This window comes from Musa acuminata, chromosome BXJ1-7 (assembly GCF_036884655.1).
Source record: "Musa acuminata AAA Group cultivar baxijiao chromosome BXJ1-7, Cavendish_Baxijiao_AAA, whole genome shotgun sequence".
NCBI classification, from domain to species: domain Eukaryota; kingdom Viridiplantae; phylum Streptophyta; class Magnoliopsida; order Zingiberales; family Musaceae; genus Musa; species Musa acuminata.
In genome coordinates, this window is record NC_088333.1 from 22,628,556 (window position 1) to 22,700,644 (window position 72,089).

Consider the following 72,089-nt stretch of genomic DNA (forward strand, 5'->3'; position numbering starts at 1 on the left):
AATAAGTGTAGTCCGTCCCATTGAAAAATGGAGGACAAATGAGAGAGTGACCCTCTTGAAAGCCGTAAAGAGCCATTTCTATTTGGGTGTTAAACCAAGGTAGAAATACGTGGCTCTGATACCAATTGTTAGGAACGGAGTGGCACTTAGAGTGAGGGGTGAATTAGTGCAACGGATTAAATCTTCGGTTTTATAAAATCTTTCGTACGATAAAAATAATGTTTCGTTTGAAATCGTCTTAATTGCGTTGGAAGCGTACGTAATAAGATGAGGGCAGTGAACTTAGCAAAGTAAAGGTTTACAGAAAGATAAATGCAGTAATGAAATGCAAACCAGAGATAACGTCGATTTTAGAGTGGTTCGGTCAAATGACCTACTCCACTTGCGAGGCCCTCTTCGATGAGGCTCCCACCTTCCACTAGCAACTCTCTTGAAATGGAAGGGCAAATACCCCTCTTATAACTCTTTACAAGCGGTTCACTCTCTTACATATTTTCGAGAAGGAATGAGGTGAACACTAGCAAATTGAAAACTAGACTTTCTAAGACCTTTTCTAAGAGCTTTCTCTCAATCAATTGCTGCTCAAAAGTTGTTATCTTAGCTGAGATTTGAGGGGTATTTATAGGCCTCAAGAGGATTCAAATTTGGGCTCCAAAAATTTGAATTCTCTTATGTTCCCGATGCTGGCGGTGCCACCGCCTGTCAGTGGCGGTGCCACCGCCTGCAACTGTCAAACGTTGACAGTGCTGGGCGGTGCCACCGCCCAGCCCAAGCGGTGCTACCGCCCAGCTCTCGGGCACTGGGCGGTGCCACCGCCCAGCCCAGGCGGTGCAACCGCCTATTTTCAGCCCGTCTACAGTGTTTTCAGCCCACTAGTTGGGCTTCAATCTTGCCCTAAACTAGTCCGAACTTGGGCCCAATTGGCCCCTACTTGGGTTATAGGATTAACACCTAATCCTAACCATAATTAACATGCTAACTACGAATTTAAAGACATTTTCTAAGCTATTACAAAGTTCGTAAGTCAAGACTTCTTCCGGCGAGCTTCCGGCGAACTTCCGACGGTCTTCCGATAAACTCTCGGAAACCATTCTGCGGACTCCCGGCAAGCTCCTAGACTTCATGATTTGATCTTGGCGAGTTCCAACGAGCTTCTTCGGTAAGCTCCGATCTTTCTCGGTGAGCTCCGCGAACTTCCAACGAACCTTCCGGCGAGCTTTCGAAAAACCCTTCGGCAAGCTCCCTACTTATTCTCGGCTAGTTCCGGCAGCATTCCCGACGAACCTTTGGACTTCCGTCGAACTCTCGAACTCCCAATGAATCCTTCGCGCTTGACTCCGCACTTTTTTTTGCTTTATGTCTTCATCGTTATTGTAGTTAATCCTGCACACACAATCCAAAACTCTACTCCGATCTAGACAATTGTTACAACGCGAATTGACATTCTGTTGCCCGGCACGTCATTGGTTGGCGCTTCATCCGATTCTTCGGTGCATCATCCTCTCTTACGGCTTGTTGCCCAATCGGTGGTTGACCTCCGCAACCCCGATATCCTTGGCGCAATTCCGCTCTTGGCCCGATGTCCGACGTCCGAAGCCTTCTGTCATCCAATATCCTAACGTGATCTCCTCCGGCGCAACGTCAATTCCTCCTGCGTTAACTGTCTAATCCTGATCGAGTAGACCTGCATTACTCAAAATGCAGTTAAACATCTAAACACAATCAATTAGTTTCATCATCAAAATCTGTGATTCAACAACCTACGGTTCCTTTGCCAATGATTTTACCCTTGTTGTTGTCTCCGAAGGTGACATAGCCTTCATCTATGCTAGTGAGCTTAGAGAATTGAGATGGATCTCCGGTCATATTCCTTGAGCATCCACTATCAAGGTACCATCTCTTACTCCTAGCTTGCGATGGTGTATGTCTCTACAAGAAAGGATAATTTTTAGGTACCCATTTGCTTTTGGGTGCCTAAAAAACTGATCTATATTGTTTATCATATTGCATAGAGTTTATCTTGGTTCCTTTAGGAACCCAAATTAATTTGTTCGGCTAATTTTCGTGAATGAACACTAATGCGTTTTGTGACCATATTTGCAACAAAAGTTGCATTTGCTTTGGTGTCGAACATGTAAGATGTGACCATTTATGAAGGTGGTTGGATTTTGGTGAGGACTTCTCACAAATCCGATTCCACTTCTTTTGGGAACGTGACCCTTGTTTGCAAGGATCATGTTCAAAGACTTGCTACCAACCTCGAATTTCTTCAAGGTGTCCTTAAGTAGCAAGTTTTCCTTTTGGAGAGTTTATAGATCAAGGCATTTTTCACATTGAGCTAAACTATCATGATATTCAGCTTTCAATTTATCAAAATTGCTAACAAGACTATCGTGATTATTTTTTAATAATTTATATTTTCTACTAATTATTTTACATTCATCAAATAAGCCATGGAAGGCATTTAATAATTCATCAAATGATAAATCTGCATCAATTAAATTTGTTACCTCTTCTCCGATGGGCATTAAGGCGTAATGAGCAACTTGCTCGGTGTTGGACTCCTCTTCTTCGGACGCGCTCGAGTCATCCCACGTTGCTTTAAGTGCCTTCTTCTTTGATGTTCTCTTCTTGGCTTGGGGACAATCACTTTTGTAGTGTCCTAGCTTTTTGCATTCATAGCAAATAACTTGGTCCTTTTTGGGTTCAAGTTTATTTTTTGTGTCACTATTAAACTTGTTTCTCTTAATGAATTTTTTGAATTTCCTTATTAGAAGTGTCAAGTCATCGTCATAGTCCTCATCACTTGAGTTTTCTCTCAAGTGGTCATCTAAAGTTCTAAGTGTCATATCCTTCCTGTTCTTTGGAAGGATGTCTTCTTGCTCTTCATGAGCCTTGCAAGTCATTTCATAGGTCATTAATGACCCGATTAGTTCTTTAAGAGGGAAGTTGTTTAAATCTTTAGCCTCTTGAATAACAGTGACTTTAGGGTCCTAACCCTTATGAAGGGATCTTAGAATCTTATTTACGAGCTCAAAATCTGAAAAACTTTTGCCAAGTCCTTTTAGACCATTGACGACATCCGTGAAACGGGTGTACATGTCGCCAATAGTCTCCCTCGGTTTTATTCGAAAAAGTTCAAAAGAATGTATCAAAATATTTATTTTTTACTCTTTCACTCTACTTGTGCCTTTGTGAGTCACTTCGAGTGTATGCCAAATATCAAACGTGGTTTCACAAAACGAAACACGATTGAACTCATTTTTATCAAGCGCACAAAATAAGACATTCATAGCCTTTGCATTAAGAGCGAAAGTCTTTTTCTCCAATTCATTCCAATCGATCATTGGAAGAGAAGACTTTGAAAATCCATTTTCGACAAGATTCCAAAGTTCAAAATCCATTGAAATAAGGAAGATTCTCATTCGGGTCTTCCAATAGGTATAATCCGTCCCATTGAACATGGGTGGACATGTAATAGAGTGGCCCTTTTGGTTTTCGACGTATGCCATCTCTCTTGGGTTTTAATCCGTTTGAAAGTTAACCACGCTTTAGTATCAATTGTTAGGATCAAGAGCACTAGGGGGGGGTGAATTAGCGCAGCGGAAAACTTTCAACGATTAAAACTACGTTCGTACGTTGAAATTCGATTCCGACGTAAAAGTTATTTCGTGTTGATAATAACTTTGAAAGCTTACGGAAATGTATTTCAAGTAAAGTAAGGAAGGCAGTTTGCAGTTAAGATATAAATCAGAATGTAAGCGCAAACTAAAATATGATGTTCGTATGATAAAACCGATTTTCGTCTTAACGCTAATTCGAAAAATACTTAACTATGAAACATGTTCGTAAATGAGCAAAAGGCAGTAAGCTATTGAGGAGGTTTGTAGTAAAGATAAGATGCTCAAAGTAAATACAAACTGAGATTTAGAGTGGTTCGGTCAATCTTGACCTACATCCACTTTTGGCTTCCTCCTCCAACGAGGTCACCAACGTCCACTAGAGGCCTTCCTTCAATAGGTGAAGGCCAATCACCCTTTTATAGTTTCACTCCTTTTGATGGGCTTAGGAGACAACCCTTACAAACTTTTCTCTCCTCTCTTGAAAGATCAAAACATGGAAAAAGAGGGAGGAGAACTTCTAGTCTTTACAACACTTTTGAGCTCTAAAACTCACAGAGTAAGATTGGATTTTCGGTGCCCTTTCATGCAGGAAAGGGTGGGGTATATATAGGCCCCAAACTAGTTTGAATTTGGAGCTCAAAAATATATTTTCCCGGATTTTCGGGGTCCTGGCGGTACCACCTCATGACTGGGGCGGTACAACCTCTTGGTAGCTCGGAGACTGAGCATCTGGGCGGTGCCACCGCTTGACAAGGGTGGTTGCACCGCCCAGTCTCGCTCGGAGACTGAGCCCTGGCGGTGGGGCAGGTTGCACCGCCCAGCATTCATAGGAGACCCTCTCATGGGCGGTGCCACCGTCGACTCTAGCGGTGCCACCACCTAGCAGGAATTCTGGTCCGAATAGGTTGATCTATTCAACCCAAATTAGGTTTGTCAAGGGCCTAATTGCCCCTAGATTAAATTAATAGGATCACCTCTCATTCCTAACTTAATCTACATGCTAACTATAACATTTCTTAAGACATTTACTACAACTTGCTCCGGTGCGTCAATCGCTTCTTCCGGAGAGCTTCCGGCGAACATCCGACGAACCTTCGGCGATGTTCCGACGGACTTCCGGCAAACTCCTAGACTTGTGACGATTCACTTGGCGTGTTCCTACAAGCTTATTTTGGCAAGCTGTTAGGACTCTAGCTAGGAGAGTCCTAATTGAGAAGGACATTCATGTAGGAGGTTTTTTCTTAGAGAAGAATTAGGAGTTGTAAGGGAATAGGAGTCTTGAGTAAGAGTCCTATTAGGAGTTGGTTAGAAGTAACAGTCTTAAGTAGGAGTCCTATTAGGAGTTAGGGTTTAGAAGCCCTATAAATAGCCATGTATATTTTCTGCTAGGTGGTGGCATCGCTAGAGTCGACGGTAGCCTTTGAGCGGCCTTTGAGCAATAGATGAATATTTTCTGCAGCCTTTGAGCAATAACTTGGAGGGAGGAACCCCTATAGAGTTCCAAGGAGGCCGATCCCCTAAAGAGATTAACCCCAAGTTTAGAATCTGTAAGGGTTCTAACACCTGGTATCAGAGCAGCATTCTTGGCATCTCGCTGCCCTTCCATAGCCATCCATCAGCCCTCCACAGCCGCCCAAAATAATTCCCACAATTGCTTAAAAGATCGTCGCCAAATTCTGCCATCATCTCCACCACCGCGGATCATCCAATGAATTGCAACAGGTTCTAGTTTCCTACCTTACTGCTGCTGAAATTTAGTTATCCCTATCCAAAAATCCAAAAAAAAAAAAAATTGTTCCTATATTACTGTATAAACTTTTTGTCATAATGTTTACATCTCTACAACGAAAGATACATTGTAGAATTTCAGCCGCATAGCACTGTTTGTTTGATCTTGATACTATATTTTCTCTGTCATATAAACTAAGATATTACTGTCAATTCCCTCCTCAAATCTCTCAAATTTTTGGTGGAGATTTTGTCGAGAAACCGCTATTTCTTTGACGATAATTCTGCTCTTACAAGATAACACAATTCTGCACAAACTTTCACTGATTTCTATCAAAACTTTGCTATCATCCACCATAGATCAAAAACTTTCATTCACAGCCCTAAAACTCCAACAAACCACACCCTCAAACTGCACCCAAAAAAGCCACAAAACAAACCTAAACCGCAGCCTACATCTACCACTCCACCAACCCTTTCAACCATCACTTCTCTCAACCTATACATGCCTTTAACCCGTCAACAAAAGAGAGATCTTAACATCACAGATTTGGAGTCATATACTATGGCATCTGAGGAGGCAATCAATGCTAAATTTGAAGCCTTCGAGGCACGAATGGAGGATAAGATTCGGACTCTCCTTACCGAATTCAGTTTGGGCCGACCACCAAGCCCGAAGAAATCATATCAAGGAGAGAGCTCTAACCAACCACATCATGCCCAAAGAGATGACTTCCAAGAGAGGGGAGGCTCTATGACCGACCCCAACTATTCGCGCATGAGAGTGGACTTCCCTAGATGGGAAGAAGGAGACACAATTGGTTGGATCTCGCGCGCGGAGCGATATTTTCGGTGCCATAAAACTGCGGATGCATCCATGGTGGAAATTGCAACTACACATCTTGAAGGGGATGCCATACAGTGGTTTGACTAGTTTGAACACACTTATGGAGTCCTTTCATGACGACAATTCAAAGAAGGACTACTGAATCGCTTCGGACCAACTTATTACGAGAACAATGACGGACAACTAGCAAAGATCTGACAAACCTCCACCATTCAGGATTACCAAATCAGGTTTGAAAGGTTATCTAATTAAACTCATGATTGGTCTGAAAAATAGCTACTGGGGATCTTTATTGAGGGCTTAAAGTCGGAGATCCGGGGAGAAGTTAAGGCGCGACAACCATACACGCTTATGGCAGCCATATCTTTCGCATGACTTCAAGAGGAGCGATTGAACCATGAAGCCCGGAGGACTAGGATCACTCCTCGACCTACAATTCTAAAGCCCTTAGCCCCTCCTACTATCAACTGAGTCCCTGCACCGAAAAGGTTAACAAGAGAAGAACTTCGGGAGCGATCTGTGAAGGGGTTATGTTGGCATTGCGACGAGCCGTGGAGCCACGAGCATCGCTGTAGAAAAGGGAGACTTCTTATGATTGAACCAGTAGAAGAAGAGGTCATTGAACATCCAGAAGAGAGCCTTGAATATGAAATAGAAGATATAGAAGAAGAGCCACAATCAACCGACATTACGGTACACGCACTAGCCGGCTACTCAAACCCGCAAATGATGAAAGTTGGAGGCCTTTTCAAACAACAGCCGATTACTGTTCTCATCGACACGGGCAGCACTAATAACTTCCTGAATAATAAGGTTACTGCTCGGATGGCACTGCATATTGAAGGTTGCAGCAAGTTTGATATAAAGGTGGCCGACGGGAGAATCCTAAAGTGCGACCAAAGATGCTCGCAGGTGAAACTATTACTGCAAGACCAAGAAATTATCACCAATTTCTTCCTCCTACCACTTGATGACTATGAGATAGTACTTGGCATAGAATGGCTGACTACACTAGGTGACGTCTCTTGGAACTTTTCTAAATTAATTATTAAATTCTACTGTAAGGGCAAACAGATCATCCTACGCGGGAAGCGCGGAAGCAACATTACCACTGTTTCAACCCAACGAATGGAGAAAGTTTTACACAAGGTAAATGGTGGCTTTTTTATGCACCTCCAGCAGCAACCAGAGGGGAAGAAAATAGAAATTGAAGATCAAAATCTTGCCCAATTGCTTACTGATTTTGCCGATATTTTTGCTGAACCATGCGGTCTTCCTCCTTCTCGACAACATGACCATCGAATTCCAGTCCTTTCGGGCAAGCCACTAGTGAACACTCGACCGTACCGATATCCTCACCTTCAAAAAGATGAAATTGAAAAGATCGTAAAGGAGATGCTTGAAACAGGGGTGATTCGGCTAAGTTCAGCCCCTATTCCTCACCAGTGCTACTTGTACGCAAGAAGGACGAAACTTAGCGGATGTGCATCGACTACCGAGCTTTAAATGGCATCACCATCAAGGACAAGTACCCAATACCAGTGGTGGATGAACTTCTTGATGAATTAAAAGGAGCTCGAGTCTTCACGAAGTTGGACCTCCGATCCAGTTACCACCAAATTCGGGTATGTGAAGATGACATTCCAAAAACTGCATTCCGAACACATGATGGTCATTATGAATTCTTGGTAATGCCTTTTGTTCTCACTAATGCTCCTTCAACCTTTAAAAGTCTCATGAACGATATTTTTTGGAGCTTTCTTTGTAAATTTGTGCTGGTATTTTTCGATGATATTCTCATTTACCGCCCTTCTCTTGAGACTCACTTTCAGCACTTACGGATTGTTCTGACGATCCTTCGGGAGAATACTCTTTTTGTTAAGCAACCAAAGTGTAGCTTTCTCCAGCAAAAAGTAGAGTACATTGGGCACATAATATCAGAAGAAGGAGTGGCGGTAGACCCAACAAAAATTAAGACAATGCAAGGCTGGCCGAAACCTACAAACGTGAAATTACTACGCAGGTTCCTTGGACTAACAGGCTACTACCGAAAATTTGTTAAGGACTATGGGTAGATTAGTGCACCACTCATTTTTCTACTGAAAAAAGATGCTTTCTAATGGTCGGACAAAGCCTCTGCTGCCTTCGACAAACTTAAGGTAGCCATGACAACGACGCCGGTGCTAGCGCCACCAGATTTCAGTCGACCCTTCATCATTGAGACCGACGCATCTGGAGTCGGAATTGGAGCCGTTCTCATTCAAGATGGGCGACCACTCGCATACACTAGCAATGCATTATCTCCCTCCCATCAAAACATGTCAGTGTATGATAAGGAGATGCTTGCCATTGTACACGCAGTAATGAGGTGAAGACCCTACCTGATCGGCCGGTGATTTCAAATTAAAACCGACCATAGAAGCCTCAAGTATTTTTTGGAGCAGAAGATATCATCCCCTGAGCAACAAAAATGGGTAACCAAACTTCTTGGATTTGATTATGAAATTATTTACAAAAAGGGGAAAGAAAACGTTGTTGCAGATGCACTCTCACGGCTACCTGAGCAAGCTAAGGTTTCAGCCATCTCCCTTCCTACCACTAATCTCCTCTTGGACATTAGGGAAGAATAGAAGAAGGATCCAGAGATCAGCAACATTATAAAAAAATTGGAGGAGGATCCAAGTGCAATAGCCCACTACACTTGGGATTCGAGGGATCTACGCTACAAAGGTCGTATTATGCTTATACCTGACTCCCCTTGTATCACAACCATCCTGCATGAAAATGCACTCCATACCTTCAGCAGGGCATTCTGGATTCCTAAGAACCTACAAAAGAGTGAAGCAAAATTTTTATTGGAGAGGGATGAAAAAAATTATTACTGAATATGTGGCACAATGTGATGTATGTCAACAGCACAAGGGTGAAACTGTGGCAAATCTAGGGAAACTACAACCACTACCTATACCGGACTCGGTGTGGACTGACATCTCCATGGACTTCATTGAAGGGCTGCACCTACCAAAGGTAAAAGCACAATTCTCGTGGTGGTTGATCGACTTACGAAATATGCTCATTTTTGTGCTGTGAGAAGTCCCTACACTACTGCTAGTATTGCCTAAGTTTTCATAGAAAATATTGTTAAACTACACGGGATGCCAAGGTCCATTGTAAGTGATCATGATAGGATCTTCACTAGTAAATTTTGGACCAAGTTATTCTAGTTACAAGGCACCAAACTCAAGATGAGAACAGCGTATCATCCATAAACTAACGGCCAAACAGAGGTGGTAAATAGGTGTTTAGAGACGTACCTTCGGTGTTTCGCTAGTGACCGACCAAAAGAGTGGGCAAAATGGCTTCCCTGGGCCGAATGGTGGTATAATACTACATATCATTCATCTACAAAATGTGCCCCTCATGAAGCATTGTATGGTCGACCGGCCCCTGTGATTCCAAAGTATGTAATTGGCTCGGCCAAGGTAGATCAAGTTGAACAAGAATTGATTGATAGGAACAAACTCCTACAACTGCTAAAAGATAATCTCTCTACAGCTCAAGCCAAAATGAAGCAGCAAGCCGACACACGATGAAGCAAAAGAGAATTTTCAGTAGGAGATTGGGTTTATCTTCGCCTACAACCATACAAGTAACTCTCTATCAATACTCGAGCCTCCATGAAGCTATCTCCATGATTTTTGGGCCCTATCAGATCACAAAGCGTAATGGAACAGTGGCGTATAGACTTAAATTACCCGAGGATGCCAAAATTCACCCTATCTTCCACGTGTCATGCTTGAAGCCCAAGTTGGGAGACCACGAGTCACTCTAGATCAAACTGCCCAACACCACGGAGGATGGAGTTATTCAAGCTCAACCATAAGCCATCCTCGATCGTAGGATCGTGATGCGTCGCCGATGTCCCTCTACTAAAGTACTAGTGCATTGGAATAATTTAACACTTGAAGACGCCACATGGGAACCATATGAGGAGCTGAAGACCTGGTTCCCTGAGTTCATGGAATCTCAGCCTTGAGGACAAGGCTGATTTGAAGAGAGCGGATCTGTTAGGACTCTAGCTAGGAGAGTCCTAATTGAGAAGGACATTCATATAGGAGGTTTTTTCTTAGAGAAGAATTAGGAGTTGTAAGGGAATAGGAGTCTTGAGTATGAGTCCTATTAGGAGTTGGTTAGAAGTAGGAGTCTTAAGTAGGAGTCCTATTAGGAGTTAGGGTTTAGAAGCCCTATAAATAGCCATGTATTCCTTCTCTTTTCTTAAGCAATATATGAATATTTTCTACAGCCTTTAAGCAACAACTTGAAGGGAGGAACCCCTATAGAGTTCCAAGGAGGCCGATCCCCTAAAGTGATCAACCCCAAGTTTAGAATCTGCAAGAGTTCTAACACAAGCTCCTGGACTTCTCGGATTTGTTCTCGCAAAACCTCCGACGACCGTTCGGACTTCCGTCGAACTCTCGAACTCCCAACGTGATCATAGTCTTGACTCCGGCGCAACTCCTGCTGCATGTCCTACTTTCATCATAGTTAATCATGCACACTTATCTCAACATATGGATTAGATAACAAATGACAATTGACTTTATCATGAAAATCCGAGATTCAACATGGTTAACATAGTTTGTTGAAGTGTGATCAGATTGTTGAGGCGCAATATCCTAGTTTATATGGCTTGTTGGGGTATGAGATAGTTGAGGCAGAATATCCTCGCTAACACGGTTTGTTAGGGCCTAAGTTTGTTGTGGCAGAATATCCTTATTGGCGAGGTTTGTTAGTGCTTGAGTTTGTTGAGATACAAATTCCTGGTTGGCACGATGAGTGGATATTGGAATTCCTGTTGTAGACAGATCCGATAATATAAGAAGAGATGAAGTTCCTGACTTCTGCTTCTCCTGTCCACGAGTACCATGGGAAACTTCTGTTGTGGAACGCACCGACATAATAGGAAGAGATAAAGTTCCTGATTTGTCCTATCTATGGTGCTGTCCCTGCAAGTCGGAATGCTCAATCGTCTTCGTCACCACCGGTTCTACTACCACTGGAGGAGGCATGCCTTGTTGTTGAGGCGCTTGACATGGCCGGTAGATCTTATTAATCGGTTTTGGAGTTTGCTGACAAGCTCCATTTGCATGACTAAAAGATAAGCAACAACTCTGACATCATTGTGGCTTCGAAGAATATGAGACATGTACCTTATGAGTGTTCCCATCAAAATCACAATAAAAAACCTCATTAGGGAGATCTTCATCGGAAGAAAATAGTACACATGCATGGGCAATTACAAATCTCGTCTGCGTAGCCATTGCTTTGTTAATGTAGAGTGGCTATCCCAAAGTACTGCATAACTTTGTAATAAAACATCAACTCTAAAGATGTAGAGGAAGACCTTAAAAGGATACCCATAAGGGAATAGACTGTAGGCTATCTAACTGCAAACGGATATCAGAGGACCAATGTTGTAGAATCATTGTATGACCATGAATAGTCCAAAACCCTTCAAGGACCCGTTGCAAATCTTCTTCAAAGTATAGCTTGCAAATAAAAAATCGTTCTCCAATATATGAAGATCAAATGCCTATGTTCCCCATCTAATTTTGATAAATGGTGATAGTAGGAAATATAATATTTTGAGACCTACCACGTAGCCAATAATCACCATAGACCATGTCTTAATTAGCTCTACGGAATCAGTTGTCTCGTACACAACAATCTTCTTATCAGCTTGAACTTCTAGAGCAAAGAAATCCTATAACATCCCCCATTTTTAAAAATTTAGTAAATACATGTTTGTAAATATGAGGATTATTTAATATTTTTTTATATTAAATGATATTATATTAAAAGATTATGCCTAGGGACCTAAGAGTGAATATTAAAAATTTGATATGATTTATGAAAGATTCGAATTTAATTTAAAGAAAAAAAAAATGGTGGATATGTGTCACTAGCTAACCTAAGGTTGGTGCCACTTATGTTTGCTCCAAAGATGACACATAGCCCCTTTCATGCATACATGATACCTTGCAACTCTTGTATTAGCCAAACCTAAGTAATTAGAGTAATTAGTGTTGAATCTCGGATTTTGATGATGAAATCAATTGATGGGATAATTGATCTAATCCATATTATTGAGTTAAGTGTGTAGGATTAACTACGATAGCCTGAAAACATAAAGCAAGGATGCTAGAGTCCAGTTCGATGGACGTTTGAGAGTCCGAAGATTCATCGGAGATACTGCCGGAACCAACCAAGAAGAAATCGAGGACTTGTCGGAGGTTCGCGGAGATCACCAAGAAGGCTCGGCTACTCGCTGAATTCGTCACAAGATCGGGAGCCTACTGGGAGTCCGTCGAAAGAAATCCGAGGGTGTATCGGAAGTCCGCTAGAAGATCAATGGAAAGCTCGCCGGAACAAGACTCGACGTTTGTCGGTTAAAAACTTGCTTAGGATTATGTTTTTAGTTATGTAGTTCGCATGTAATTAGGGTTAGGATTAAGGGATAATCCTATATCCTGGTTAGGGGCCAATTGGGCCCAAATGTGACCTAGTTTGGGCCGGACTTGAAGCCCAACCAGAGATCCGTAAGGACGGGCGGTGGAACCACCGGACTTGGCGGTGGCACCGCCCAGAGCCCGAAGGGCCAGGCGGTGGAACCACCAGACTGGGCGGTGGCATCGCCCAGCACTCGAGATCAGGCGGTGGCACAACCACCGATAGGCGGTGACACCGCCAGTACACTGTCAATGTCAAACACTGACAGGCGGTGGCACCGTCAGCCTCGGAAACCCAAGAGAATTTAAAATTTGGAGCCCAAATTTGAATCCTTTTGGGGCCTATAAATGCCCCTCAATTCTCAGCTGAGATTATAACTTTTGTGAAAGTAATATATTGAAATAAAGGTCTTAGAAAAGTCTTTAGCAAGTCTTGTCTTCAATTGCTTGAGTTTTCACCTCCTTCTTTCTATTTAAAAATTTGTAAAAGTGTAAATGTTAGGACTCTAGCTAGGAGAGTTCTAATTGAGAGGGACATTCATATAAAACCTACCTAAGCCGACCCCTATTAAAGAGGTGAAGTGGCCGGCTAGGGTTAGGAGGTTATTTCTTAGAGAAGAATAAGGAGTTGTAATGGAATAGGAGTCTTGAGTAGGTGTCCTATTAGGAGTTGGTTAAAAGTAGGAGTCTTGAGTAGGAGTCATATTAGGAGTTGCTTAGAAGTAGGAGTCTTAAGTAAGAGTCCTATTAGGAGTTAGGGTTTAGAAGCCCTATAAATAGTCATGTATTTCACCTCTTTTCATAAGCAATAGATGAATCTTTTCTGCAGCCTTTGAGTAGCAACTTGGAGGGAGGAACCCCTATAGAGTTCCAAGGAGGCCGATCTCCTAAAGAGATCAACCCCAAGTTTAGAATCTGCAACGGTTCTAACACCTGGTATCAGAGCAGCATTCTTGGCGTCTCGCTGCCCTTCCACAGCCATCCATCAACCCTCCACAGCCACCCAAAGCAATTCCTACAATTTCTTAAAAGATCATCGCCAAATTCCGCCATCATCTCCACCACCACCACGGATCATCCCTTGATCTCCCCGTGAATTGTAACAGGTTTTAGTTTCCTACCTTACTGCTGCTGCAATCTAGTTATCCTAATTTAAAAATTCTAAAAAAATTGTTCCTATATTGCTGCATAAACTTTTCATCACAAAGTTTTCATCTCTACGATGAAAGATACATTGCAGAATTCTAGCCGCATAGCACCATCTGTTTGATCTCGCTACTATGCTTTTTCTATCCAAATTTCTACAAAATTTTTATGACATCTTTGAAATTTCCTAACAGTGGATTTCCCTTTGATTTCATCGAAAAATTTTCAATATAAACTACTGATCTTTTATGTCTAATCTGCAACACTTGAAAATCTATGCTGCAGAAAATTTCAACCGTATATTGTTGCTTTAACCCATCTATTTGTAATCTTTTTTGAATGAAATTTCTTATACACTTCATAGATTGTCTTGGCTTCCATCTAAGTTTGATCTATTAAGAAATTCATCCCTAAAAATGATTTTGTGTTGCTGCAAATTTTCATCGTAAACCGTTGAAATTTTTCGACGACAATTCTGCTATCGCAACTTGCACCAATTTTCTTGTTGTTATACTACCGAAATTCTCTTGATTAAATTATACATCCTTGCTGTCATATAAACTATGATTTTGCTATCAATTCCCTCCTCAATTCTCTGAAGTTTTTGGTGGAAATTACATCAAGAAACCATTGTTTCTTCGACGACAATTCTACTCTTACAAGATAGCACATACTTACTGCAACTTCCACTTATTTTTATCAAACCTTTGCTGTCATCTACCATCGATCCAAAACTTTCATCCACAGCCCTAAACCTCCACTAAACCACACCCTCAAACTGCACCCAAAACAGCCACAAAACAAGCCTAAATCGTAGCCTACATCCACCGATCCACCAACCATTTCGACTATCACTTCTCTCAACCTATACATGTCTTTAAACTAACAATAAAAGAGAGATCTTAACATCATAGATTTGGAGGCATATACTATAGCATCTAAGGAGGCAATCAATGCTAAATTCGAAGCCTTGGAGGTGCGAATGGAAGATAAGATTCAGATGCTTTTTACCAAACTCAGATTGGGCCGACCACTAAGCCCGAAAAAATCATATCAAGGAGATAGCTTTGCCCAATCGCACTAGGCCCAAAGTGATGAATTCCAAGGGAGGGGAGACTCTATGACTGACCCTAACTATCCATGCATGAGGGTAAATTTTCCTAGATGGGAAGGAGACCTGATTGGTTGGATCTCACGCACGTAGCGATATTTTTGGTACCACAAAATCGCGGACGCATCTATGGTGAAAATTGCAGCTATACATCTTGAATGGGATGCTATATAGTGGTTTGAATGGTTTGAACACACTTATGGAGTCCTTTTATGGTGACAATTCAAAAGAAGGCCTGTTGATCCGCTTCAGACCAACGGATTACGAGAATATTGACGAACAACTAGCAAAGATCCGACAAACCTCCACCATTTAGGAGTACCAAACCAGGTTTAAAAGGTTATCTAATCAAACTCGTGATTGGTCTCAAAAATAGCTATTAAGGACCTTCATTGAGGGCTTGAAGCCGGAGATCCGAGGAGAAGTTAAAGCACGACAACCATACACGCTTATGGCAGCCATCTCATTCGCACGACATCAAGAGGAGCAACTGAACCATGAAGCTCGGAGGACTAGGGTCGCTCCTCAATTAGCAATATTGAAGCCCTCAGCCCCCCCTACTATCGACCGAGTCCCTACACTAAAGAGGTTAACAAGAGAAGAGCATCGGGAGCGATATACGAAGGGGTTATGTTGGTATTGCGACGAGCCGTGGAGCCATGAGCAACGCTGTAGTAAAGGAAAACTTCTTATGATTGAACCAATAGAAGAAGAGATCATTGAATATCCAGAAGAGAGCCTTGAACATAATGAATAAGATGCAGAAAAAGAGCCACAACCGACCGAAGTTACGATACATGCACTAGCCGGCTACTCAAACCCGCAAACGATGAAAGTTGGAGGCCTTCTCAAACAACAACCGATTGTTAGGATCGGAGCGGCACTAAGAGGGGGGGGTGAATTAGTGCAGCGGATTAAAACTTCGGTTTTAGAAAATCTTTCGTACGATAAAAATAATGTTTCGTATGAAATCGTCTTAATTGCGTTGAAAGCGTACGTAATAAGATGAGGGCAGTGAACTTAGCAAAGTAAAGGTTTGCAGAAAGATAAATGCAGTAATGAAATGCAAACCAGAGATCACGCCGATTTTAGAGTGGTTCGGTCAAATGACCTACTCCACTTGCGAGGCCCCTCTTCGATGAGGCTCCCACCTTCCACTAGCAACTCTCTTGAAATGGAAGGGCAAATACCCCTCTTACAACCTTTTACAAGTAGTTCAACCTCTTACAAATTTTCAATAAGAAAGAAGGAGGAGAACTCTCTAGCAAATTGAAAACAAGACTTGCTAAGACTTTCTAAGACTTTTCTCTCAATCAAAATGCTTCTCAAAAGTTTGTATTCTCAGCTGAGTTTTGAGGGGTATTTATAGGCCTCAAGAGGATTCAAATTCGGGCTCCAAAATTTGGGCTCCAAATTTGAATTCTCTTTGGTTTCCCGATGCTGGCGGTGCCACCGCCTAGCCGAGCGGTGCCACCGCCCAGTGCTCGGGTGCTGGGCGGTGCAACCGCCCAGCCTAGGAGGTGTCACCGCCCAGCTCTCGGGTGCTGGGCGGTGCCACCGCCAAGCCAGGCGGTGCCACCGTCTACAGTGTTTTCAGCCCCGACTACAGTGTTTTCAGCCACTAGTTGGGCTTCAATCTTGGCCTAAACTAGTCCAAACTCGGGCCCAATTGGCCCATAACCAGGATATAGGATTATCTTCTTAATCCTATTCCTAATTACAAGTGAACTACATAACAAAACACATCCTAAGCAATTTTATCAACCGCGAACGTCAAGTCTTGTTCCGGCGAGCTTTCCGACGAACTTCTTCCGACGGGGTCCAAGCACGCTCCTGAACTTGTGATGACTTTAAAGAGTAGCCGAGACTTCTCGGTGATCTCTGCGAACCTACGACGATCTCTTCGGCGAACTTCCAATAGGTTCCCGATTTCTTCTCGGTTGGTTCCATCAGCATCTCCGACGATTCTTCGGACTCTTAAACGTTCATCGAACTTGACTCCGGTATTCTTGCTTTGTGTTTTCTGGTTATCGTAGTTAATCCTGCATACTTAACTCAATAATATGGATTAGATCAAATAACTCATCAATTGATTTTATCATCAAAATTCGAGATTCAACAATCTCCCCCTTTTTGATGATGACAATCAATTGATGACGGAGTTAAACGTAACTCCCCCTATCTATATGCCATATTATGAGAAGATAAAACACTTGAATTTCATCCATTGAATTCAAGTATAAATCGATAAGCTCTAACCGTAGAACTTATCGTTATTCTTATTAAGCATAATGTAAATGCGAAACTTTGATGAAAATCTTTTTCAAGTCAAAAGATAAGAGACAAATTTTACTATGACAAGAGATAAAGATTTTCAACTTGAATTGCATGATTATACATTTTAGACATGCATTCAATATGATCAATCAATCTTACGATATTTTCAAGGATTTTGCAATTCATATTTTGGCATGCTATTAAGAATGATATAAGTCATCACTTTTCTCCCCCTTTGTCATCAACAAAAAGGGAAATGAGACTTGAAGCACATATTTTGTCATACAACGATTTTATCATTGAAAAATTAAGTATGCAAAAATATTTATGCAGAGATCATTTTAGAGGAAAATTCAGCATGCATTCATATTATCTAATCTCTTCTTTCTATAAATAACAGAAATTGTAGATGTACAAGAGAGAGATTGGGATAAAAATTCAAGTAGTAATCTCACGAAGTCAAGATCATAATTCGAATACAAACTCATTTAAATCGTTAAATACATTAGAATCTCAATATTGCTTTTCAATTATCATATAAGTCATTTAAAGGATTTTGAAACATAGGAGAATGATTAATTTAAGCATACAATGTTTCAATCAAATTCAAGTCATGAATGCCAATACTTTCATATTTATCAATTCATGAATGCCAAAAGATATTATTTGTGATTCCAATTTTGCAAGATCAAGGTTATGATTTAGATAAAACTTCTTTAAATCAAATTGCTAACTTGAAATTCATAATCAAGTTATCAAAATCGATTTCGAGATTTCACAACATGTCATATGGAATTTGAAGGAGAAGGATTAGATTCACCGAGAGATGGAAAGAAGATGAAAAAATTTACGGAAAATCCAATCAAACAAGTTTATTGTTTAGGGACAATTTAACATACCTAATTCCCTTCTAATGAATTCAAATTGGTCTTCATTCAAGGCTTTTGTGAATATATCTGCTAATTGATGCTTTGTGTCAATGAATTCTAGAACAACATCATTGTTAAGGACATGATCGCGTATGAAATGATGCCTAACGTCGATGTGCTTAGTTCTAGAATGTTGAATTGGATTTTTAGTAAGACATATGGCACTAGTATTATCACATTTTATGGGAATATTTTTAAAGTGAATTCCATAGTCTTCTAATGTGTTTTTCATTCAAACAAATTGTGCACAGCATGCACTTGCAGCAATATATTCGGCTTCCGCCGTAGATAGTGCTACTGAATTTTGTTTCTTGGAAGTCCAAGAAACAAGTGCATGTCCTAAAAATTGGCATGTTCCGGATGTACTTTTTCTATCTATTCTACATCCGCCAAAATCGGCATCCGCATAAGCCATTAAATCAAAATTTTCAGATTTTGGATACCATAAACCTAAATTTGGAGTTCCTTTAAGATACCTAAATATTCTTTTAACACTTTTAAGATGAGATAGTTTAGGATTTGATTGAAACCTAGCACAAAGTCCTACACTAAACATGATATCTGGTCTAGTCGCGGTAAGGTAGAGTAGACTACCTATCATACCCCTATATGTTTTTTGATCGAAATTTTCACTAATTTCATCCATATCTAACTTAGTCGCAGTACTCATAGGGGTGTTTATTGCTTTTGAATTATCCATGTTAAATCGTTTTAACAATTCTAACGTATATTTAGATTGGTTAAGAAATATACCATCCTTAAGTTGTTTGATTTGTAATCCTAAAAAGAAAGTTAATTCCCCCATTAAACTCATTTCGAATTCATGACTCATAGATTTGGCAAATGATTCACATAGTGATTCATCCGAAGAGCCAAAAATAATATCGTCAACATAAATTTGCACAATAAGAAAATTATTTTCAAAATGTTTAATAAACAATGTAGTATCAACCTTGCCTTTGGTAAAATTATTTAAAATAAGAAAGGAACTAAGCCTTTCATACCAAGCTCTAGGAGCTTGTTTCAAGCCATAGAGAGCCTTAGTCAATTTGAATACATGATTAGGAAAAAGAGTATTTTCAAATCCGGGAGGTTGTTCGACATATACTTCTTCGGAAATAAAACCATTCAAGAAGGCACTTTTGACATCCATTTGAAATAGTTTAAAATTATAACTACTAGCATAGGCAAGGAGCATCCTTATGGCTTCTAATCGAGCCACGGGAGCGAAGGTTTCTTCGTAATCGATACCTTCTTCTTGGTTGAAACCTTTGGCCACTAATCTAGCCTTGTTTCTAACCACGATACCATTTTCGTCTTGCTTGTTTCTAAAAACCCACTTAGTACCAATGACTAAATGGTCACTAGGTCTAGGAACAAGCTCCTACACCTTATTTCTCTCAAATTGATTTAATTCATCTTGCATTGCAATAACCCAAAAATCATCTTTTATGGCCTCGTCAATGCACTTAGGTTCGATTTGAGAGAGGAAGGCGGCATTAGCACAAAAATTCTTGAAAGAGGAACGAGTTTGAATCCCTTTAGATGTATCCCCTATAATTAGCTCCTTTGGATGAGCATCTATATACTTCCATTCCTTAGGTAAGGAAATTTCGGAAGAAGGTGCATCCAAGTTGCTATTTTGAGGAAGGGGTTCATTTAAATTCAAATTATCAAAACCAAGATCATCGTCAAAATCATTTTTCTTAAAATTTGAGACTTCATTAAAGACTACATGAATAGACTCTTCAATTACTAAAGTTCTTTTATTAAAAACCCGAAAAGCTTTCGAAACGGAAGAGTAACCAAGAAAGATGCCTTCATCGGATTTAGCATCAAATTTTCCTAAGGCATCCCTTTCATTTAAAATAAAGCATTTACAACCGAAAACTTTAAAATAGGAAATATTTGGTTTTTTGTTATTCCATAATTCATAGGGAGTTTTTGATAAGGAAGGTCTTATTAGGACTCTATTCATGATGTAGCAAGCCGTATTTACGGCTTCGGCCCAAAAATACTTAGGTAAACTATGTTCATTTAACATAGTTCTTGCCATTTCTTGTAGGTTTCTATTTTTTCTTTCAACTACTCCATTTTGTTGGGGATTTCTCGGAGTGGAGAAGTTATGATTGTATCCATTAACTTCACAAAAATTTTGAAAGTCATGGTTTTGAAATTCGTCACCATGATCACTTCGTATTGATGAAATCATGAAACCTTTTTCGTTTTGAGTGAGTTTACAAAATTTAGAGAAACACTTGAAACAATCACTTTTGTGAGTTAAGAAATAGGTCCAAGTGTATCTAGAGTAGTCATCCACAATCACAAAAGCATATTTGCTTCCACCTAGACTTGTTGTATCAATTGGTCCAAATAAGTCCAAATGGATCAATTGTAATGGTCTAGTGGTGCTAATTTGATTTTTTGGTTTGAAGCTTGTTTTTATTTGTTTCCCTAGTTGACATGCATCGCATACCTTATCCTTAATAAACTTCATATTCGGAATCCCTCGTACTAGTTTTTGAGATGAGATTTTAGATATTGTTTTCATGCTTGCATGACCTAATCTCCTATGCCAAAGCCAAGCATCATCATTTACGGCGGAAAAACACATTTCATTACTTAGTTCATCAATATTGATGGTATAGACATTATTTTGTTTTAACGCAATCATAGTCATGTTATGATTTGGTTTTTCAATAATGCACATATTTGATTTAAACCTAACGATATAACCTTTATCGCATAGTTGACTAATACTTAAGAGATTGTGTTTCAATCCATCAACTAGTAAAACATCATCAATGGAAAAACTAAATTTGTTACCAATAGTTCCCTTGCCAATGATTTTGCCTTTGTTGTTGTCTCCGAAGGTGACGTACCCTTCTTCTTTGCTAGTGAGCATAGAGAAATGAGATGGATCTCCAGTCATATGTCTTGAGCATCCACTATTGAGATACCATCTCTTGCTCCTAGCTTGTGGGTTTGTCTACAAAAGAGGATGATTTTTAGGTACCCATTTGATTTTGGGTGCCTCAAAAATTGACCCACTAACTTTGTTATTTATTATCGAATCCTTTATAGTTCCTTTAGGAACCCATATTAATTTTTGTGAACTCATTTTCCTAAATGGACATTTATAGGCAATATGTCCGGATTTGCAACAGAAGTTGCATTGCATATAAGAGGAAACATGTAATGTAGGTCCTTTTATGAAAGTGGTAGGATTTTGATGTAATCCTTTTACAAATCCAATTCCATTTCTATTTGCGATGTGACCCTTGTGTGCAAGGATCATATCTAATCCTTTGCTACCAACCTTAAACTTATTTAAGGTTTCTTTAAGAAGCAAATTTTCATTTTTTATTGCTTCTAAATGCTCACACTTAGAGCATGGAGGAGTTTGAATATTATCAAACTTATCTTGTAGCAAAGCATGCTCTTTCTTTAAGATACTTAACTTCTTGCTAACAGTTCTACATTCATCAAATAATTCATGAAAAGCGATAGAGAGTTCTTCAAAAGATAAATCTTCATTAAATAAATCACATACCTCTTCTCCTAAAGCCATTAGCGCGTAATGAGCAACTTGCTCGGTGTTGGACTCCTCTTCTTCGGATGCACTTGAATCATCCCACGTTTGTTGAATCTCGTATTTTGATGATGAAACTACTTGATATATGTTTATGATTTAATCTGCGTTTTGAGTGACGCAGGATGCTTCGATCAGGATGAGACAATTAAAGCAGGATAATCATGTTGTGCCGAAGGAACATGTCAGAAGATTGGACGTCGGGCCGGTGGATCGGTCGACGTATCGACAGAAGGCTTCGGGCCGTGAACTCGGGCATCGGGCCAAGAAGAGCGGGTATTGTGCCAAGGATATCGGAGTTGCGGAGTCAACTGGCCGATTGGGCAATAGGCTGCAGGAGAGGACGATGCGCCGAAGAATCGGACGAAGCGTCGAGGGACCAATGACATGTCGGACAACTTGGTTAATTGCTTAGGATTAATTGTCTCGATCGAAGTTTTGTTTTGTTGTGCAGGATTAAGTATGATAACGATGAAGACATAAAGCGAAACAAAGTGTCGGAGTCAAGCGCGAAGGATTTGTTGCGAGTTCGAGAGTTCGACGGAAGTCCGAAGATTCGTTGGGAGTTCGCGGAGCTCGCCGAGAAAGATCGAAGCTTGCCGAAGAAGCTCGTTGGAACTCGCTAAGAACAAATCGTGAAGTCTAGGAGCTTGCCGGGAGTCCGCAGAATGGTTTCCGAGAGTTCATCGGAAGACCGCCGGAAGTTTGCCGGAAGCTCGCTAGAAGAAGTCTTGACTTGCGGACTTTGTAATGGCTTAGAAAATGTCTTTAAATTCATAGTTAGCACATTAATTAGGGTTAGGATTAGGTGTTAATCCTATAACCCAAGTAGGGGCCAATTAGGCCCAAGTTCGGACTGGTTTGGACCAAGTTTGGAGCCAAACCAAGTGAGCTGGAATAGTGAAGAGGTGCCACCGCCAGGGTTGGAGGTAGCACCGCCCAGGCTATGTGTTAGGACTCTAGCTTGGAGAGTCCTAATTGAGAGGGACATTCATGTAAAACTGTTAGGACTCTATCTAGGAGAGTCCTAATTGAGAGGGACATTATGTTAGGACTCTAGCTAGGAGAGTCCTAATTGAGAGGGGCATTCATGTAGGAGGTTTTTCTTAGAGAAGAATTAGGAGTTGTAAGGGAATAGGAGTCTGGAGTAGGAGTCCTATTAGGAGTTGGTTAGAAGTAAGAGTCTTAAGTAGGAGTCCTATTAGGAGTTAGGGTTTAGAAGCCCTATAAATAGCCATGTATTCCATCTCTTTTGATAGGCAATAGATGAATCTTTTCTGCAGCCTTTGAGCAGCAACTTGGAGGGAGGAACCCCTATAGAGTTCCAAGGAGGCCGATCCCCTAAAGAGATCAACCCCAAGTTTAGAATCTGCAAGAGTTCTAACACCAGGTATCAGAGCAGCAAACTATAGCATAAAGTATACAGCGGTTTTTTGGTACAACTTGAGCAGCAAACTAAGGGAGGAACCCCTATAGAGTTCCAAGGAGGCCGATCCCCTAAAGAGATCAACCCCAAGTTTAGAATCTGCAAGGGTTCTAACACCTGGTATCAGAGCAGCGTTCTTGGCGTCTCGCTGCCCTTCCACAGCCATCCATCAACCCTCTACAACCATCCAAAGCAATTCTCACAATTGCTTAAAAGATCGTCACCGAATTTCGTCATCATCTCCACCACCACGGATCATCCTTTGATCTCCCCGTGAATTGCAACAGGTTCTGGTTTCCTACCTTACTGCTGCTGTAATTTAGTTATCCTTATTCGAAAATCTAAAAAAAAATCGTTCCTATATTGCTGCATAAACTTTTCGTCGCAAAGTTTTCCTCTCTACGACGAAAGATACATTGCAGAATTCCAACCGCATAGCACCATCTTTTTTATCTTGTTACTATACTTTTTCTATCCAAATTTCTACGAAATTTTTATGACATCTTTGACACTTCTTAACAGTGGATTTCCCTTTGGTTTCATTAAAAAATTCTCAATATAAACTACTGATCTTTTATGTCCAATCTGCTGCACTTGAATTGCAGAATTCAAGCCGCATAGCACCATCTGTTTGATCTTGCTACTGTGCTTTTTCTATCCAAATTTCTATGAAATTTTTATGACATCTTTGACACTTCCTAACAGTAGATTTCCCTTTGGTTTCATCGAAAAATTCTCAATATAAACTACTGATCTTTTATGTCCAATCTGCTGCACTTGAAAATCTATGCTGCAGAAAATTTCAGCTGCATATCGTTGCCTTAACCCATCTATTTGCAATCTTTTTGAATGAAATTTCTTATACACTTCATAGATCATCTTGGCTTCCATCTAAGATTGATCTATTAAAAAATTCATCTCTAAAAACGATTTTATGTTGCTGCAAATTTTCATCGTAACCCGCTGAAATTTTTCGACGATAATTCTGCAATTGCAACTTGCACCAATTTCCTTGCTGTTATACTGCCAAAATTTTCTTGATTAAATTAGATATCCTTGCTGTCATATAAACTGTGATTTTGCTATCAATTCCCTCCTCAATTCTCCCAAGTTGTTGGTGGAAATTACGTCGAGAAACCGTTGTTTCTTCGACGACAATTCTACTCTTACAAGACAACACATACTTGCTGCAACTTCCACGGATTTCTGTCAAACCTTTGCTACCATCTACCACAGATCCAAAACTTTCATCCTCAGCCCTAAAACTCTACTAAACCACACCCTCAAACTGCACCCAAAACAGCCACAAAACAAGCCTAAACCGCAGCCTACATCCACCAATCCACCAACCCTTTCGACCATCACTTCTCTCAACCTATACATGCCTTTAACCTGACAACAAAAGAGAGATCTTAACATCATAGATTTGGAGGCATATACTATGGCATCTAAGGAGGCAATCGATGCTAAATTCGAAGCCTTGGAGGCGCGAATGGAGGATAAGATTCGGACGCTCTTTACCGAACTCAAATTCGGCCGACTACTAAGCCCGAAGAAATCACATCAAGGAGAGAGCTTTGCCCAATCACACCAAGCCCGAAGATATGACTTCCAAGAGAGGGGAAGCTCTATGACCAACCCCAACTATCCATGCATGAGAGTGGACTTCCCTAGATGGGAAGAAGGAGACCCGATTGGTTGGATCTCGCGCGCGGAGCGATATTTTCGGTACCACAAAACCGCGGATGTATCTATGGTGAAAATTGCAGCTATACATCTTGAAGGGGATGCTATACAGTGGTTTGACTGGTTTGAACATACTTATGGAGTCCTTTCATGGCGACAATTCAAAGAAGGACTACTGATTCGCTTCAGACCAACCGATTACGAGAATATTGACGAACAACTAGCAAAGATCCAACAAACCTCCACCATTCAGGAGTACCAAACCAGGTTTGAAAGGTTATCTAATCAAACTCATGATTGGTCTCAAAAACAGCTATTGTGGACCTTCATTGAGGGCTTGAAGCCAGAGATCCGAGGAGAAGTTAAAGCGCGACAACCGTATACGCTTATGGCAGCCATCTCTTTCGCACGACATCAAGAGGAGAAATTGAACCATGAAGCTCGGAGGACTAGGGTCTCTCCTCAACCAGTAATATTGAAGCCCTTAGCCCCCCCTATTGTCGACCAAGTCCCTACACTAAAGAGGTTAACAAGAGAAGAGCTTCGGGAGCGATATGCGAAGGGGTTATGTTGCCATTGTGACGAGCTGTGGAGCCGTGAGCATCGCTGTAGTAAAGGGGGACTTCTTATGATTGAACCGATAGAAGAAGAGGTCATTGAACATCCAAAAGAGAGCCTTGAACATGAAGAAGAAGATGCAGAAGAAGAGCCACAACCGACCGAAGTTACGGTACATACACTAGCTAGCTACTCAAACCCGCAAACGATGAAAATTGGAGGCCTTCTCAAACAACAACCAATCACTGTTCTCATCGACACGGGCAGTACTACTAACTTCCTAAATAGTAAGCTTGCTGTTCGGATATCATTACCTATCGAGAATCGCTACAGGTTTGATGTTAAGGTCACCGACGGACGGATTTTGAATTGTGATCATAGGCACTTGCAGGAGAAACTATTGCTGCAGGACCAAGAGATAATTGCAGATTTCTTCCTTCTCCCTCTTAACAATCATGAGGCCATGCTTAGAATTAAATGGTTGACGACATTAGGTGATATTTCTTGGAATTTTATGAAACTAATTATGAAATTTTACAGTAAGGAGAAACAGGTGACATTGCACGGGAAACGTGGGGGCGACATAACAACGATTTGCACACAACAAATGGAGAATGTTTTGCATAAAGCATGCAGTGACTTTTTGATACAACTTGAGCAGCAAAATAAGGGAGAGCCAACAGAATTTGAAGATCCAAATCTACTTCCTTTGCTTACTGAATTTTCAAATATATTTGACGAACCGCGCAACCTACCTCTTACCTGTTGGCATGATCATTGTATAATGATTCTTCCAAGCAAATCTTCAGCAAATGCTCAGCCATATCAGTATCAACATCTCCAGAAGGATGAAATAGAAAGGATTATAAAAGAGATGCTCGAAACAGGAGTTATTCAGCCAAGTTGCAACCTCTACTCTTCGCCGGTGCTACTTGTACGTAAGAAGGACGGAACAAGGCGAATATGTGTTGATTACCGAGCTCTCAATGGCATAATCATCAAGGACAAATACTTTATTCCAATAGTAGATGAATTGCTAGATGAAAGGGAGCACAAATCTTTACAAAGCTGGACCTTTGATCCGGGTATCATCAAATACGAGCATGCGAAGAAGACATACGGAAAACCACCTTTTGAACACACAACAACCATGAATTTTTGCTTTCTTCAACAAAAGGTGGAATATCTTGGGCATATCATATCAGAGGAAGGTGTGGCAGTGGACCCCTTCAAAATTGGAGTAATGCAAAACTGGCCGACCTCGAGAAACATAAAATTGCTACATGGCTTTCTGGGTTTAACAGGCTACTACCGCAAGTTCGTGAAAAACTATAGAAAGATCAGTGCACCACTTACTTCCTTACTAGAAAAAGATGTCTTCCAATGGTTGGACGGAGCCTCCACTGCCTTCGACAAACTTAAGGCAGCCATGACGACAACGCCGGTGCTAACACTACCAGATTTCAACCGACCCTTCATTATTGAGGCCGACACATCTGGAGTCAGAATTGGAGTCATTCTCATGCAAGATGGTCGACCACTCGCATATACTAGCAAGGCATTATCTCCCTCCCATCAAAATAAGTCAACATATGATAAGGAGATGCTCGCCATTGTGCGCGCAGCAACGAGGTGGAGACCCTACTTGATTGGTCGACGATTTCAAAATAAAACCGACCATAAATGCCTCAAGTACTTTTTGGAGCAAAAGATACCATCCCCTGAGCAGCAAAAATGGGTAACAAAACTTCTTGGATTTGATTATGAAATAACTTACAAAATGTGGAAAGAGAATCTTGTTGCAGATGCGCTTTCGCAGCTACTTGAGCAAGCTGAATTTTCGGTCGTTTTACTTCCAACCAACTACTTTCTTGAGGATATTAAGATGGAATGGCAGGAAGATTCGGAGACCAGTAAGATACAAAAAAAATTAGAGGAAGCACCAAGCTCCGTGGCTCATTACAATCGGGACTCAAAAGAATTATGTTATAAGGGACGCATTGTGCTTGTGACAAATTCTACTTGCAATTTCAAGAGCAGATTTTGGACAAAGTTATTCTATATGCAGGGTACTAAATTGGAAAGGAGTACAACATATCACCCACAAACCAAGAGCCAGACGGAAGTTTTAAATAGGTGCTTGGAGACAGCCCAAAGCCACCCACCAAATATGACTACCCAAAGAGAACTCCAGACCCAGCCAAGTGCCATTATTGATCGACGGATCGTGACTCGACGACGACGACCCACTAATGAAGTGCTAATACAGTGGACGAACCTACCAATAGAAGATGTCACTTGGGAGAACTATGACGACTTGAAGATCAAATTCCCAGAATTCACAAATCATCAGCCTCGAGGACAAGGCTGATTTGAAGAGGGCGGGTCTGTTAGGACTCTAGCTTGGAGAGTCCTAATTGAGAGGGACATTCATGTAAAACTGTTAGGACTCTATCTAGGAGAGTCCTAATTGAGAGGGACATTATGTTAGGACTCTAGCTAGGAGAGTCCTAATTGAGAGGGGCATTCATGTAGGAGGTTTTTCTTAGAGAAGAATTAGGAGTTCTAAGGGAATAGGAGTCTTGAGTAGGAGTCCTATTAGGAGTTGGTTAGAAGTAAGAGTCTTAAGTAGGAGTCCTATTAGGAGTTAGGGTTTAGAAGCCCTATAAATAGCTATGTATTCCATCTCTTTTGATAGGCAATAGATGAATCTTTTCTGTAGCCTTTGAGCAGCAACTTGGAGGGAGGAACCCCTATAGAGTTCCAAGGAGGCCGATCCCCTAAAGAGATCAACCATAAGTTTAGAATCTGCAAGGGTTCTAACACTATGTCTTCCTGCGAGGTTGGGAGGTGCAACCGCCCCAGCCAAGAGGTGCAACCGCCCCAGCCAAGAGGTGCAACCTCCTCTGCCAAGAGGTAGCACCGCCAGAGCTCAAGTTTCGAGCTCTGCCAGGCGATGCAACCACCGAGCTCAGTCTTCGAGCTCTGGCAGAGAGGTGCATCAGCCTGAGCTCAGTCTCGAGCTCTGCCAGGTGATGCAATCACCGAGCTCAGTCTTCGAGCTCTGGCAGAGAGGTGCATCAGCCTGAGCTCAGTTTCGAGCTCTGCCAGGTGATGCAACCACCGAGCTCAGTTTCGAGCTCTGCCAGGTGATGCAACCACCAAGCTCAGTCTTCGAGCTCTGCCAGGTGATGCAACCATCGAGCCCAGTCTTCGAGCTCTGGCAGAAAGAAGCAATCGCCTGAGCTCAGTCTTCGAGCTCTGCCAGGCGGTGCCACCTCTCCAGTCAAGAGGTGCAACCGCCTGATCCCAGAATTCTGGGATTTGATCGATTTGATCATTTTGAGCTCGAATTTTGAATTGGGTTGGGGCCTATAAATACCCCACCCATTCAGCACTGAAAAGATACAGATCCACACCGAATTCTTGATCTTTTCAGTGATTCTAAGAGCTCAAATTTGTGTAAAGTCCTAAAGTTCTCCTCCTTCTGTTCTTCAAGTTTTGAGTTGTAAAGAGAGGAGAGAAAGGATCTGTAAAGGTTGTCTCCTGAGCCTGTCAAAAGGAGAGAAATTGTAAAAGGGCAGTTTGGCCTTCGCCCATTGAAGGAAGGCACCTAGTTGACGTCGGCAACCTCGTCGGTGGAGGAAGCCAAAAGTGGAGTAGGTCAAGGCTGACCGAACCACTCTAAATCTCTGGTTTGCGTTTATTTTCGAGCACTTTATCATTACTGCAAACCTCCCTCATTACTACTGCTCTCTGCGCTTTCACGAACAAGTTCTAAGTGCTGTTCTTCCGAATCTGCATTCAGACGTAAATTCGTATTTTCATACGTTACTGTTTACGTTTACGTTTGATTCTGCAGAACTGTCTTCCGTGCTTTTACGAACGAGCTTCTTTGCAGTTTATACTTACATTTTGATCCTATTGATAACTGCAAACTTTCCTCTACGATTTTACGAACGAGTTTCAGCATTTAGACGTAAAACTGCATTCAGATGTAAATCGGCTTTCTTCGCTCAATCATCAGATCTCAGTTCACGTTTACGTCTTGATTCCAACTGCATACTGCCTTCTGCGAGTATACAAACAAGTTTCAAAGTTTAGACGTAAATCTGCGTCTAGACGTAAAACTGCGTTTAGACGTAAATCTGCGTTTAGACGTAAATCTGAGTTTAAGACGTAAATCTGAGTTTAGACGTAAATCTGCGTTTAGACGTAAAACTGCGTTTAGACGTAAATCTGCGTTTAGACGTAAATCTGCGTTTAGACATAAATCTGCGTTTAGACGTAAAACAGCGTTTAGACGTAAATCTGAGTTTAGACGTAAACTGCGCTTAGACGCAAAACTGCGCTTAGACACAATCTGCGCTTAGACGCAAACTGCACTTAGATACAAACTGAGAATTTGCTTTTGCATCATAACAGTTTTTGAACGAACGCAGCTTTTGGTTTTTAATCGCTGTAAGATTTTCGCTGCACTAATTCACCCCCCCCCCTCTTAGTGCTCTCGATCCTAACAATTGGTATCAGAGCGGGGTATTTCTCATTTCGGATTTACACCCGAGAGAAATGACTTTTCAAGAGGGCTGTTCGGTCTTTCGTCCACCGTTCTTTAACGGATTGGACTACACTTATTGGAAAACTCGAATGAGAGTTTTCTTAATTTCTCTAAATCTGGATTTATGGAATATCATTGAAAACGGTTTTCAACTTCTCTCCAAACCGATGAACGAATAGTCGGTTTTGGAGAAGAAGAATTTTTCTTTAAACGCAAAGGCTATGAATGCCTTATTTTGCGCATTGGACAAAAATGAGTTCAATCGGATTTCTACGTGTGAAACGGCTTTCGATATTTGGCGCACTATTGAAATCACGCACGAGGGAACTAGTAGAGTCAAAGACTCGAAAGTTAATATTCTACTGCTTGATTTCGAGCTTTTTCATATGAAACCAAGCGAAACCGTTGTTGACATGTACACCCGTTTTACGGATGTCGTCAATGGTTTAAAATCACTTGGTAAAAGCTTTTCGGATTTTGAACTCGTTAACAAAGTTTTGCGCTCACTTTCTAAAACTTGGGATTCAAAAGTAACTGCTATTCAAGAATCGAAAAACTTGAACCATTTTCCACTTGAAGAACTAATTGGTTCATTGATCACATATGAAATGACGTGCAATGCACGTGAAGAACTTGAGAACCACCTTCCAAAGAACAGGAAGGATTTGGAACTCTGGACAAATGAATGCCACTTGAGCGATGACTCAAGTGATGAGGACAATGATGAACAAACCAACCTTCCAAAGAACAGGAAGGATTTGGGACATAGAACATTTGAAGACCACTCGAGCATAAGCTCAAGTGATGGTGAACTTAAAATGAAACGAAAATTAAAAAGCAAAAAGAATGGAACTACTTGCTTTAAACGCAAGAAGAAGAACAAAAATTGGGATGAATCGAGCTCCTCCGAAGAAGAGAAAGTCAACAAAAGCAAGGCGGCAAACTACGCCTTAACAGCCTACAATGATGAGGTAATTGAAATCCCCCTAATTTACTTCGAAATTACATGATGCTTTTCATGATGCACTTTTCTTTTTCTTTAAATTTTGTTGAAAATTATATTTTTTAATTTAACAATGAAAATGCAAAAATATGATCATGCTTGTAATCTTGAAAATGATAATGAAAATTGCATGTCTTATGCAAGATAGAAATCTAATGATTTTACACCTAGTGAGATTAATCTTATGTAAGCAAGAATGTATATTTTGATGATTTTCATATTGCTTTTCAATGACGATACATGGCTTTTGTCTGGAAGGCTTGATATTTTTCATTGTCTTTGTTTATTAAATATAATGTATGGTTTTGACATAAGAATAAAGATTTGAGCATGCTATTATAAAGTCAATCATAAATTAAAATTAAAGAAGTTTTAGGCATTTATAAGAATCATTCAAAATTATCTTCAATAAAACCTTGCTTAATGTTACAATAAAAATATTAAAGTTATACTTGATGATTTCAGATTTGACAAATGCTACACTTTAAATATGAATCATTCTTCAATCAGATTAAATGCTTCAATCATTTTTCTAACTCTAGAGTTCTCGATTTTGGTGAAATACAAGTGATAAATTCATTTATGATATCTTGTAAATCACTTGAATTATGAATGAGTTTTTCTTTTTTATGATGTGTTAAAAGAATCACTTAAAAAGAAAATGTTTTTCCCATTTTATCGAGATTAATGATTTCATGATATTATGTGAATCTCGAAACTAATTTTGATGAAATAGTAATAACGTTATTCATGTTATGAATCTTAAAAATGATAATATGAATACATGAAACACTTATGATATTCTGTGTATTCATAAAATATTTATCTCATCATCCAATAACTCTTCTTGATATTCCTTATGAGATGAAATGAAATAATGCATGAAATACAAATGAGGAGTTAATGATCATGCATAATAGGATGTAATGAATTCTAGATACCATCGTTTGAATATCTATGATCATGCTGCCAAAATGATGTATCATGAATGCTTGAATATCATGTTTGATATGCTCATGATAATGATTGATTTTTCGGTATCATGCATAAATTTTTTGAAATGTAATGTTAATAAATTTGTGCATTGAAACTATAATGATGCACAAATAAGAATGATTACTTACCTTTGTCATGATTTAGAAATTGATGTAAAGGGTTTTTCCCTTGTTGACAATGACAAAGGGGGAGATAGCTAGCTTGTACAAGTCAAGAAGATGAAAAAACTTGATTGCTAGCTTGCCTATCTCAAGAGGCAAAAATGCTAACTTGCGCATCTAGCAAAGTGAGCAAAATTTTCAAGAAGCAAGAGTTGCTTTCTTGAACATCTCAAAATTGCTAGCTTACGGGCCTTAAAATGTACAAATTTTTTGCTAGCTTGTATATGGTAAACCTGCTATCATACTATCATGATGATGAGTATGTCTTATCTTTATGATTGAATTTGAAAAACAATGGCAAAAATACGTCTTAATGATTGAACGTGTTAAAATTATTTTTCGAACCTTCTTGATTGAATGATTGAATCACTTGACTGGCATAATGATTTTACACAATTACATGTTGAAAATTATGTGCTTGAATACAAAACTTCCATGATAACAAGCATGCTTTACCTTCATGATTGTAATTGAATATCTATAGCAAAACCTTGTTCGAATGGAAGAAAGACTCAAATTTCATTTTCGGATTCTCTTGAGTCTAACATATCAAGTTCACTCTCTTCCAAACTTAACAAGCATATGCCATATCAAGTTTAGTTCATATCATTGATTTTTGACATATGTAATTGACTAGCAAATACATCTCTCATACACACATCATGTGAAAAATATTTTTTGAGAAATGGATTTGATGAATATGGATGAAAGTGTTTTTACTTGCAAGGATTTATTTCACATACATAACAACAAGCACTTATGCTTAAAATTTGCTTATATCGTTCTCCGTTTTGTTGATGACAAAGGGGGAGAAATATATGAATTGATGCTATGAACACTGATGCTAGGCTTGCATCATCAAGAGATATATGAATTGATATGATTGCCATATTTGCAATGCTTGCATCATTAAGAGATATATGAATTGATGCTATGATTGCCAAACTTGTATTATGCCATGTTTTCATCATGCGTTAAGATATCAAGAACTTGTATCGTAATTTTACGCATTGATATCTTACCATGTGATGAAATGCTACAATAGATAAACACTTGAAATGTTTGCGTTATGATATCAAAAGCTTACATCGTAATTTTTCATGTTGATATTAGCAAACTTGCATGATGATAAAACTTGATACTATCTTTTTCATTCAATGAGTTGAATCTATATCACAAACACTTGATTGTGATACTTCTCCTTTTTGTTGATGACAAAGGGGGAGAAGTATGTTGATGAAAGTATGTTGATGACATGACATGTGATGCATAAAGTTTATGCATATGTTCATGTTGACGTGTTGCAAGTATTCATGATGAATATTGCAATGACTTGAATTCAGTTTGAATTCAAGGTTCTATCAATATGGCATATTGATAGGGGGAGTTTGTTTAAACTCCGGGAGTTAAGTTTAACTCCGTCATCAAGTGGTTGTCATCATCAAAAAGGGGGAGATTGTTGAATCTCGTATTTTGATGATGAAACTACTTGATATATGTTTATGATTTAATCTGCGTTTTGAGTGACGCAGGATGCTTCGATCAGGATGAGACAATTAAAGCAGGATAATCATGTTGTGCCGAAGGAACATGTCAGAAGATTGGACGTCGGGCCGGTGGATCGGTCGACGTATCGACAGAAGGCTTCGGGCCGTGAACTCGGGCATCGGGCCAAGAAGAGCGGGTATTGTGCCAAGGATATCGGAGTTGCGGAGTCAACTGGCCGATTGGGCAATAGGCTGCAGGAGAGGACGATGCGCCGAAGAATCGGACGAAGCGTCGAGGGACCAATGACATGTCGGACAACTTGGTTAATTGCTTAGGATTAATTGTCTCGATCGAAGTTTTGTTTTGTTGTGCAGGATTAACTATGATAACGATGAAGACATAAAGCGAAACAAAGTGTCGGAGTCAAGCGCGAAGGATTTGTTGCGAGTTCGAGAGTTCGACGGAAGTCCGAAGATTCGTTGGGAGTTCGCGGAGCTCGCCGAGAAAGATCGGAGCTTGCCGAAGAAGCTCGTTGGAACTCGCTAAGAACAAATCGTGAAGTCTAGGAGCTTGCCGGGAGTCCGCAGAATGGTTTCCGAGAGTTCATCGGAAGACCGCCGGAAGTTTGCCGGAAGCTCGCTAGAAGAAGTCTTGACTTGCGGACTTTGTAATAGCTTAGAAAATGTCTTTAAATTCATAGTTAGCACGTTAATTAGGGTTAGGATTAGGTGTTAATCCTATAACCCAAGTAGGGGCCAATTAGGCCCAAGTTCGGACTGGTTTGGACCAAGTTTGGAGCCAAACCAAGTGAGCTGGAATAGTGAAGAGGTGCCACCGCCAGGGTTGGAGGTAGCACCGCCCAGGCTATGTCTTCCTGCGAGGTTGGGAGGTGCAACCGCCCCAGCCAGGAGGTGCAACCGCCCCAGCCAAGAGGTGCAACCTCCTCTGCCAAGAGGTAGCACCGCCAGAGCTCAAGTTTCGAGCTCTGCCAGGCGATGCAACCACCGAGCTCAGTCTTCGAGCTCTGGTAGAGAGGTGCATCAGCCTGAGCTCAGTCTCGAGCTCTGCCAGGTGATGCAATCACCGAGCTCAGTCTTCGAGCTCTGGCAGAGAGGTGCATCAGCCTGAGCTCAGTTTCGAGCTCTGCCAGGTGATGCAACCACCGAGCTCAGTTTCGAGCTCTGCCAGGTGATGCAACCACCAAGCTCAGTCTTCGAGCTCTGCCAGGTGATGCAACCATCGAGCTCAGTCTTCGAGCTCCGGCAGAAAGAAGCAATCGCCTGAGCTCAGTCTTCGAGCTCTGCCAGGCGGTGCCACCTCTCCAGTCAAGAGGTGCAACCGCCTGATCCCAGAATTCTGGGATTTGATCGATTTGATCGTTTTGAGCTCGAATTTTGAATTGGGTTGGGGCCTATAAATACCCCACCCATTCAGCACTGAAAAGATACAGATCCACACCGAATTCTTGATCTTTTCAGTGATTCTAAGAGCTCAAATTTGTGTAAAGTCCTAAAGTTCTCCTCCTTCTGTTCTTCAAGTTTTGAGTTGTAAAGAGAGGAGAGAAAGGATCTGTAAAGGTTGTCTCCTGAGCTTGTCAAAAGGAGAGAAATTGTAAAAGGGCAGTTTGGCCTTCGCCCATTGAAGGAAGGCACCTAGTTGACGTCGGCAACCTCGTCGGTGGAGGAAGCCAAAAGTGGAGTAGGTCAAGGCTGACCGAACCACTCTAAATCTCTGGTTTGCGTTTATTTTCGAGCACTTTATCATTACTGCAAACCTCCCTCATTACTACTGCTCTCTGCGCTTTCACGAACAAGTTCTAAGTGCTGTTCTTCCGAATCTGCATTCAGACGTAAATTCGTATTTTCATACGTTACTGTTTACGTTTACGTTTGATTCTGCAGAACTGTCTTCCGTGCTTTTACGAACGAGCTTCTTTGCAGTTTATACTTACATTTTGATCCTATTGATAACTGCAAACTTTCCTCTACGATTTTACGAACGAGTTTCAGCATTTAGACGTAAAACTGCATTCAGACGTAAATCGGCTTTCCTCGCTCAATCATCAGATCTCAGTTCACGTTTACGTCTTGATTCCAACTGCATACTGCCTTCTGCGAGTATACAAACAAGTTTCAAAGTTTAGACGTAAATCTGCGTCTAGACGTAAAACTGCGTTTAGACGTAAATCTGCGTTTAGACGTAAATCTGAGTTTAAGACGTAAATCTGAGTTTAGACGTAAATCTGCGTTTAGACGTAAAACTGCGTTTAGACGTAAATCTGCGTTTAGACGTAAATCTGCGTTTAGACGTAAAACAGCGTTTAGACGTAAATCTGAGTTTAGACGTAAACTGCGCTTAGACGCAAAACTGCGCTTAGACACAATCTGCGCTTAGACGCAAACTGCACTTAGATACAAACTGAGAATTTGCTTTTGCATCATAACAGTTTTTGAACGAACGCAGCTTTTGGTTTTTAATCGCTGTAAGATTTCCGCTGCACTAATTCACCCCACCCCCCTCTTAGTGCTCTCGATCCTAACAACGTTGCCTTTAGCGCCTTCTTCTTTGATATTCTCTTTTTGGCTTGAGGGCAATCGTTCTTGTAGTGTCCCGGTTTTTTGCATTCATAGCAAATCACTTGGTCCTTCTTTTGTTCAAATTTATTTTTTGTATTATTTTTAAATTTGTTCTTCCTTAAATATTTTTTGAATTTTTGAGTCAAAAGTGCAATGTCATTGTCACTGTCCTCATCACTTGATGTTCTTTTCAAGTGGTCTTCTTGTGATTTGAGTGCCATATCCTTCCTGTTCTTTGGAAGGGGGTTCTCGAGCTCGTCATGAGCTTGACATGTCATTTCATAGGTCATTAGAGACCCAATGAGTTCTTCAAGAGGGAATACTTTAAGGTCTTTGGCCTCTTGAATAGCCGTGACTTTTGGATCCCAACTTTTAGGGAGGGATCTTAAGATTTTAGTTACTAGTTCAAAGTTAGTAAAATCTTTACCAAGAGCTTTGAGTCCATTGATGACATTCGTAAACCGGGTGTACATGTCTCCGATGGACTCACTTGGTTTCATTCGGAAAAGTTCATAAGAGTGCACAAGGATGTTGATTTTGGACTCTTTCACTCGGCTAGTGCCTTCATGAGTGACCTCAAGAGTTCTCCAAATATCAAAAGCCGAATCACAAATTGAAACACGATTAAATTCGTTTTTGTCTAGTGCACAAAACAAGGCATTCATAGCCTTTGCATTTAAAGCAAAAACCTTCTTCTCCGATTCATTCCATTCGCTCATCGGAAGAGAAGATTTTTGAAATCCATTCTCGACAATAGACCAAAGCTCAAAGTCCATAGAAATGAGGAAGATCCTCATGCGAGTCTTCCAATATGTGTAATCCGACCCATTAAAGAAAGGTGGTCGTGCAATAGAATGGCCCTCTTGCATGCCGGAGTAAGCCATCTCTCTTGGGTATTAAACCAAATATGAGAGATAACCTTGCTCTGATAGCAATTGTTAGGATCGGAGCGGCACTAAGAGGGGGGGGTGAATTAGTGCAGCGGATTAAAACTTCGGTTTTAGAAAATCTTTCGTACGATAAAAATAATGTTTCGTATGAAATCGTCTTAATTGCGTTGAAAGCGTACGTAATAAGATGAGGGCAGTGAACTTAGCAAAGTAAAGGTTTGCAGAAAGATAAATGCAGTAATGAAATGCAAACCAGAGATCACGCCGATTTTAGAGTGGTTCGGTCAAATGACCTACTCCACTTGCGAGGCCCCTCTTCGATGAGGCTCCCACCTTCCACTAGCAACTCTCTTGAAATGGAAGGGCAAATACCCCTCTTACAACCTTTTACAAGTAGTTCAACCTCTTACAAATTTTCAATAAGAAAGAAGGAGGAGAACTCTCTAGCAAATTGAAAACAAGACTTTCTAAGACTTTTCTCTCAATCAAAATGCTTCTCAAAAGTTTGTATTCTCAACTGAGTTTTGAGGGGTATTTATAGGCCTCAAGAGGATTCAAATTTGGGCTCCAAAATTTGGGCTCCAAATTTGAATTCTCTTTGGTTTCCCGATGCTGGCGGTGCCACCGCCCAGCCGAGCGGTGCCACCGCCCAGTGCTCGGGTGCTGGGCGGTGCAACCGCCCAGCCCAGGAGGTGTCACCGCCTACAGTGTTTTCAGCCCGACTACAGTGTTTTCAGCCACTAGTTGGGCTTCAATCTTGGCCTAAACTAGTCCGAACTCGGGCCCAATTGGCCCATAACCAGGATATAGGATTATCTTTTTAATCCTAATCCTAATTACAAGTGAACTACATAACAAAACACATCCTAAGCAATTTTATCAACCGCGAACGTCAAGTCTTGTTCCGGCGAGCTTTCCGACGAACTTCTTCCGACGGGGTCCAAGCACGCTCCTGAACTTGTGATGACTTTAAAGAGTAGCCGAGACTTCTCGGTGATCTCTGCGAACCTACGACGATCTCTTCGGCGAACTTCCAATAGGTTCCTGATTTCTTCTCGGTTGGTTCCATCAGCATCTCCGACGATTCTTCGGACTCTTAAATGTTCATCGAACTTGACTCCGGTATTCTTGCTTTGTGTTTTCTGGTTATCGTAGTTAATCCTGCATACTTAACTCAATAATATGGATTAGATCAAATAACTCATCAATTGATTTTATCATCAAAATTCGAGATTCAACACCGATCACTATTCTTATCGATATGGGCAGTACTAATAACTTTCTAAATAGTATGGTTGCTTTCCAGATGGCTTTATCTATCGAGAATTACAGCAGGTTTGACGTTAAGGCCGTCGATGGTTGGATTTTGAAGTATGATCGTAGGCGCCCGCAAGTGAAACTATTGCTGATCATGAGGCCTTACCAAGAGATAATTGCATATTTCTTCCTTCTCACTCTTGATGATCATGAGGCCATACTCAGAATTAAATGGTTGATAACATTAGGTGATATTTCTTAGCTAGGAGAGTCGTAATTGAGAGGGACATTCATGTAAAACCTACATAAGCCGACCCCTATTAAAGAGGTGAAGTGGCCGGTTAGGGTTAGGAGGTTATTTCTTATAGAAGAATAAGGAGTTGTAAAGGAAAAGGAGTATTGTGTAGGAGTCCTATTAGGAGTTGGTTAGAAGTAGGAGTCTTGAGTATGAGTCCTATTAGGAGTTGGTTAGAAGTAGGAGTCTTAAGTAAGAGTCCTATTAGGAGTTAGGGTTTAGAAGCCCTATAAATAGTCATGTATTCTACCTCTTTTCATAAGCAATAGATGAATCTTTTCTGCAGCCTTTGAGTAGCAACTTGGAGGGAGGAACCCCTATAGAGTTCCAAGGAGGCCGATACCCTAAAGAGATCAACCCCAAGTTTAGAATCTACAAGGGTTCTAACAGTAAACCTCTTGTAAAAGGTTGTAAGAGAGGTATTTGTCCTTCCCCTTCAAAAAGATTTGCTAGTGAAAGTTGGGAGCCTCATCGAAGAAGGCTTCGCAAGTAGATGTAGGTCATTTGACCGAACCGCTTTAAATTGGTGTGTTCATTAAATGTGTAAGTACTTACCTTTCTGTAATCGTTATCTACACAGTAGCAAGTTTTCAGTTTTTACTTTACACAAGTTACTATCAAAGCGAAATCTTCTTGCATTTTACGGAATCATTTTTGAACTTACAAGTTTTAATCAGCTGCACTAATTCACCCCCCCCCCCTCCTTAGTGCCGCTCCGATCCAAACAATTGGTATCAGAGCCAAATTCACTCTCATATTTGGTTTAATACCCAAGAGAGATGGCTTACTCCGGCATGCATGAAGGTCATTCTATCACACGTCCACCTTTGTTTAATGGGTCGGATTACACGTATTGAAAGACTTGTATGAGGATCTTTCTCATTTCCATGGATTTCGAGCTTTGGACTATTGTTGAAAATGGATATAAAAAATCTTCTCATCCGATAAGCGAATGGAATGAATCGGAAAAGAAGGTTTTTGCTTTAAACATAAAGGCTATGAATGCCTTATTTTGTGCACTAGACAAAAATAAATTTAATCATATTTCAATTTGTGATTCGGCTTTTGATATTTGGAGAACTCTTAAAGTCACTCATGAAGGCACTAGCTGAGTGAAAGAGTCCAAAATCAACATTCTTGTGCACTCTTACGAACTTTTCCGAATGAAACCAAGTGAGTCCATCGGAGACATGTACACCCGTTTCACGGATGTCATCAATGGACTCAAAGCTCTTGGTAAAGATTTTTCTAACTTTGAACTAGTAACTAAAATCTTAAGATCCCTTCTAAAAAGTTGGGATCCAAAAGTTACGACCATTCAAGAGGCCAAGGACCTTAAAACAGTCTCTCTTGAAGAACTTATTGGGTCTCTAATGACCTACGAAATGACGTGTCAAGCTCATGATGAGCTCGAGAACCCCCTTCAAAAGAACAGGAAGTATATGGCACTCACATTACAAGAAGACCACTTGAAAGGAACATCAAGTGATGAGAACAGTGACAATGACATTGCACTTTTGACTCAAAAATTTTAAAAATTTATAAGAAAGGACATATTTAAAAATAACACCAAAAATAGACTTGAACTTAAAAAGGACCAAGTGATATGCTACGAATGCAAGAAGCCGGGGCATTTCAAAAATGAATGCCCCCAAGCCAAGAAGAAGCAACCGAAGAAGAAGAAAGCTCTAAAAGCAACTTGGGATGATTCAAGTGATTCGGAAAGTGAAGATGCTAGCAACAAAGAGGAGGCAAACTTCGTGCTAATGGCTTTAGGAGAAGAGGTATGTGATTTAATTAGTGAAGATTTATCTTTTGAAGAACTCTCTATCGCTTTTCATAATTTATTTAATGAATGTAGAACTATTAGTAAGAAGTTTAATATCTTAAAGAAAGAGCATGTCTTACTATAAAATAAGTTTGATAGTCATCAAACTCCTCCATGCTCTAAATGTAAGCATTTAGAAGCAAAAAAAAATAAAAATTTGCTACTTAAAGATACATTAAACAAGTTTAAGGTCGGTAACAAAGGATTAGACATGATCCTTGCAAACAAGGGTCACGTCGCAAATAGAAGTGGAATTGGATTTGTAAAAGGATCACATCAAAATCCTACCACTTTCATTAAAGGACCTACATTGCATGTTTCATCTTGTATGAAATGCAACTTTTGTTGCAAATCCGGACATGTTGCCTACAAATGTCCATTTAGGAAAATTAGTCCACATAAATTAATATGGGTTCCTAAAGGAACTATAAATAATTCAATAATGAATAGCAAAATTGGTTGATCAATTTTTGAGGCAACCAAAATAAAATGGGTACCTAAAAATCATCCACTTTTGTAGAAAAATCCATAAGCTAGGAGCAAGAGATGGTATCTCGATAGTGGATGCTCAAGACATATGATTGGAGATCCATCTCTTTTCTCTATGCTCACTAGCTAAGAAGAAGGGTACATCACCTCCGGAGACAACAACAAAGGCAAAATCAATGGCAAGGGAACCATAGGTAACAATATAAGTTTTTCTATTGATGATTGAAATATAATCTCTTAAGTATTAGTCAATTATGCGATAAAGGTTATATCATCAGATTTGAATCAAATGTGTGCATTATTGAAAAATCAAAAAATAACATGTCAATGATTGCTTTAAAGCAAAATAATGTCTACATCAACCTTGATGAACTAAGTAATGAAATGTGCTTCTCCGCTTTAAATGATGATGCTTGGCTTTGGCATAGGAGATTAGGCCATGCAAGTATGAAACTTATATCTAAGATCTCATCTAAAGAATTAGTACGAAGGATTCCAAATATGAAGTTTGTTAAGAACAAAGTATGTGATGCGTGTCAACTAGGTAAACAAATAAAAACTAGTTTCAAACTAAAAAATCAAATTAGCACCACTAGACCATTACAATTGATCCATTTGGACTTATTTGGACCAATTGACACGACAAGTCTAGGAGGAAGCAAATATGCTTTTGTAATTGTAGATGACTATACAAGATACACTTGGACCTATTTCTTGGTTCACAAAAGTGATTGTTTCAAATGTTTCTCTAAATTTTGTAAACTCACTCAAAACGAAAAAGGCTTTATAATTTCATCAATTCAGAGTGATCACGGTGGCGAATTTCAAAACCGTGATTTCTAAAGTTTTTTGAAGTTAATGGATATAATCACAACTTCTCCACTCCAAGAAATCCTCAACAAAATAGAGTATTTGAAAGAAAGAATAGAAACTTACAAGAAATTGTAAGAACTATATTAAATGAACATAGTCTACCTAAGTATTATTGGGCCGAAGCCGTAAATACGGCTTGCTACATCATGAATAGGGTTCTAATAAGACCGTTTCTATCAAAAATTTCCTATGAATTATGGAATAACAAAAAACCAAATGTTTCTTATTTTAAAGTTTTCGGTTGCAAATACTTTATTTTGAATGAAAAGGATGCCTTAGGAAAATTTGATGCTAAATCCGATGAAGGCATCTTTCTTGGTTACTCTTCCGTTTCTAAGGCTTTTCGTGTTTTTAACAAAAGAACCTTAGTGATAGAAGAATCTATTCATGTGGTTTTTAATAAAATTTTCGAGTTAAAGAAAAATGATTTTGATGACGATCTTGGTTTTGATAATTTGAATTTAAAGAAATCCCCTCCTCAAAATAGCAACTTGGATGCATCTTCTTCCGAAATTTCCTTACCCAAGGAATGGAAGTATGTAGATGCTTATCCAAAAGAGCAAATTATAGGAGATACATCACAAGGGGTTCAAACTCGTTCTTCTTTCAAGAATTTTTGTGCTAACGCCACATTCCTTTCTCAAATCGAACCAAAATGCATTGACGAGGCCTTGAAAGACGATTCTTGGGTCATTGCAATGCAAGAGGAATTGAACCAATTTGAGAGGAATGAGGTCTGGAAGCTTGTTCCTAGACCTAGTGATAATTTAGTCATTGGTACTAAATGGGTCTTTAGAAATAAGCAAGATGAATGTGGTATCGTAGTTAGAAACAAGGCTAGATTAGTGGCCAAAGGTTTTAACCAAGAAGAAGGTATCGACTACGAAGAAACCTTCACTCCTGTGGCAATATTAGAAGCCATTAGGATGCTCCTTGCGTATGCTAGTAGTAATGATTTTAAACTATTTCAAATGGATGTCAAAACCTCTCTATGGCTTGAAACAAGCTCCTAAAGCATGGTATAAAAGACTTAGTTCCTTTCTTATTTTAAATACTTTTACCAAAGGCAAGATTGATACTACATTGTTTATCAAACACTTTAAAAATAATTTTCTTATTGTGCAAATTTATGTTGACGATATTATTTTTGGTTCTTCGGATGAATCACTATATGAATCATTTGCCAAATGTATGAGTCATTAATTTGAAATGAGTTTAATGGATGAATTAACTTTCTGTTTAGGATTACAAATCAAATAACTTAGTGATGGTATATTTCTTAACCAATCTAAATATATATTAGAATTGTTAAAACGATTTAACATGGATAATTCGAAAGCGATAAACGCCCCTCTGAGTACTTCGACTAAGTTAGATATGGATGAAAATAGTGAAATTTCGATCAAAAAACATATAGGGGAATGATAGGTTGTCTACTCTACCTCACCACGACTAGACCGGATATAATGTTTAGTGTAGGACTTTGCGCTAGGTTTCAATCTAATCCTAAATTATCTCATCTTAAGAGTGTTAAAAGAATATTTAGATATCTTAAAGGAATTCCAAATTTAGGATTGTGGTATCCAAAAACTGATAAATTTGATTTAATAGCTTATGCAGATGCCGATTTTGGCGGATGCAGGATAGATAAAAAAAGTACATCCGGAACATGCTAATTCTTAGGACATGCACTTGTTTTTTGGACTTCCAAGAAACAAAATTCAGTTGCACTATATATGGTAGAAGCCGAATACATTGCTTCAAGTGCATATTGTGCACAAGTTATTTGGATGAAGAATACATTAGAAGACTATGGAATTCACTTGAAAAATATTCCCATAAAATATGATAATACAAGTGCGATATGTCTTACCAAAAATCCAATTCAGCACTCTAGAACTAAGCATATCGACGTTAGGCATCATTTCATACGAGATCATGTCCTTAACAATAATGTCATTCTAGAATTTATTGACACAAAGTATCAATTAGCACACATTTTTACAAAAGCCTTAAATGAAGACCAATTTGAATTCATTAGAAGGGAACTAAGCATGTTAAATTGTCCCTAAAAATAAGCTTGTTTGAATGTATTTTCTAAAAAATGTCTTATCCTTCTCTTTCGATTCCAAATGACATATTAAAGTACAACCCAATATCTTATCCTATCTTGAGTCAAACACCTCTGGAAAAACAAAAGGGCAGGATAAAGAAATTTTTTTCTCTTCCGCGACATGCCAACGATGGCACCGCCAGAACTAGCGGTAGCACCGCCTGAGCGCTCGGGCACCAGGCGGTGGCACAGCTCGGTTTGGCGGTGGCACTACCCCAGAGCCCCTTTATAAGATGAAGGGTTAGGGCCAGCGGAGACACCGCCCCCAACCCGTGAGAAACTGGCTCAAGCTCTTCCACAACCTCTCTAAACCCTCATTCCAACCTTTAGAAGCCTAGGAGAGGGATTCTTGTCGGTCCAAGCTCTCCATCTTCCAAGAAATTCTCCATAAGGTAAAATCTGAAATATTTCCTTCCTCTTCTCATTATTTTGCCTACTCTTCATAGTTTCATATTTTTGATCTATCATCTTGTCTAAATAATGGCTCCTAAGAGATTAAAAGGGAAAAGAGTTGAAGGAGATTCATATGACCAAGATCTTTTTAGATCTAAAGAAGTAGCTCTTAGGTTTCCAAATTTTGAAACAAGATCTATCCATAAGGGTAAACACGTTGATCTCGATGAACTAGGAAACCTAGAACTCATTAGGTGGTTTGCAGATCTAGATGCCCTACCTCTCTTACAAATAAATGAACCAATTTATCCTAGGTTAGTTAGGCTATTTTATGCAAACTTATGTGTGGACAATGATAGCCTAAGTACTTACCTTCTAGGAACACAAATTAGAATTTTTGATAGTACTATTTGTGAACTAATTGGAATCACTAAAAAAGATAGGGGCTGTTATTTTAGAGGTAAAAGGGATGTCAATGTAATCGGAGCAACTTACTCTGAAGCCGTAGAAACTAATTTTGCAAATTCAGACCTCGACATAATACCCAAGAGTTGTGAGTACTTACTTCCCTTTAACTCTAAAATTCTTCATCATATCATAACAAGCATACTATTCCCTAAGCAATTTCATCTTGATGAAATGAGTCAAATAGAGATAAGCGTCATGTATTGGATTATGACCGATCAACATAACCGTTTTCGATACTCAATCCGGCAACACATGCAGGATATTATAGCTAAAGACATTATGTTACCATATGGGGGGTTAATCACTCGATTTATACTTACCCATGACATTTGTATCCCACTCGATGAAGAAACAATTCAAAGTGATCGATATAACATCATCAATAGAAATCTACTGAAAAGACTTAGGTGCACATTTAACAATAGTATATGGGTTAGGCAACCTAGAAGGACTAATCCAATTCCCCCACTAGTAGAACACCTCGAAACACCAATCTTTAGGGGAAATGAATCTCCTTCTCCAAGTGTCACGCCCCCCCCCGAATTTAATTCTCATTTAGGAGGTGTGAACCTAACTCAAGATTGATAATATTATAAATCAACAAATAATCTAGGATCCAATCACACATTTGAGGTCACTAAGAAAAACATTCAAGTCATTCATCTCTACAATCCACAATTCACAAAACCTGTACAGTTTATAATCATACATCATGTCACTAGAAGATTCTTAAAATCCAAAAGCAACTTAATTAAACCATAACTATATCATAAATCCATAAGCGCGGCAATTAATGCAATCGCAAAACCAATATGTACTATATGTTTATATCAGTACACAGTTTAGACGTAACATTTTCAAAATCCTAACATAAGAGGTACTTTTCAAATATTTACAAGATACATCAATCTAGATTTGTCATTAATATTTCATTACTCCCAAAAAGAACTTATACAATATCAACCTATCAAGTACAAAATATTTGCCCCAAAATCTTCTAGTCTTCCACTACCTCAACCCAATTTACACATTTTAGTGAGCGATAAGCTATCCTGAAAAATTTATATAGCAACGGGGTGAGCATATAAAGCTCAGCAAATGACTAACATATCCATAGCAAAGTGGACAATTTTCAAACAAATGAGGTATCAAAATACAAAGCAGAGATACAGGATGAAACAGTAGCATGTTTTGTTTGAATGCAGAATTTCAATATAATATCGTTCGAAGCACGTTTTATACATACAATCGAGGAAAGGTAATTGGAGCATATCATTAGCATAAGGAGCATATCGATGACATATGGTAGTTTTCAAGGTATAACAAAGACTTATAACATTTCATAAATATATCAAAGAACAAAACATGAATAGAAGCTCAAATGTCACATGACGATGCATTCATTTCATTCTTATCCGAAGCATGCATAGAAACATAGCCAAAGCTTTGGATATCATATCAAACATATAGAAGGTGAAGTGGGATCATAACATAATATGGTCCATCCATTTCTGAATGACCACCAAACATAAGTCTCCTACGTCTGAGAGCTCCATCCACCAACGTCTGAGTGAAGTCATAGGGGGTCGACAGAGCATCGCGGGCTCTAAGCATAACTCCCTTTACCATTTCTGGCAAAGGTTCACATTTATCCCACAAACATCGGAGTACAAAGGGACAGTATGAATAATGAAATTAGCATATATTGGAAGCACATGCAGAATAACGAAATGTACATATGCCTTTCGAGTCAATACGATACAAACATAATCTTTCACAAATGTATTTAGATTTGAAAGGAAACAAAAGCAAGGGCATACAAGGATTTCAAGAAATCACATATAGCTCAATTGAAATAAGAAAGTTAGATAAATTCAATGTCCAAAGAAATGAAATTGGAAGAGGCACATATCGAAAGCAAAATGCGGAACAATGGGATGCATGTGCCGAATCATTACGATGCAAACATGAACTTTAGATGATAGCTACGGATATACAAATAAATTAAGGACAAAAGTATACAGGAATTTAAGATAATAATGTAAAGCTTAATTGAAGTAAGAGTTTTTGATAAAATCGATTTCCAAAGGGAAGTAACAAGGAAAGCCGAAATCGACCAAAGCTCGATTCTGGCAGAATTTGATAGGAACATTGTATGAACTATTTGGATAACCAATTATGCTCCAATTTATACAAAATGTGTGTCATTAGAAAGCTTTGTCAATCTAGTTTTAGGAAAATTAAGTTTTACATGATTTGGAATTTACAACAGGGAGTTACAGATAATTTCGTAGCGAAAGCTCTAAAAATATTAGCTCTATTTTACTGAATCCATAGGGTCGATGAAACCAGATGTTTCAGTTAGCAATGGTACTCCAAAAATTTCAAATCAGGTATATACAGAAATAATTTTGAGTCTATCTTCGAATAAAACAGACTTTGTATGAATCTGAGTTCACAACAGAAAGTTATAAGTAGTTAAGCAACAAGAGGTCAGAAATTTCAGTCCCTGTTTTGCAGAATCTGTAGGGTTAATTTAAACAGAAGTCTTAGTAGGCATTTAAACTCCAAATCATTCGATCTTTATATCAAAATAAATAATTTCTTGTCTACTTTCAAATAGAATAGGTTTTGTCTAAATCAGAGTTTATTACAAAATGTTATGATCAAAATATTGCATAGAGGTCAGATTACCGAAAAATTACAGATTCATAGCTTTATATCAAAATGAAAGAAGGTCTGGTTCTCAGTTGAAATCTTTCAAATTTTGTAGAATAAAAATGGAAACAAAGATTAAGGATTTTGTGGGATTGGGTTAGAACACTTGCCTTCAAATTATTTGAATCCCAAATGTGAGAAAATTGATGAAAAACCTCAAGCTCGTCTTCTTCTTCTTCTTCTTCTTCTTCTTCTTCTTCTTCTTCTTCTTCTTCTTCTTCTCTCAAACTCACGTTGGCTGCAACTCTTCAGGTTTGTTTTCTTTAACCCTTCATCTAATTATTTAGCTTTTGGCTAATGCAAAAGTTGCAAGGTGTCATGCATGCATGAAAGGGGCTAGGTGTCATCTTTAGAGCAAAGATAAGTAGCACCAACCTTAGGTTAGTTAGTGACACATGTCCACTATATTTTGTTTTTGTTTTTGTTTTTAAACTTAAATCTGAATCTTTCATAAATTATATCAAACTTCTAATATTTACTCTTAGGTCCCTAGCCATAAACCTTTAATATAATCTCATTTAATATAAAATAATTATTAAATAATCCTTATTTTTACAAACATACCTTTTACTAAATTTTCAAAAATGGGGGATGTTACACTCTCCCCTCCTTAAAAAAATTTAGTCCTCTAAATTTATCATACCTCATTCGACGAATAGATGAGGATAAGCTTTCATTATTTCTTCCTCAAGCTCCCAAGTTGTTTCCTCTCCAGAATGATATCTCCAGATTACTTTAACTATAGGGATAACTCGATTCCTTAAGATCTTTTCCTTTTTATCAACAATCTGAGTGGGCTCTTCCACATAAGATAAGTCTTTATCAATCTCCATCGGCTCATACTTAATGATATAAGAGGGATCAGGTATATACTTTCTGATCATTGAAACATGAAATATATCATGGATATGGCACAATGATGGTGGCAAGGCAATCCTGTAAGCGACAGAACCAACCCTCTCAAGAATCTCAAAAGGTCCAATAAATCTTGGGCTTAACTTTCCTTTCTTCCCAAATCTTACAATGCCTTTAGAAGGGGAGACATTCAGGAATACAAAATCCCCGATTTGAAACTCAATATTTCGTCTTCTGTTATCAACATAACTCTTTTGATGACTCTGAGTAGTCTTTAACCTTTTTTCTTATAAGTTGAATTTTCTCAGTAGTCTGTTGTACTTTTTCTGGTGCTAATAACTTTCTGTCGCCAATTTCTTCCCAACATATAGACGTCCTACACTTTCGCCCATATAAAGCTTCATAAGGAGCCATCTGAATATTTGAATGATAACTATTATTGTAAGTGAACTCAATAAGAGAGATATCTTTATCCCATTCACCTTTCCAATCCATAACATAGGCTCGAAGCAAATCCTCAAGTGTTTGAATGGTTCTTTCTGATTGACCATCAGTTTGAGGGTGATAAGCAGTGCTAAACTTGACTTTAGTGCCAATAGATTCCTGTAACCTTCTCCAAAATCTAGATAGAAATCTAGACTCTCTGCCAGAGATTATCTTCTTTGGAACATCATTAAGTCTTACTATTTCATTTATATATAAATCTGCAAGCCTATCAAGAGAATAAGTAATATTGATCGATAGGAAATATGCAGATTTCGTTAACCTATCAATGATAACCCAAATAGCATCATGCTTTCTAGAAGTTCGGGGTAGTCCTGAAACAAAGTCCATGGTAATACATTCTCATTTCCATTTAGGAATATCTAAAGGTTGCAACAAACCTCCAAGTCTTTGGTGTTCTGCTTTGATTTGCTGACAAGTCAAACACTTTGAAACATATATTGCAATCTCCTTCTTCATGCCTTCCCACCAATAATGACTTTGGAGATCTCTATACATCTTAGTGCTACTAGGATGCATGGTGTACTTTGAATTATGACCATCCCTCAGGATTTGATCTTTGATATCTGAGTCATTTGGAACACATATTCTATCTTTAAATCTCAATAGGCCATCCTCTGAAACTCGAAAATTCACTTTCAATCCCTTTTCTACTTCATTCCTTAAGCAGATCAAGCGTCGATCTTGTAGTTGTCCTCCTTTAATTTGTTGAATGAGATCAAATTGCACTTGGATGGAGGCCATTAATATCATTGAGTCTTGCCCTTTTCTCATAACATTCGAATCATAATTCTCTTCTAATAACTTCCATTGCTTCACAACCAAAGTCGCCATAAAACTTATAGATTTTCTACAAAAGGCATCTACTACAACATTAGCTTTTCCCGGGTGAGAACGAATGATACAATCATAATCCTTTCGAAGTTCTATCCATCTCCGCTACCTCATGTTTAACTCTTTTTTTTTTTTTTGTAAAAATATACTTTAAACTCTTGTGATCAGTAAAGATTTTAAATGTTTGCCCATACAAGTAATGCCTCCAAATCTTTAGAAAAAAAAATAATTGCTGCCAATTCTAAATCATGAGTTGGATAATTCAGTTCATAACTCTTTAGTTGTCTAGAAGCATAAGCAATCACTTTCCCTTCTTGCATCAAAACACATCCAAGGCCCTTTCTTGAAGCATCAGTGTAAACCATAAATCCCTCATCACCACTTGGAATAGTGAGAATTGAGGCACTAGTCAATCTCCTTTTTAACTCTTGAAAACTTTGCTCATAATCATCACCCCATGGTGAAGCACTAGGTCGAATGAAACCCTTATCTAATAGTTCTTGTAGTTGCTTTTTCAATTCCTCTAGCTCAAGTGGTGCCATTCCGTAAGGAGGCTTAGATATTTGGGTTGTCCCGGGGACCAAATCAATAGTAAATTCACCCTCTTTATCTGGAGATAAACCAAGCAAGTCATTTGGAAATACATCAGGCAAGAAGGTAAATCATGCCCAGTACTCTCAAAATAAAAGATGGGATGATCTAGCATACAAAAAGTGATCATTTTGTATAACAATCTATACTGGTATGATTGGAAGATAGTCAATCCATACTTAGTATTATATCAAAATTCTAAATATATAGGAGAACCAAATCAGTAAGAAGTTTGTGTTCTCTAATAGAAATCAAACAAGATGACCAGATCGAGTTTGTTATCAAACAATCCCTAATAGTCGTATTTACATATAGCATATAATCCAGTGGTTTAGGTTGAATGCCCATGTGATAAGCAAAATATTATGAATCAAATCATAGATGAGACACATGGTCAAACAAATATTTGCATTCTTTTAGAAACATGAATTGTACCTTCGACCACTAATTCAAAAGCTTTAGAATCATATTCCATGATAACATACACTCTAACATGGACTGATGATTTATGAGGCAATGATTCTTTCTTCTTATTCAAAGGATAGTCTTTTATTTTATGATCCAAATTTCCAAAAGCAAAATAGGCTCCAGTCACCTACAAATACAAACTTATTTCAAAATCTAACTCACATTGTACACAGGTTTGAATCTTTTGTGATGACTTCCCTTTTCAAATCGATGATGTCTTGACCCTCTTATTATCACATTCATATTCATTTCTAATCTTTTTTTTTTCTTTTTTTTTTGGTAAACTTGTCCTTTCTATTCCTGTCCTTGATCTCCAAAAAATCTTTGGATCATCAGAATAATTTCGTATATCAAATATATTCTCCAATCGCATTATCTAATTTTTCTGCTACCAATGTATTAGGTTCACCATGCTTCTACTGCGCTACTCTGATTTAATATCCTCGATCAACCCTTTTATCATACTTCATTAATCAAAAGCAGATGAAGTAGGAGGACTAAATGTCCTCGTCATCCTAGATTCCAAAAATGCATCAAAGAAAATTTTCACTAATCACTATAGTTCACTAGACCTCAATATATTTTGCACGTCAACATATCAAATATTTCAGTGAACCTCAAACCATGCTCTGATACCACTCTGTCATGCCCCCCCAAATTTAATTCTCATTTAGGAGGTGTGAACCTAACTCAAGATTGATAATATTATAATTCAACAAACAATCCAGGATCCAATCACACATTTGAGGTCACTAAGAAAAACATTCAAGTCATTCATCTCGACAATCCACAATTCACAAAACTTGTGCAGTTTATAATAATACATCATGTCACTAGAAGATTCTTAAAATCCAAAAGCAACTTAATTAAACCATAACTATATCATAAATCGATAAGCGCGGCAATTAATGCAATCGCAAAACCAACATGTACTACATGTTTATATCAGTACACAGTTTAGACTTAACATTTTCAAAATCCTGACATAAGAGGTACTTTTCAAATATTTACAAGATACATCAATCTAGATTTGTCATTAATATTTCATTACTCCCAAAAAGAAATTATAAAACATCAACCTATCAAGTACAAAATATTTGCCCCAAAATCTTCTAGTCTTCCACTGCCTCTACCCAATTTACACATTTTAGTGAGCGATAAGCTATCCTGAAAATTTATATAGCAATAGGGTGAGCATATAAAGCTCATCAAATGACTAACATATCCATAGCAAAGAGGATAGTTTTCAAACAAATGAGGTATCAAAATACAAAGCAGAGATACAGGATGAAACAGTAGCATGTTTTGTTTGAATGCAGAATTTCAATATAATATCGTTCGAAGCACGTTTTATTCATACAATTGAGGAAAGGTAATTGCAGCATATCATTAGCATAAGAATCATATCGATGACAAATGGTAGTTTTCAAGGTATAACAAAGACTTGTAACATTTCATAAATATATCAAAGAACAAAACATGAATAGAAGCTCAAATGTCACATGACGATGCATTCATTTCATTCTTATCCATGCATAGAAACATAGCCAAAGCTTTGGATATCATATCAAACACATAGAAGGTGAAGTGGGATCATAACATAATATGGTCCATCCATTTCTGAATGACCACCAAACATAAGTCTCCAACGTCTGGGAGCTCCATCCACCCACGTCTGAGTGAAATCATAGGGGGCCGGTAGAGCATCACGGGCTCTAAGCATAACTCCCTTTACCATTTCTAGCAAAAGTTCACATTTATCCCACAAACACCGGAGTACAAAGGGACAGTATGAATAATGAAATTAGCATATATTGGAAGCACATGCGGAACAACGAAATGTACATATGCCTTTCGAGTCAATACGATACAAACATAATCTTTCACAAATGTATTTAGATTTGAAAGGAAACAAAAGCAAGGGCATACAAGGATTTCAAGAAATCACATATAGCTTAATTGAAATAAGAAAGTTAGATAAATTCAATGTCCAAAGAAATGAAATTGGAAGAGGCACATATCGAAAGCAAAATGCGGAACAATGGGATGCATGTGCCGAATCATTACGATGCAAACATGAACTTTAGATGATAGCTGCCGATATACAAATAAATTAAGGACAAAAGTATATAGGAATTTAAGATAATAATGTAAAGCTTAACTGAAGTAAGAGTTTTTGCTAAAATCGATTTCCAAAGGGAAGTAATAAGGAAAGCCGAAATTGACCAAAGCTCGATTCTGGCAGAATTTGATAGGAACATTGTATGAACTATTTGGATAACCAACTATGCTCCAATTTATACAAAATAGGTGTCATTAGAAAGCTTTGTCAATCTAGTTTTAGGAAAATTATGTTTTACAAGATTTTGAATTTTTATCAGGGAGTTACATATAATTTCGTAGCGAAAGGTCTGAAAATATTAGCTCTATTTTACTGAATCCATAGGGTCGATGAAACCAGATGTTTCAGTTAGCAATTGTACTCCAAAAATTTCAAATCAGATATATACAGAAAGAATTTTGAGTCTAGCTTCGAATAAAACATACTTTGTATGAATCTGAGTTCACAACAGAAAGTTATAAGTAGTTAAGCAACAAGAGGTCAGAAATTTCAGTCCCTGTTTTGCAGAATCTGTAGGGTTAATTTAAACAGAAGTCTTAGTAGGCATTTAAACTCCAAATCATTCTATCTTTATATCAAAATAAAGATTTTCTTGTCTACTTTCAAATGGAATAGGATTTGTCTAAATCAGAGTTTATTAAAAAATGTTATGATCAAAACATTGCATAGAGGTCAGATTACCAAAAAATTACAGATTCATAGTTTTATATCAAAACGAAAGAAGGTCTGGTTCTCAGTTGAAATCTTTCAAATTTTGCAGAATAAAAATGGAAATAGAGATTAAGGTTACTGTGGGATTGGGTTAGAACACTTGCCTTCAAATTATTTGAATCTCAAATGTGAGAAAATTGATGAAAAACCTCAAGCTCTTCTTCTTCTTCTTCTTCTTCTTCTTCTCTCAAACTCACGTTGGCTGCAACTCTTCAGGTTTGTTTTCTTTAACCCTTCATCTAATTATTTAGCTTTTGGCTAATGCAAAAGTTGCAAGGTATCATGCATGCATGAAAGGGGCTAGGTGTCATCTTTAAAGCAAAGATAAGTGGCACCAACCTTAGGTTAATTAGTGACACATGTCCACTATATATATATATATATATATATTTTTAACTTAAATCTGAATCTTTCATAAATTATATCAAACTTCTAATATTTACTCTTAGGTCCCTAACCATAAACCTTTAATATAATATCATTTAATATAAAATAATTATTAAATAATCCTTATTTTTACAAACATACCTTTTACTAAATTTTAAAAAATGGGGGATGTTACACCAAGTCCCTTTGGAGCAGCACCTTTAGCTCCTGCGTCATTTTCTGAGAACTCATTATGGCATAATTGCATCAGATCAAATCACAATAAGATCAACTCAAATCACAGCAAGAGCAAATTCAAATTCAGCACATTGAAATTTTGAAGGAACAGCGACAAATAAATCAAAAAATAGATGTCATGTATAAGAACTATGTATTTCTTCCTACGGATTAGTCGATATACCTCCTTATTCTGTTCCTTTGATACTTGTATGTTTATTCTTAATGCCAAGTTACACTTTTGTTATCTTCTTTCCTTTGAATGAAAGTTGAACTTTCTTTTGAGATGTATTTTGAATGAAAGATGAATTTTTAAAATTCTGGATGAATGCTGATTTTCTTTCCGGATGAATGTTGAATTTTATATGATCGATCTTAATGCTGAATTCCTTTTCTAATGGTTTTATAATCATAAATTATATGCTTCAAGTCTCTCTCGTTTTTGTTGATGACAAAGGGGGAGAAGAATGAGCAAAACATGACTTATGATGACTTGTACCATTTCGATAGCATGACTTAATGAAAATCTCTTATACGCATCGATAGCATGACTTATATGAATTGCAAAAGCTTGTGTAATGCAAAATGTCTTATATGCCTTGCAAAAATCTTTGACTATATCGCAAGTTCTTAGATTGGTTGATAATATGAATTCATGCCTCATTTTTATATCATGAAATTCATGTTAGAAATTTTTATCTCTTGTCATAGTGATAATTGTCTTTTATCATTCGACTTGAAAATAATTTTTATAGCTGGAAATTATGAGAAATACGAAGTTTGGTATTTGCTCATGCTTAAAGAGAATAACGATAAGTTCAACGGATAGAACTTATCGGTTTATACTTGAATTCAAAGGGATGGAATTCAAGTATTTTTATCTTCTCATAATATAACATATAGATCGGGGGAGTTATGTTTAACTCCATCATCAATTAATTGTCATCATCAAAAAAGGGGAAATTGTTGAATCTCATATTTTGATGATGAAATCAATTGATGGGATAATTGATCTAATCCATATTATTGAGTTAAGTGTGCAGGATTAACTATGATAGCCTGAAAACATAAAGCAAGGATACCGGAGTCAAGTTCGATGGACGTTTGAGAGTCCGAAGATTCATCGGAGATACTGCCAGAACCAACCAAGAAGAAATCAAGGACTTGTCGAAGGTTCGCGGAGATCACCGAGAAGGCTCGGCTACTCGCTGAATTCGTCACAAGATCGGGAGCCTGCTGGGAGTCCGCCGAAAGAAATCCGAGGGCGTATCGGAAGTCTGCCGAAAGATCACCGGAAAGCTCGCTGGAACGAGACTCGACATTTGCCAGTTAAAAACTTGCTTAGGATTATGTTTTTAGTTACATAGTTCGCATGTAATTAGGGTTAGGATTAAGGGATAATCCTATATCCTAGTTAGGGGCCAATTGGACCCAAATGTGACCTGGTTTGGGCCGGACTTGAAGCCGAACCAGAGATCCGTAAGGACAGGCGGTGGAACTGCCAAACTAGGTGGTGGCACCGCCTAGAGCCCGAAGGGTCAGGCGGTGGAACCGCTAGACTAGGAGGTGGCACCTCCTAGCACCCGAGATCAGGCGGTGGCATAGCTACCGACAAGCGGTGACACCGCTAGTACACTGTCAGTGTCAGACACTGACAGGCAATGGCACCGCCATTGACAGGCCTTTGAATCCTTCAAAGAGATTCAAAATTTGACAGCCTCGGAAACCTAAGAGAATTCAAAATTTGGAGCCCAAATTTGAATCCTTTTGGGGCCTATAAATACCCCTCAATTCTCAACTGAGATTACAACTTTTGTGAAAGCGTTATATTGAGATAAAGGTCTTAGAAAAGTCTTTAGCAAGTCTTATCTTCAATTGCTTGAGTGTTCACCTTGTTCTTTCTATTCAAAAATTTGTAAGAGTGTGAACCACTTGTAAAAGGTTATAAGAGAGGTATTGGTCCTTCCCCTTCAAAGAGATTTACTACTGGAAGTTGGGAGCCTCTGTTGGAAATCATAGGGGGGGCGACATCATATGCGCAGCGGAAGAACAAGAAAACAAAAATCCCCTTTTCCCAAAAAGATGTTCGTCGTCGTGCGAAGATTGGTGCGCAAAAATCCGCAAAACACAAAACTGCGTATAGAGATTGTGTTACCTAGGGAGATCGTATATCCCTGTTTCCTTGCAGATCCTTTGGAGAGGGTGAAGGAGGTCAAGCGTCCTCCTCTCTATCGGTGATCCACACAGCAGGGTTGCGACGACGCTCCTCAAAACTCCAGGCCTACTCTGAGGTGGAGAGGGAGAGGAGAATAGGAAGGGCAAGCAAAGACTCTAGCCTATGAGGCTGTGAATCCCTCCTATTTATAGAGATCCCGTGTCAAAACCCTAATGGGTCCTTCCCTAGTGGGTATTGGATCTGCATCCAATATGACAAGGGCTCCGTCGGATATCTCATATCCGAACCTCTACTCATCGCAATGCCTACCATATGTGTGTGACCCTCTAGGCTCAATATCGAGCTGGCCGTGAGTCATACCTGTCAGAACTCCTTCTGACTGAGTGAATTATTATCTCTGTAATAATTCACTCGACTCATCGACTACGGAAGTACTAGGCCACTACGCCGTAGTCCCCAGACGATACAGGGGAATCCAATCCATTGGACCTGTCTGTCCTCAGTTACCATGTACCTATAGTCCCTCATCCATCTAATATCCCAGAGACCGTATATCGAGCATGGTGCTGTCAGACCCATACGGTTTCTACTCGAGTCTTGCTCTAATCGGATTCTCCCGGAGAACTCTTTCTCTCTCAACCCGAATGACCCTGGCCAGGGATTTGTCTGAGCAAGAACACATGGGATATTCCTCTCATGATACCGAGAGTGGATGATCCTCTATCGACACTCAATAGCCCTCGTAAGGTTGACTACCACTCCCAATGACCAGCTGTACTAGATCTGGGAACAGCCAAACCTATAAGTCTGGTATCAAAGAGTGGAGCACTCATACAGGACATCCTTGGTGTCTCAAGTCTAAGAACCAGATACACCACTAGGACTACGGAATCGTTGTCTGACAATAAGGCATCATCAACCATCCAGCATTCCGTAAGCGGATCAATCAGTGAACTCATTCTCCAATGAGCACCTGTACTGTATCCCTAGTGTCCCTACACGAGCAGCTATGAGACCAGCTGCATCCATCATATGGACGGGTATACAGCACACCAGTCTATCCGGTTATCACGATGTCCCTCTCGAGTAACCTATGACCGGGATTATTTAGGATATGTGTTTAAAGGTGAATCGATCTCATTATCGTGATCTCATCACGATCCGATTCCCATTGCACAAATCCAAGGACATCACAATATATATGCATTTATACAATAGTTATAAAGTGATATACGCCAAAATATAATAAGCAAAAAGATTCTGTATCAAGTCACACGTGCCATCACTCACGTGATTGGCTTGCTGGGCACTTATGACTAGCAATCTCCCACTTGACCTAAAGCCAATCACCTATGTGTCTGATCCCCATCAGACCCCTGTGACGCTCAAAGACAAAATGAGACAACGGCTTTGTCAGTGGATCTGCAATGTTATCTTCGGATGGAACTCTTTCCATTGCTACATCTCCTCGGGTTACGATCTCTCTTATAAGCTGGAACCTCCTCAGAACACTTTTGATAAGACCCGGGTTCCCTTATTTGAGTAATCACCCCATAGTTGTCGCAATATAAGGAAGTCGACTTGTCGCTATCTGTATCGACTCCCAAATCTGTGATGAACTTCTTCACCCAGACTCCCTCCTTTGCTGCATCTGATGTAGCAATGTACTCCCCCTCTGTGGTCGAGTCAGTAGTGGTATCTTGCTTGGAACTCTTCCTGCACACTGCTCCTCCATTCAAGATGTACACATACCTTGAATTCGACTTGCTATCATCGACATCAGACTGAAAACTTGAGTCAGTGTAGCCTTCAACCTTAAGGCTATTACCTCCATATACTAGTAAAAGATCCTTAGTCCTTCTTAAGTACTTAAGGATACACTTTACTGCTTTCCAGTGCTCCAAGCCTGGATTCGCCTGATACCTGCTCGTGACACTCAGAGCATGCGCTATATCAGGCCTAGTACATAGCATGACATACATGATAGACCCTATTGCTGAGGCATAAGGTATCATATTCATGTTTGCCCTTTGGAATTTTCCATGCCAAACCTTTTGACAATGGTTTTTATGTACCTGGACTGGGACAAGCCAAGCATCCTCTTGGATCTATCTCTATAGATTCTAATCCCCAAGATATAGGATGCTTCCCCTAAGTCCTTAATGGAGAAGTGTCTAGATAACCAAGTCTTTACAGTGGATAGCATTCCTATGTCATTCCCAATGATGAGGATGTCATCCACATATAACACTAAAAAGCTAATAGCGCTCCCACTTACCTTTCTGTATACACAAGGCTCATCTTCGTTCTTAACGAAGTCATAAGATCTGATTGCCTCATCAAATCTTATGTTCCAACTTCGGGAAGCTTGCTTTAGTCCATAAATGGATCTAAGCAACCTACACACCTTATCTGGGCAGTTCTTGGACACGAATCCCTCAGGTTGCATCATATACACCTCCTCCTCCAGGTTCCCGTTGAGGAATGCGGTTTTCACATCCATCTGCCATATCTCATAATCATAGTGTGCTGCAATAGCCAATAGAATTCTGATGGATTTTAGCATTGCTACGGGTGAGAAAGTTTCATCGTAGTCAACACCTTGCCTTTGACGATACCCCTTAGCCACTAGCCTTGCTTTATAGGTCTCTACCTTTCCATCTACTCCGATCTTTTTCTTAAAGATCCACTTGCAACCGATGGGTACAATACCTTCGGGTGCATCAACTAGGTTCCAAACCTTATTGGAGTACATAGAATCCATCTCAGAATTCATGGCTTCTTTCCACTTCCCGGAGTCTATACTCATAATAGCCTCCTCGTAGGTCTGAGGATCAATATCCTCTACATCCTCTGCTCTAATATGTCCCACATATCTCTCAGGAGGATGGGATACTCTATCAGACCTGCGTAAAGTTGAAACTTGTGTATTAGATACCTGAACAGACTCGGGCTGTAGAGTGGTGCTTGAGCTTGGTTCTCCAACCTCGCTCAATTCTATCATTCTCCCACTATCTCCGTCAAGAATGTGTTCCTTCTCAAGGAACACTGCTCTCTTAGCTACAAAGACCTTTTGGTCCTCGAGATGATAGAAGTAATACCCACAAGTTTCCTTGGGGTATCCCACAAATTTACATCGCCCTGTCCTTGATTCTAACTTATCGGGGTTGTGTCTTTTAACATGGGCAGAGCAGCCCCAAATCTTAACAACCTTAAGATCAGGCTTCTTCCCTTTCCATATCTCATATGGTGTAGACACCACCGACTTAGTTGGAACTCTGTTCAGAAGGTAAGCTGCGGTTTCTAGGGCATATCCCCAGAATGAGATGGGTAGGTCAGCGAAACTCATCATGGACCGTACCATATCTAATAATGTACGATTTCTCCTTTCAGAGACACCATTGAGCTGAGGTGTATAAGGAGGTGTCCATTGGGATAATATCCCATGGTCCTTGAGGAACTGAGTAAACTCTGTACTTAAGTACTCACCTCCTCGATCTGATCGAAGAGTTTTGATACTCTTTCCAGTCTGGTTCTCCACCTCATTCTTATACTCTCTGAATTTCTTAAAGGCCTCGGACTTGTACTTCATTAAGTACACATATCCATACCTTGAGAAATCATCAGTAAATGTAATGAAGTAGGAGTAACCTCCAATGGCATGAGTTGACATGGGTCCACATACATCACTATGTATGAGTTCCAACAACTCAGTGGCTCTCTCTCCAGTTCCACTAAATGGAGAGTTGGTCAATTTTCCACGAATGCAAGGCTAACAAGTTGCATAAGACATATAGTCGAATGGATCTAGATATCCATCATTTAGCAACTTTTGAATCCTTCTTTCATGGATGTGACCTAGCCTACAATGCCATAGGTATGCACTGTTCAACTCATCTCGTTTCCTTTTGGACACATTTACATTCATGATATGTGGAGTGGTGTCTAACATAAATAAACCATTATGCAATGTTCCTTTCGTGATGATCTTATCATCTAATAATATCGAACAACCATTGTTCTCAAAAACAAATTTATATCCACTAACTGTTAAACATGAAATGGAGATAATGTTTTTGATAATAGAAGGAACAAAATAACATGCATCTAATGCAATAAAAGCTCCACTAGGCAGATGTAGGGCGACCTCGCCAACAGCTAATACAGCAACTTTTGCTCCATTACCCATCTTGAGGTCCATCTCGCCTCTCTCTAGTCTCCTAGGCCTTGCCAGAACCTGCAACGAATTGCATATATGATAAGCACTACCGGTATCTAATACCCATGTGTTATCATAAGAGTCTGACAAATGGAGACTGATCATGAATGTACCTGAAGCTTCATCAAGCTTTTGTTTCGCCCTTTCTGCAAGGTACTCTTTGCAGTTTCTCTTCCAGTGCCCATCTTTACCACAGTGGAAGCACTGGCCTTTGTCCTTTGTTGGGTCTTTCTTAGCAACCTTTGCTTTACCTTGTTTGCCCTTGCCCTTTCCCTTCTTAAGGGACCTTTCTGCTTTCCTTTTCTTTCTGGTCTCACCAGTGTAGAGAACTGGCTTCTCTTTCTTAATAGTACTCTCTGCCTCCCTCAACATATTGAGGAGCTCTGGGAGAGTCACCTCAAGCTTGTTCATATTAAAATTCATTATGAACTGTGAAAAGGAATCTGGTAGGGACTGAAGCACAATGTCCACACACAAGTTATCCTCTAGGACCATTCCTAGACCTGTGAGTTTCTATATCCACTCAATCATCTTTAGGACATGGTTCTGAACCGGTGTCCCCTCAGTCATCCTAGCGCGGAAAAGGCTCTTGGATATCTCATATCGTTGAGTCCTTCCCTGTTCCTCAAACAATTTACGGACATGTAGGAGAATGGATCTGGCATCCATCTTTTCATGTTGTCTCTGTAACTCTGGAGTCATAGAGCCCAACATATAGCACTGAGCAAGAGTGGAGTCATCAATGTACTTCACGTAGCGAGCGATCTCATCCTCGCTTGCCCCTTCTTCGGGCGTAGGCATCACTGTATCAAGGACGTACACGATTTTCTCCGCTGTGAGAACAATTCTCAAGTTACGGAGCCAATCCGTATAATTTGGACCAGTGAGGCGGTTGACATCAAGTATGCCACGTAAGGGATTTGAAAGCGACATTTTCTGAAAATAAAGATGTAGCAAAACTGAATAACATGCAGATTTTGCAAGAAATAAACTATCAAGATATGGACTTCTATCTTAATATGCTCCCACTATTTTACTAACGAGTCACGCGACACCCTCAGCACGTGAAACGGAAGTCTCCGGCAGACTTCTAGTGGGGATCAGGATCCAATCAGCGTCTTAGTGTAACCTCGAGGGACTCGACCAATCACACTAAGCCTAAAAGGTAGACAACTCTTGTCGATCACAACTCCTTGTGATTCCCGTCCTGTTCGGCCTCCGAATCACCATGGCCTCGAGGGACTCGACCAACCATGATGCTCGGTTAAGTCAACACCTTCGTTACAAGATGAGTCTGATTTGATGATATACCCTCGAGGGACTCGACCAAGCATATCATGCCCTCAGGTCACCGGTGACATCTCTATGTCGTAAGCAAGATAGCGAATCGCGATATAGGTGAGTCTCGAGGGACTCGACCAACTCAACCTACACCGGGATTCGGTTCCTACTCATAACGATGGAAGGCCACGTGGGTCAATCTAATTGCCTCACGTTTACCGACTTAATATTATCGAGAGATGTTTCTATGATTTGGTCTCCTAATATGACATGTTACACATATGCATATTTAATATATATCTACATCGCATGCAAATATATATACATATCTAGTATGTGTATAAGCAATCACACCAGATGATCATGGACCACAACCTAATATGATTAGGCCCGAGCCAGTAGGCCTAATCACTCACATCAAGATCTACGTGTGCAACGGTGCATCTCCATGCCTTGTGATCGTCCATCTCGTCCTCGTCGGTTCCGTCGACATCTTGATGCATCTCCATGTATCACGATCGTCCGTCTCGTGGGTCCCGCTATGGCATCCACGCTCCCGCTGCGCCTCCTCATGTGATTACAACTTAATCATAGGCACGCAGGCCCGACAATAAACGAGAAATATAATGGAGGTTCGCAGACCTCAATAATAATAATCACAAGTACACACATCACACGGTCCATGATCATCCGTCCACTCATCATACATCACATGTATAAATAATCATCATCATGTAGGACTACTAGATAATAATAAAAATAATAATCAACTAAACCTTTTAATTAATTAATATTTTCTGAAATCAGGGATATATAGGGAATTTCTCAATTCCTAAGGGTATTTTCGTAATTTGGACAAAAGACAGAAACTGGAATTTCTCAAATTCCGAGGGGCAAAACTATCTTTTTCCCAAAACCCTAATTCCCTCTTTCTGCTGCCGCTGCCGCCGCCGCCACCCGGCTGGCGGCGGCCTGTGCGGCGGGGCGAGGGCGCTGCCCTCGCCTGCAGGCGGCACGCCCGCTAGCGGCGCTGCCGCTGCGGGTGGGCGCCCCCTTCGGGCGCCGCTGCCTCCGCGGGCAGTTCTGCCGGCGAGGCAGCGCCCGCAGGCGGTGCTGCCTCGCTGGCGGCCGCCCCTGCGGGGTTTTTGCCCGTGGGAGCAGCGGCCACAGGCGCCTCTGCCCTGCGGTGCCTCAGCCCGCGCTGCTGCCCCGCGGCGCCTCTGCCCGCGGCGCTGCCCTGCGGTGCCTCAGCCCGCGCTGCCAGCCCCGCCGGCCGCAAGCCTGCTGCAAGCAGGCCGCCGGCCGGCTCCTGCAGGCACAGCGCTTGCGCATGCGCCGGCGCTGTGCTGCCTGGCTGCGGCTGCAGCTGCGGCTGCCACCGCAGGTGGCTGCAGGTATGCAGATCGAGGGCAGCAACTGTTGCTGCCCTTCCTCGCTTTTGCGTCAACGATTTTGACGTCAATATTCTTCCTAAACACAACACACGCAGTTCAAAACCAATCATTCGAACGAACAACCTGGCTCTGATACCACTGTTGGAAATCATAGGGGGGGCGACATCATATGCGCAGCGGAAGAACAAGAAAACAAAAATCCCCTTTTCCCAAAAAGATGTTCGTCGTCGTGCGAAGATTGGTGCGCAAAAATCCGCAAAACACAAAACTGCGTATAGAGATTGTGTTACCTAGGGAGATCGTATATCCCTGTTTCCTTGCAGATCCTTTGGAGAGGGTGAAGGAGGTCAAGCGTCCTCCTCTCTATCGGTGATCCACACAGCAGGGTTGCGACGACGCTCCTCAAAACTCCAGGCCTACTCTGAGGTGGAGAGGGAGAGGAGAATAGGAAGGGCAAGCAAAGACTCTAGCCTATGAGGCTGTGAATCCCTCCTATTTATAGAGATCCCGTGTCAAAACCCTAATGGGTCCTTCCCTAGTGGGTATTGGATCTGCATCCAATATGACAAGGGCTCCGTCGGATATCTCATATCCGAACCTCTACTCATCGCAATGCCTACCATATGTGTGTGACCCTCTAGGCTCAATATCGAGCTGGCCGTGAGTCATACCTGTCAGAACTCCTTCTGACTGAGTGAATTATTATCTCTGTAATAATTCACTCGACTCATCGACTACGGAAGTACTAGGCCACTACGCCGTAGTCCCCAGACGATACAGGGGAATCCAATCCATTGGACCTGTCTGTCCTCAGTTACCATGTACCTATAGTCCCTCATCCATCTAATATCCCAGAGACCGTATATCGAGCATGGTGCTGTCAGACCCATACGGTTTCTACTCGAGTCTTGCTCTAATCGGATTCTCCCGGAGAACTCTTTCTCTCTCAACCCGAATGACCCTGGCCAGGGATTTGTCTGAGCAAGAACACATGGGATATTCCTCTCATGATACCGAGAGTGGATGATCCTCTATCGACACTCAATAGCCCTCGTAAGGTTGACTACCACTCCCAATGACCAGTTGTACTAGATCTGGGAACAGCCAAACCTATAAGTCTGGTATCAAAGAGTGGAGCACTCATACAGGACATCCTTGGTGTCTCAAGTCTAAGAACCAGATACACCACTAGGACTACGGAATCGTTGTTTGACAATAAGGCATCATCAACCATCCAGCATTCCGTAAGCGGATCAATCAGTGAACTCATTCTCCAATGAGCACCTGTACTGTATCCCTAGTGTCCCTACACGAGCAGCTATGAGACCAGCTGCATCCATCATATGGACGGGTATACAGCACACCAGTCTATCCGGTTATCACGATGTCCCTCTCGAGTAACCTATGACCGGGATTATTTAGGATATGTGTTTAAAGGTGAATCGATCTCATTATCGTGATCTCATCACGATCCGATTCCCATTGCACAAATCCAAGGACATCACAATATATATGCATTTATACAATAGTTATAAAGTGATATACGCCAAAATATAATAAGCAAAAAGATTCTGTATCAAGTCACACGTGCCATCACTCACGTGATTGGCTTGCTGGGCACTTATGACTAGCAGCCTCATCGAAGAAGGCTTCGCAAGTGGATGAAGGTAATTTGACCGAATCACTTTAAATTGGCGTGTTCATTGAATGTGTGAGTACTTACCTTTCTGCAATCGTTATCTATGCAGCAACAAGTTTCCGGTTTTTACTTTACTCAAGTTACTATCAAAGCAATATATGTTAGGATCGAGAGCACTAAGAGGGGGGGGGGGTGAATTAGTGCAGCGGAAATCTTACAGCAATTTAAAAAAGAAAGCTGCGTTCATCCGATAAAAAACGATTTCGATATAAAAGCAGAATCACAGTGCAGTTTGCGTCTAAGCGCAGTTTGCCTCTAAACACAGTTTGCGTCTAAGCGCAGTTTGCGTCTAAACGCAGTTTTACGTCTAAACGCAGTTTTGCGTCTAAACGCAGTTTTGCGTCTAAACGCAGTTTTACGTCTAAACGTAGTTTTACGTCTAAACGCAGTTTTACGTCTAAACGTAGTTTTGCGTCTAAACGCAGTTTTACGTCTAAACGCAGTTTTACGTCTAAACGCAGTTTTAGGTCTAAACGTAATTTCACGTCTAAATGTAGTTTTGCATCTAAAAGCAGTTTTGAATCTTGAAAAGCGTTTTACGTAGAAAGCAATTTGCAGTTATAAATGGAATCCGAATGTAAGCGTAAGCTGCAATGTGAAGATCGTACGAAAACACGATTTACGTTTGAATGCAGATTCTGAAAGATCAGAGCTTAGAAACTTGTTCGTAAAGGCACAGAGGGCAGTAGCAATGTAGGAGGTTTGCAGTAATGATAAAGTGCTCAAAGTAAAAGCAAACCAGAGATTTAGAGTGGTTCGGTCAGTCTTGACCTACTCCACTTTTGGCTTCCTCCTCCGACGAGGTCACCGACGTCAACTAGCTGCCTTCCTTCAATGGGCGAAGGCTAACTGCCCTTTTACAGTTTCTCTCCTTTTGACAGGCTCAGGACACAACCTTTACAGATCCTTTCTCTCCTCTCTTTACAACTCAAGACTTGAAGAACAGAAGGAGGAGAACTTTAGGACTTTACACAAATTTGAGCTCTTAGAATCACTGAAAAGATCAAGAATTCGGTGTGGATCTGTATCTTTTCAGTGCTGAATGGGTGGGGTATTTATAGGCCCCAACCCAGTTCAAATTTGGAGTTCAAAACGATCAAATCGATCAAATCCCAGAATTCTGGGATCAGGTGGTTGCACCTCTTGACTGGAGAGGTGGCACCGCCTGGCAGAGCTCGAAGACTGAGCTCAGGCGATTGCACCTCTCTGCCAGAGCTCGAAGACTGAGCTCGATGGTTGCACCGCCTGGCAGAGCTCGAAGACTGAGCTCAGTGGTTGCACCGCCTGGCAGAGCTCGAAGTCTGAGCTCGGTGGTTGCATCACCTGGCAGAGCTCGAAACTGAGCTCAGGCTGATGCACCTCTCTGCCAAAGCTCGAAGACTGAGCTCGGTGGTTGCATCACCTGGCAGAGCTCGAAACTGAGCTCAGGCTGATGCACCTCTCTGCCAGAGCTCGAAGACTGAGCTCGGTGGTTGCACCGCCTGGCAGAGCTCGAAACTTGAGCTCTGGCGGTGCTACCTCTTGACAGAGGAGGTTGCACCGCCCAGTCTAGCTCGAAGACTGAGCTCTGGGCGGTTGCACCTCCTGGCTGGGGCGGTTGCACCGCCCAGTCTAGCTGGGAGACGCAGCCCTGGCGGTTGCACCTCCTGGCCTGGGCGGTTGCACCGCCTGGTGCAATCAGGGTCCGAATGGTTCGCTCCATTCGGCCCAATTTGAATCTTTTCAGGGGCCCAATTGCCCCAAGATTAAGCTAATGGGATCACCTCCCATTTTCAAGCTTAATCATCGTGCTAAATACGATTAACTCTAAGACAACTTCTGCAGCTTTGCTCCGATTCGTCAATCGCTTCTTCCAGCGAGTTTCCGGCGAACTTCCGTCGATCATCCGATAAACCCTCGGTGATCCTTCTGCGGACATCCGGCATACTCCTGGACTTTGCGACGATCCACTTGGCGAGTTCCGACGAGCTTCGCTTGGCAAGCTTCTGGACTTCTCGGATCTGTTCTCGCTGAACCTCCGACGACCGTCCGAACTTCCGTCAAACTCTCGAACTCCCAACTGTTGAATCTCGGATTTTGATGATGAAGTCAATTGTCATTTGTTATCTAATCTATGTGTTGAGATAAGTGTGCAGGATTAACTACGATGAGAGTAAGACAAGCAGTAGGTGTTGCGCCGGAGTCAAGATCATGATCACATTGGGAGTTCGAGAGTTCGACGGAAGTTCGGACGGTCGTCGGAGGTTCAGCAAGAACAGATCCGAGAAGTCCAGAAGCTTGCCAAGCGAAGCTCGTCGGAACTCGCCAAGTGGATCGTCGCAAAGTCTAGGAGTATGCCGGATGTCCGCAGAAGGATCACCGAGGGTTTATCGGATGATCGATGGAAGTTGGCCGGAAACTCGCCGGAAGAAGCGATTGACGCATCGGAGCAAAGCTGCAGAAGTTGTCTTAGAGTTAATCGTAGTTAGCATGATGATTAAGCTTGAAAATGGGAGGTGATCCCATTAGCTTAATCTTGGGGCAATTGGGCCCCTGAAAAGATTCAAATTGGGCCGAATGGAGCGAACCATTCGGACCCTGATTGCACCAGGAGGTGCAATCGCCCCAGCCAGGAGGTGCAACCGCCAGGGCTGTGAGGTTGGGAGGTGCAACCGCCCCAGCCAGGAGGTGCAACCGCCAGGGCTGCGAGGCTGGGAGGTGCAACCGCCCCAGCCAAGAGGTGCAACCACCCAGAGCTCAGTCTTCGAGCTAGACTAGGCGGTGCAACCTCCTCTGTCAAGAGGTAGCACCGCCAGAGCTCAAGTTTCGAGCTCTGCCAGGCGATGCAACCACCGAGCTCAGTCTTCGAGCTCTGGCAGAGAGGTGCATCAGCCTGAGCTCAGTCTCGAGCTCTGCCAGGTGATGCAACCACCGAGCTCAGTCTTCGAGCTCTGGCAGAGAGGTGCATCAGCCTGAGCTCAGTTTCGAGCTCTGCCAGGTGATGCAACCACCGAGCTCAGACTTCGAGCTCTGCCAGGCGGTGCAACCACCAAGCTCAGTCTTCGAGCTCTGCCAGGTGATGCAACCATCGAGCTCAGTCTTCGAGCTCTGGCAGAGAGGAGCAATCGCTTGAGCTCAGTCTTCGAGCTCTGCCAGGCGGTGCCACCTCTCCAGTCAAGAGGTGCAACCGCCTGATCCCAGAATTCTGGGATTTGATCGATTTGATCGTTTTGAGCTCCAAATTTGAACTGGGTTGGGGCCTATAAATACCCCACCCATTCAGCACTGAAAAGATATAGATCCACACCGAATTCTTGATCTTTTCAGTGATTCTAAGAGCTCAAATTTGTGTATAATCCTAAAGTTCTCCTCCTTCTGTTCTTCAAGTTTTGAGTTGTAAAGAGAGGAGAGAAAGGATCTGTAAAGGTTGTCTCCTGAGCCTGTCAAAAGGAGAGAAACTGTAAAAGGGCAGTTAGCCTTCGCCCATTGAAGGAAGGCAGCTAGTTGACGTCGGTGACCTCGTCGGAGGAGGAAGCCAAAAGTGGAGTAGGTCAAGACTGACCGAACCACTCTAAATCTCTGGTTTGCTTTTACCTTGAGCACTTTATCATTACTACAAACCTCCTACATTGCTACTGCCCTCTGCGCCTTTACGAACGAATTTCTAAGCTCTGATCTTTCAAAATCTGCATTCAAACGTAAATCGTGTTTTCGTATTATCTTCACACTGCGGTTTACGCTTACATTCGAATTCCATTTATAACTGCAAATTGCTTTTTACGTAAAACGCTTTTCAAGGTTCAAAACTACATTTAGACGTAAAATTACGTTTAGACGTAAAACTGCGTTTAGACGCAAAACTGCGTTTAGACGTAAAATTGCGTTTAGACGTAAAACTACGTTTAGACGCAAAACTGCGTTTAGACGTAAAACTGCGTTTAGACGTAAAACTGCGTTTGGACTTAAAACTGCGTTTGGACGTAAAACTGCGTTTGGACGTAAAACTGAGTTTAGACGCAAACTGCGCTCAGTCGCAAACTGCGCTTAAACGCAAACTGTGCTTAGACGCAAACTGCGCTTAGACGCAAACTGCGCTTAGACGCAAACTGCACTGTGATTCTGCTTTTATATCGAAATCGTTTTTTATCGGACGAACGCAGCTTTCGTTTTTAAATCGCTGAAAGATTTCCGCTGCACTAATTCACCCCCCCCCCCTCTTAGTGCTCTCGATCCTAACAATTGGTATCAGAGCAAGGTTAACTCTCTAAAGGATTAAAACCCAAGAGAGATGGCATACGCCGGAAACCAAGAGGGGCATTCGATTACACGTCCACCCATGTTCAGTGGAACGGACTACACTTACTGGAAGACCCAAATGAGGATCTTTCTTATTTCTATGGATTTTGAACTGTGGAACCTTGTTGAAAACGGATTTTCAAAGTCTTCTCTTCCAATGATAGATTGGAATGAGTTGGAAAAGAAGGCTTTCGCTCTTAATGCAAAGGCTATGAATGCCTTATTTTGCGCACTTGATAAAAACGAGTTTAATCGTGTTTCAACTTGCGAAACTGCTTTTGATATTTGGCACACACTTGAAGTGACCCACGAGGGCACAAGTAGAGTGAAAGAGTCAAAAATCAATCTGTTGCTGCATTCTTTTGAACTTTTCCGAATGAAACCGAGTGAAACCATTGGCGACATGTTTACCCGTTTCACGGATGTCGTCAACGGTCTAAAAGGACTCGGAAAAAGTTTTTCGGATTTTGAACTCGTAAATAAAATACTAAGATCCCTTCCTAAAAGTTGGGATCCTAAAGTCACTGCCATTCAAGAGGCAAAAGATCTGCGCAACTTCCCTCTTGAAGAACTAATCGGGTCATTAATGACCTACGAAATGACTTGCAAAGCTCATGAAGAGCAAGAAGACATCCTTCCAAAGAACAGGAAGGATATGGCACTTAAAACTTCTGAATGCCACTTGAGAGAAAACTCAAGTGATGAGGACTGTGATGATGACTTGGCACTTTTGACAAGAAAGTTTAAGAAATTCTTCAAAAGAAACAAGTTTAAAAACGATGTGAAAAATAAACTTGAACCCAAGAAGGACCAAGTGATCTGCTACGAATGTAAAAAGCCGGGACACTACAAGAATGATTGTCCCCAAGTCAAAAGAAGAACATCAAAGAAGAAGGCTCTTCAAGCAACATGGGATGACGCAAGCGCATCTGAAGAAGAAGAGTCCAACACCGAGCAAGTTGCTCATTACGCCTTTATGGCCATCGAAGAGGAGGTAACGGATTTATTAGATGCTGATTTATCTTTCGATGAATTATTAAATGCCTTCCATGATTTATTTGATGAATGCAAAGTTATAAATAGAAAATACAAGTTGCTAAAAAGGGTACATGATAATCTTACTTGTGAGTTTGATAAGTTAAAAGTCGAACATCATGATAGTTTAAATTCATGTATCAAATGTCATGATTTAGAAACTATACAAAAAGAAAACTTGCTACTTAAGGACACCTTGAAGAAATTCGAGGTTGGTAGCAAGTCATTAAACATGATCCTTACAAACAAGGGTCATGCTCCCAAAAGAAGTGGGATTGGATTTGTGAGGAGTCCTCACCAAAATCCAACTACCTTTGTAAAAGGCTCCATCTTACATGTTCAACACCAAACCAAGTGCAACTTTTGTTGCAAATCTGGACACAAGACACATTGTTGTCCTTTCAAGAAAATAAGTCCAAACAAATTAATTTGGGTTCCTAAAGGAACCATGATAAACTCTATGCAACATGATAGAAAATGTAGATCTATTTATGAGGCACCCAAAAGCAAATGGGTACCTAAACATCATCCTTTCTTGTAGAAAACTAAACCATCGCAAGCTAGGAGCAAGAGATGGTACCTTGACAGTGGATGCTCAAGGCATATGACCGGAGATTCATCCCAATTCTCTAAGCTCTCTAGCATAAACGAAGGATATGTCACCTTCGGAGACAACAACAAGGGTAAAATCATTGGCAAAGGAACCATAGGTAACAAATCCAACTTTTCTATTGAAGATGTTTTGCTAGTTGATGGTCTAAAACATAACCTCCTAAGCATTAGTCAATTATGTGATAAAGGATATATCATCAAATTTGAATCTAATGCTTGCGTCATTGAAAAACCTCACAAAAACATATCTATGATTGCATTAATACAAAATAACGTATACACTATTGACATCGATGATTTATGTAATGAAACATGTTTTTCTGCTTTAAATGAGAATGCTTGGATATGGCACAGAAGATTAGGTCATACTAGCATGAAGCTAATCACTCAAATATCATCCAAAGAACTTGTAAGAGGAATTCCTCATATCAAGTTCATCAAAGATAATGTATGTGATGCCTGCCAATTAGGTAAACAAATTAAGAGTAGCTTCAAATCTAAAAATCAAGTAAGCACCTCTAGGCCCTTACAATTGATCCATATGGACTTGTTCGGACCCATCTCCACATCAAGCCTAGGAGGTAGCAAATACGCTTTCGTCATCATAGATGACTATAGCAGATACACATGGACTTACTTTTTAAAACAGAAAAGTGAATGCCTTAGATCTTTTACCAAGTTTTGCAAACTCGTTCAGAATGAGAAAGGTTCTATGATTTCGTCAATTAGAAGTGATCATGGTGGTGAATTTCAAAACCATGATTTCCAAGAATTTTGTGAACTCAATGGATACAACCATAATTTCTCTACTCCTAGAAACCCTCAACAAAATGGAGTTGTAGAAAGAAAAAATCGAAATTTACAAGAAATGGCAAGAACCATGTTAAATGAACATAACCTACCCAAATATTTTTGGGCCGAAGCCGTAAATACTGCATGCTATATCTTAAATAGAGTTCTAGTGAGACCTCTACTAACCAAAACTCCCTATGTGTTATGGAACAATAAAAAACCCAACGTTTCATATTTCAAAATCTTTGGGTGGAAGCGTTTTATCTTGAATGAAAAAGACAACTTAGGAAAATTTGATGCTAAATCCAATGAAGGAATCTTTCTTGGTTATTCTACAGTTTCTAAAGCCTTTCGTATCTTTAATAAAAGAACTCTAATTA